The following is a 57066-nucleotide window of genomic DNA, read 5'->3' on the forward strand; positions in this document are numbered from 1 at the left end:
AAACATGTGACCTAAGGTAAACAGAACCTAGTTTTGGTCGTATTAATGCATTAAACCACTTGGAGAGGGAAAACCGTGGCACTAACAGTTCACTACCACCATCAAACCTTTCTAACTTTACAGGTTAACCATGTGAACCATGTGACCCCTCAACTCACATTTCAGGTGACCATGCAGGCCAAAGTCAAGGTTCACTGAGCTACAATATGCTCAGTTCAAACGTTCAAAAGAAAAATGGAATTTTACCTGGCATGTTTGTCTGACAGCAAATATCATGTAGGGGAGACCAGGGACAGTTGTAAAGCTCCGTTTCAATTCGTTGAGAAAATTCCAAAACCATTTTTTTTAGAAGCAGAACTACCAAGGGGTTGTGCTATAACTTTAAAGAAATGGTTTAACATTTTGGTAAATACGCTTCTTTACTTTCTCAGTGAGAATTAAATAAATTAATGAATGAATGAATGATGAGATGGATAGCCCTCTCTATGTCTGTGAGTTGGAAGTATATATTATGTATATGTATAGATTTAATTAATGATTAGTTGATCAACATAAAACCAACCTGCAACCGTACTGATAATGGATTTATTGGATTCTGAACACAATTTTATGATAGTAAAAGAAATATCTATCTATCTATGAAAAAATAAAATAAAATACAGATCTGGGGGAGGGGGGTTATATTTTGAGGAAAAAAGTCGCAAATTTGAGATTATTGAAAATTGAGATTGAGTGGCAAATCTAGAAGAAAAAAGTTGCAGATTTATGAGTATCCTTTTTTTCCTTGCTTCTGCCCATTGCGTTGTAGTTCCTGATGCAGAAAAGCTCTCACCTCATCCAAATTACTACGGTGTTTTCTTCTGAATAGGCCCAATTCACAGCAATGTTTCTTCAAAGTCCGGATACTTCTGATAATATGGTGATTCTGGGTTAAAACCACGAGGATTTCCTTATTGATAAATCCGATGCCTAGACCATTTTTATGATTATTTTCCCTCATAAATCTGCTACTTTTTACTCCTAGATTTGCCACTTTGAAACTCTAAATAATACCCCCCTCCCCCAGGTTGAAATGAATGAATTAATTTTATACTTGGCCCTGATAGGTCGTCGTTACTATCTTCATGATTTGAATTTAGTTTCAAGAAACAAAAGCAAAACAAAAGCAATTTGAGGACGTTACCTTGAGCTTTGCAAAACTGTGGGGATTATTCTCTATTTTCTGATATTGGCAGATTCATTGATAGCATTAGTTAATTAGTGAGCTTTACAGCTGTTGATAGTTGTGTTTTTCTCCTGACAATGCACGGACAGTAGAATAAAATCAATTAAATTGTCTCAGTCATCTAAAGCAAATTTTTTTCCTGTTATTTTTCTTGAAATGTTACTATTCTTTCCTACACTGTGTAGAACAGGAACGGATATAAAAGCTCAATGATAACATTTGCAAGATTTTCAAATGAAATTCTCTTGACCAGTTTAGATGACAGTTTTTAATAATTATCAAAAATAAATACAAAGATAAACCTCTTCACATTTTGGGTTCATGTCCCACTTACAGCATGATGGAAAATATAACTCTACTGCTATTTTTAATCATTTTAAAAATGTCTTTCAAATGCCAATTAATGAAAAATTTAAATTGATTCAGACTAAATATGTTTGGCTTCCTTAGTCCCATTCAGTCTATAAAACACGGAAAACAACTGCTTTAGCTGATAAAAGGAAATTATAATTTTGTAAGATGTGCAGAAGCAAAATAAAGTAAAAATGCAAACTGGCTGCAACAAAGCCATTTCTGCAACTTTATATTGTATTGTTAAAGCAGAAAGATGCGGTTTGTTTCTGACCGGAGGAAAACAACTGCCCCTTTTCCCTCCAGTACATCAGCTTGGAATAAGGAAAGGCAGAACTTTTGAATCGACTGCCAGTAGCTCATAAATACAACACTTCTGTTAAGAGTATGGCCATTGTACCATTATCTATTCAGTCCAACATGGTCTCACAGAAATCCGTGAAATAGCCACAGATTTCGCTTAACTCAAAATCTGTGGAATAGCCACGGAATCGCTCAAATTTCCGTGAAACTGACACAGATTTCGCTACAATGCAAGTTAATGACAGTCATATCCCGTGGCTATTTCAACATACAAAGTGATTATGTACATTCACTGAGTGAATATTTAGAAAATAAAACATACATTTCTCGCTAGAAATGTGATCAAAATCCATTTTTATGCAGAAACAAAGTCAAAATCTTAATTTTTTCACTAAAAATGAGAGAACTGTCCGCCATGTTTTTTGTTCTGACTGCCGGGACCTTAAAAGTCACGTGACTTGGAACAAACCAATAGGAAAAAATATCAATGGGATGGCCACGGGATATGACTGTCTTTAACTTGCATTGTAGCGAAATCCGTGTCAGTTTCACGGAAATTTGAGTGATTCCGTGGCTATTCCACGGATTTCTCCGAGACCAGGTTCATTCAGTCATAAGAGTGTGATTGTGTATTGTTTACTTAGACAATTTTATAACTTTATACAGTATAGTTGAGACAGTAGTCTAGGTTTAAAGAGATTTCAAAAATGTTTTTATTAATTGCGCCACCTTCTTTAAACAACCCACCAAACTTGACTCCAGCAACAGTGTGTGGTCCACTCTGTTCAAGCAAATTTGAAACGGGATATTAAAACTAAAGAATCTTTCATCTTAGAGCCAGAGAAAAGTCACAGCAAACATGAGAAGCAGCTTCGCCGACAGTCCCAAAACAAAGTTCTATTTTATTTTTATAGTTTTGGTTATCATTTCTTTAAGCAATAACATTTGACCCACCTGCTCCACTGTAGAGAGAGTGGAGAACAAGGCACATTGAACTTATTTATCTAATCTATATAGGAACCTACTTCAGATAAGAAGGAGGGCAGAGCCAGAAAATATAGTCCAGCTCGCCTTTATGGAAGCTTAAGTTGAACCTTTTTATTCTACTGTAGTTGTGATGTATCAGTCAAGAGAATTGCAGCTCATTCTCGTCTTCATCAGTTAATGAAGTTCTTTTAGTTTCAAAAGCGTTGGTTTAGGTGTCACCATGTGAATTACTGTAAATATGGCACTTTGATCACATTATACCATGTGGTTGTGTGTGGGGGAGATGTTCAGAGAGTCAAAGGAGTACGTGTCCATAAGGAGGAAGCAACATGGTCTCACAGAAATCCGTGAAATAGCCACGGATTTCGCTTAACTCAAAATCCGTGGAATAGCCACGGAATCGCTCAAATTTCCGTGAAACTGACACGGATTTCGCTACAATGCAAGTTAATGACAGTCACATCCCGTGGCTATTCCAACATACAAAGTGATTATGTACATTCACTGAGTGAATATTTAGAAAATAAAACATATATTTCTCGCTAGAAATGTGATCAAAATATTGATTTTTCACTAAAAATGAGAGAACTGTCCGCCATGTTTTTTGTTCTGACCGCTGGGACCTTGAAAGTCACGTGACTTGGAACAAACCAATAGCCATGGGATATGACTGTCATTAACTTGCATTGTAGCGAAATCCGTGTCAGTTTCACGGAAATTTGAGCGATTCTGTGGCTATTTCACGGATTTCTGTGAGACCAGGTTGGCAGGAAGACATCCAACGTCAAAGACCATATATTCATGTTGAGCATGTGAGAAGACATTACTTTGCCACACAGTCAAATAAAGAAAAGGGTGCTCATAGTTCAGTTCTAAAATCCTTGTAGCAGCCAGTGATGGAATCATTTCCTGACAATGTAATACAATTTGCACTTAACTTGATCAAAAATAGAATAAAACCCAGTGATGTAACAACTTGACCAATAATGTAATAAAAGGTAAAACAATTGAGTTTCTACTTTTGAATGAATTCATGCATTACAAATTAACTTTTACTCTCAAATTCCATTCAAAGCAGTTTTTGAATACCATATTCAATATATCAGACCAGGTAAAGAAGACATAAGAAGAATAACTGTTGACTCAGTTGAAAAATAATATTTCATGGATTGTTTTGCCTTCATCTTGTCTTGTCGCACACTCAGGGTTGTAAAAAAGGCTGCAGTTACTGTGGATTTATGTCATAAAACCACTGACCGAGGTTCAGGAGAAAAACCTTCCTGGTAAGACGCTATAAAAGAAGTTTAAAGAGAATATACATTTACTTAAATGTGAACGTGAATACCGCAATTTACGCAAAAAAAAACCTAAGTTACGTTGAAACAATAATTTGATTCATGTAACTTATGTAAACAACGTAACTTCAGTCAAAAATCATTTACTTTTGTTTTCAAACAGGACTCGAACCCCGTAAATATAGCTCAAAATATGTTAATATAGCTCGTTTTTGCTGCCTGTACTGACGTTTTTTAGGGGTGAACAGGCTGACCAATCAGCATGGGTATGGGTGGGTCATTTTAGTTTCATAAATCTTTGCCTGATAACAATGCACTAGCCATCTGTTGTAAAGTGATCATGAAACATGTAAATCGTAAACTTGCACACTTTACATCTCAGTAAAAATTTTACTACAGTATCAGTCAGGACATTTAATTACATTATTGGTCAAGTTAGTTATTACATTACTTGCTTTTCTTACATGTTCGATCAAGTGCATTTTCAGGAAATGATTCATTGGGTGCTACAGTCTTCTCTCCTGATTGGCTGTAGATGGGTCGGACAGCAGAACACTAAGTCAGACTGGAAGTGCAGTGATTCTACTAAATGAGAGAGTGGACTTTGGGTGTTCACCACTGATTATCACTAAATACAACCACTTGTTATGACATGAACCAAGTTGCATAAACAGGTGACATGACGACACGTTAACCAACAATTACATGTTCTGATGAAGACTGTGAAATGCAATCAAAAGCTCAAATAAAACCAGTGGGAGGAACTTGATTTGAGATGTCAACATATAACCATGTAATGCTATTAAGCCACATAAAGTACCACTATAAAAATGTCCCTGCAAAACTGTAGTAGAGTCGAAGCACAAAGGAGCTTCACAAAGTAATGTGTGAGTTAATGGACATTTCAGGTTATGATGTTTGAATTTCACCTCGCGTATCCCTTAAGTGGTTTAGGTCAAGGATTAAACCCACAACTACATTTTGTACAATAAGGTAAAATGTTCTGACTGATAAGAATCAAGGCCAAAAATTGCTTGTCTCCTCCCACCATGTTTTTACTGTCATAGTTCAGTCAGAAGTGACTCTAGTCGTATCACTGAGTTATTGGGGCCACCCCTACAGTTAACACACACTAAAGAGATCACAAACACACTGACAGTGCTGTCGTGTTTTTCATACAAAAAGGTGTCACGTTGAAATTGCCTATTTTTTTTAGGCGGGTGAAAAAACTCACATAAACTGTCATCTTCTTCTTCTTCTGTCTCATTAAGTCCTCAGTACTGCATATGGCTTTCTCAGTGATCACTGGGTCACATAATCTCTGCAACGTAAACTGAGTACATTCATGAGAAAACATACAACATAACTCTTTGTTTCTGTCTTAAGGGCTGCAACACCATAACATAAAAAAAGTTCAATTTATGGTAAAAAAAAAAAAGCAAAAAAAAAAAGCTTTCATTAAAAAAAAAAAAGCAAAAAAACATCCTCCATGTGTTGTCAAACTAGGCTCATGATTTTATGTTTTGTTTGAAATGATTTTAACTAGAAACAAAAAGGGAATAGAGGGCAGTGACTGTCTTAACTCAGTACCCCAGAATGCACTAGAAAAATATGATTGTCAACTCAAAGTGTACTGGACATGTATGGAGACAAACTGCAGCAATAAGCAAACCAATTCACAAGATTAGAGACATTTTGGCTTTGTGGAAATAACATTTAGCTAACAGTTCGCTGGAACCAGTGTCCCCTCCGCTGTCTTCCTATGCTCCGACTGTTTTAATGTAAACCTAAGTGTTTGAAACTTCAAAAAAAGCTAATTTTAGTCAAAAGCTGTTCTGCACAGAACGCTGAGGGACACGCTGGCAGCATTTTAAAACCAGTTCAGCAGCAGACAACTAAGAAAAAGCCACACTGGATTAACATACAGTTGAAAAAACTTCTGCGACTTTGAATTACAATTTTTTTCAGCTTTTATATTTCTGAGTCATTTAAGAGACACAAAAATAAATAAATAGCATGGCCTGTAAGTGGCAGTAAGTGAAATGTATTTATTCACTGTTCTCTTTGGGATCGTCTTCAGTTCGACTGGCACTTAGATCGGCCACTTGCCTTTGGCCCTTCTGGGTTGAACTTCCAATTGAGTCCAAAGCTGGATTAACATCTTTGCTGACCTGCTCCTCAGTCTCCTCCTGCACTGGCTCTCCATTAGCCTCCATATCCAAAGCATACACAGCCTTCTCCCCGTTCAGGAGGTGACTGTGCTCCTCCACCTGGATCTCCTGGCCTTCTTCCACTTCCTCCAACTTGTGCAGGATGATGGGAAGCTTTGCATCTGCGTCAGTATTCTCCAGCAAAGCGATGTCGCTCTCCTCATACCGAGGTAATGGAGCGCCCTCCTCCAGCTTCTTCTCAAAGCGCAGACGCTTGGCCCGTCCGCTGGCCGACGCCTTCTCTAGGATCTGCTTTTCGGCCAGGCGGAGCTGGATCGCCACGCGGGAATGGAGAGTTAGATCAGGTTTCTCCAGCATGGAGCGGTCCTCCTACAAGAGTTCAAGCAAGGAGTTAATTCAATCATTCAAAAGGAGGTGAAAAAACTTTCTGTCCGAGACTCGTTTGGACGACCCATCGTACAGTACAGTTTGTTTGAGCCATACTGAATCCTTGACACACTGTTGAAGACAGCTTTTAATATAACACAAGCCCCTTTCATAGTGCTTTCCCATAAATATCCCGCCATATTGCTGAAAGATCTGTGCCAGCTTTTCACCGTTTGGGCGTTCATAGTGATCCTGCGAAGGAGGAGTCGATAGAATTGTGCAACAGAGCAGCAGCAGTGCTGCACAGTAGCACAGTGCTAACAGGCTGCACAGTTAGCTCTGTAGCAGTACAGTATGTATGGGCCGGACACTCTGTGCACAGTTAGCGATGCTGGTTTGTTTACGATCAGCAGCAGACACCACATGTACCGTTAGTGACGGCGGCTGCAGTTGTTGTGCAGCTGCTGAGCGGGCGGCTGTGGCTCAGTTGGTAGAGCAGGTTGTCCACCGATCGGAGGGTTGGTGGTTCGATCCCTGATCATGCCAGCCTACATGTCGAAGTATCCTTGAGCAAGATACTGAACCCCAAATTGCTCCCGATGCTGCGTTCATCGGTGTGAGAATGAATTCCCAATGGTGGCAGGTGGCACCGTTTAGGGTACCACCAACCCTCCGATCGATGGGCAACCTGCTCTACCAACTGAGCCACAGGCGCCCGCTCAGCAGCTGCACAACAACTGCAGCCGCCGTCACTAACTGTACATGTGGTGTCTGCCGCTGATCGTAAACAAACCAGCATCGCTAACTGTGCACAGAGTATCCGGTGCTTCTTGGTAGCCTCTGCCACCAGTATGAATGTGTGTGTCAGGTGAATGAGTGCAGTCTGTAGTGTAAAGCGCTTTGACTGGTCGCAAAGCGACTAGAAAAGCGATATATAAGTGCAGGTCCATTTACCATGAACAGTGATTCGATGACTGTGGGCCAAAGTGGAAGGCGTGTTAGACGTTACGTGCAACGTCAAATGTTCCGCTCATAGTGGTTCCAACCACGTAAATGTTGCGGCATGAAACAGCACTATGAAAGGGGCTTTATATTTTAGCCAACTGACCTGTGAGGTGGTCTTGTAGGTCTTAAGCAGTAAAGCAGCCCGGGTCTCAAGGAAAGTCCACAACTTGATTTCGTTCTCCCAGCTGACGGGGAACTCACTGTTGCCAAGGGTGAAGATCTTATTGATGGCACTGTCTCCGAGCAGGTAGTCCTTCAGTTCCTCTGAAATCCAACAAAATGTTAGCATCTCTTCAAAAGAAAACAAACCCACTGCAAGCATTTAAAGACAAGTAGTTAAGGCGAGAAACACAGACTATAAAAAGTAACAGGTTCTAAGGACATAAACACACAGGGAGGCAGCTCATTTCTTCTTCCAATTAAGAAAAACAGACAAAACATGTTTCGACCTATATTTGTGTGCATACGATCAGATGAAAAAACCGACAATGGCACATCTTTACTTAACAAAATAGACCCTATCTGACAATGTCATCCTGCTTCGGCTTGCTGGAAAAAAACAAAAACAAGAAAAAAAAAACAATAAAACACACACACACACACACACACAAAAATCATGTTTCTTTTGGTATTATGAACCAGGAATCATTACAACAGTACACCTTCCAAACAAATTCTAAATTAAATTTTCAAATGATGATAAACATTTTTTATTATATTGTACCTAGTAAGTAGAGGTGTCAATCAGCAGAGGCCCCATGATACGATTTTATCCTGATACGATATTATTGTGATTTTAAATTAAATCGAGAATTTTTTGGTCAAATAAGAGAAAATTCTCAGTCTATTCATCTCACTCCAGTCTTTTTATTTCTCCACGATGAGAGTCAAACCCACAGACTGACCAACAAAGTATTCAGTCAAACTGAACTGAAATCAAACATGTATGGACGACAACAACTGCAGCATTTTATCAAACTTTCCTCAACTTTAAGCTTCACTGCTCTGAATTTTTTTTTAATGAAAAAAGCCTAAATTTGCAGCGATATTGACACGATTGTCAAGATCAACACTTCTATTTCCGGCATGTGTAAAATAAGACGATGTCACTATTTTCTTTCTTCTGTATCCTGCTGCCTCTGATCTGAGGACTTAAACATGGCTTCATTACATGGAAAGGTGAAGGAGGCGAACCGCCGCTCTCCGCTTGTGTGCGCACACTATTCCATCATGTCACATCTGTTAAGAAATGTCAACACACACACACACACACACACACACACACACAGAAATGATACATTCCCCCACCCCACTCCACTCCAGTCATCCAAAGGCATTGGGGCCATTTTAAAAATTAACATGCAGCAAAAACGTGAATAATATATCAAGCGGGGTCGTGGAGATGAGTCCCACGACACAGGAGGATGTGGCCTTGTGTGGATGGGGATTTATGACACCGGTGCCATTCTGCATACATGTCGATGAATATTGTAAATCCCCTGGTGGATTGCTCCCTCCACACATCTGGTGGCCTGCCTTGATCAATTAACCAGCTAAGGAATGGACAGGCCTTGTTCTTCCTCTCCTTCTCCTCCACTTCCACCTCCTCTGCAGCTCTTCCCCTCTGCTGATGTGGGGAGGAAGCAGCCGCTTGACGAAGGTCTCAGCGGAGCGTCGGATACTGTGGCGTGTTTTGTTTTAGAGTGTGCTGCCAGGTTTGTGGCTTCAAGGTACCACAGGGAATGTCCTGCTGCTGGTATTTCACAGTGTGTGTATTTGTGTGTGTGTGTGTGTGTGTGTGTGTGTGTGTGTGTGTGTGTATCTGTCAGTGTCTTACCTTCTGTCATGCAGAAGACTCTGAGAAAGGCTAGCAGCTGGGCAGAAATGGGGGGTTCATTACAGTGCAGAGCAAAGATACAGGACCTGAAAACAAAACAGACAAACCAACTTATTAATAATTAATCAATAAATACATCCAATAAGCAATAAGAAAAAAAATGCATTTTTTTCTGTTACTGCAGAGAGACCATAAGTAATAGTTTAATAATTTGGGTAATGGGCACACATGCTGTTTTTCTTTGAATTTGATGAGAAAATGAATTGATTTCTGTAGCTGTCTTTCTATTTAACTCAAATCAGATTTTTAACATTAAAGAAAATGTGAATTAGAGACGTTTCAATCAACTGGTTCAGATTGGATAAACAAAGCTGCATAAACCGACTTTCTCCAGAAGATGGCAGTGTAATGTATTGCTGTAGGCTATTCAGTCAGTAAACAGTAGAAGAAGAAGAAGAAGTTGCTAATCGGACAACTTTTGCCACCCATGAGAGAAAATATGTCTTCAGAAATTAGATTCAGTTGGGCAACTTATAATTGTTTTTTATTTCAGCTTGTTTTGACCAGCAGAGCAGAAACAGCTGATCAGTCATGAGTTAAATGTTGCAAAAAGCGTTTCCATCTTCCACCTATTTCGCAAAAAAGCAAGCATTAAAATGTTTGTACACATTTTTGAATTTTTTTTTTTTACATTTTGGTGTTTCCATCAAGCTTTTCTCATGAGAATCTTCAAAACACTGATGGAAACACGGCTGTCTGGTACAGAATTTAAGTCTGAATGTGTTACTCTGAAGGCTTAACTTTAAAAAACTTGGCAAAGTGGAAAACAGTTAGCCTGGCTCAGTCCAAAGGTTACAAAGACTTGGTCCACATGCCAAAACCAATTCTTGGTGCAGGCCATGAGTCCAAGAGTCCTGTCGTCACGGCGCAGCTGTAATGTCTGGTACCTAACTTCTAAAACCTGTGCTCATCGACTTAATTTGGAAATCTTGACATGTTATACTACTATAATACTAATAATACTATACATACTACCTGTTGTAAACAGTAAAGTAGTTGGTATGCTTACATTTGACTTTGAACAGAGCCCTTTCTCCTGCTACAGTCTCCATGCTGAAGTAGGTAAACTATGTCCTGACTCCAGCATGTGATTGACATCAATCACATCATCCCACAGTGAGAAATACCACAAATAAGCTTATTCCTCAAAATGGTGAAGGTTGTTTGAAATGAGATGAAGATACAAAAAAACTAAACAAATAAGGATCTCTGCAGGTTTCAACAAGTCAATTTGAGACCTTTTTAAGACCATAATGAATACAATTTAAGACCCATTTCACATCCTTACTGGCAAAAAAATACAAAAGACATGAAGGAAAATCAAATCAAATTGTTCGTTCTGGAGCCACAAATTGCTGAACTCACACTTACCCATCTTAAAGAGGTAATTTGACTTTGCTGTGGGCTTTCGTTAAGTTTTGCTAAAGCCTGTAACACACCGCGACAGCACACACAGGACACTAGTTGGTTGTGCTTGATAAATTCTGACCGGGCTGCACAAGTACTTAGCTTCATTTTGTAGTTATTTTATAGTGTCCTTAAAAATGGAAACATTTAAAAGTGAGAGTGAAGTTTATGCATTTGCTTTAAATAAGAGTAATGTTAATTCATTTTAAAGATATTTCAAGACATTTTATGATATTTTAAAAACATTTTAGACATTTTAAGGCCTTAAATTTAAATTATTAGATTTTAGACTTTTTAAGACCCTGCGGATACCCTGCAAATACTACAGTAAGGCTACGTTTACACGAGGACGGTCTGAACAGAAGACGCAAAAGTGGCGTCACGTCTTCACTTTTTATTCCTCGTTTAGACGAGCATTTTCGGGAGGAAATCTGCTGCATACGGTGACGCAGAAGTGTGTGAAATTGGATTGTATGCAGCCAGGCGGCATCACTTAAAGCCATAAGAGCATCTTTGGGCATGTGGAAGTTTTCACACCACGTATTTTCATCAGCTACTCCTTCCACAAAGTTCTCCACCATCCACTAGATCTCCCAGGTCTCGTTCACAGCCGTCTGGCTCGCCTCCGACGAATTGCTGCATCCAAAATGTGATGGAGGTAATTCCAGATCCTTCTCTGTTCACTAATACTATCTGTACATATCCTGGACATTTGGTGGAAAGACTCCTGTAAGTTTATTAGAGCTGCCAGAGCAGCTTGAAGGTCCGACGCATGGAAATAATCCCACATGTTTGTTTATTTCCTGTACTGGAGCATGTATGTGACGTAAACACATACGTGACGTGAGCAGATCAGATCAGAGTTTTGCATCTTGTCAGTGCAGACGGACACGCTACGGAAGAGCGGATTTAACTTTTCCACTTTGGAAGGTGGTTTCAGATTTTTGCGTCTTTAAGCCCCAAAAACGCCGTCACCGTCTAAACGAAAGGCACTTCCGATAAAATATTTTGTCGTTTTTACCCGCAAGCGTCCTCGTGTAAACGGGGCCTAAGATACCAGGAAATATTCCCTTAAACAAATGCATCTTTTTGCTGGTTTTGTCTCTTACTTTGGGGTACAAGGATCTTTGTAGAAAAGAAGACACACATCTGAAATTTTCAGCTTTCAAACCCAAACTTGATTTTCACAAAAGCAGGTATAAAACGTACAACCGGGGGCGCTGGGGAAACACCCCATCATAACATTACACACTGAGGTAATTTGGAAGAGGACAATATTTTCCCTGTATCTCAGCAAAGTGATCGATGTGGCAATCGGTAGTGCAGGGTCGACATTATTACACCTCACAAATGCATTAGAGGTGCCTCCCCGCTCCTATTAAATTATCCCTCTGACCACTGCTCCAGCTATAGAGCATTCAGCTCCGGAAAAAGTCAGCTCTCTGTAGACAACGCTGTTCTGTATGTTTTTGTTGCCATAGAAATAAAAGCTAATTACAAATTTGCAAATGAATAGTGGATTGTGCTCAGTTATTTCCACTTATCAGGCAGAAATTGAATAAAAATGAATGATTTCCACATTGTGAGAAGAGTGTGATGATAGCAGCCGCTCAACATCTCAGTGATGCCAGACATCGAATCTGTTGCTGTTTCCTTTGAAAATGATCTACGAGCATATCTGTCAGTTTAATAGAGCACCGCGGCAACAACAGGGATTGTTTCATTTAATTTCCACTGTTGAGATTTAGACTATCATCAATAAGAGATTAAAAGGCGTCTGATTAAAAATGCCGAGCAGAGAATGCTGCATACAATTAAGGGGCTAATGATGAAATGATTAAGCTACTTGGTGATGAAAGTGTTGGGGCGGATGGTAAATTGATATTTGGTGGGGTGGGGGAGGAAAAAAAAGAAAAGAAACCTGCTGCAACATTTATGGTATGTGTTTCAATTATGCCAAAGGGGGACCTAATTGGCTGAAATATCTAATGCTGGAGGACAAAAGTGCACCACGGCTATATGAAAGGTGCATGGATTATTCGTGAGCCTGGAGCTCTCCTTGACCCATATTAGAAGCTTTAGGGTAAACAGTTTCCAGCCGAGTTTGCAGGTTCAGACACTGATTATAAGTATCAGGAGGAGGAATGTTTGTCCTCGACAGCCTGATGAGAAAAAGAGGATTTGGACACATACGCTGGGATGCCGGCTCGTGCCAGGACTTCGGCCTTCATGGCGTAAAGGCGCTCACTCTTACTGACGCCCAGCTTGATCTTCACTCGGTCGTGGGCGTTGTCTTGGAAGAAGAAGCCGTTGTGGATGACAAACTCGGCATTGGATCTCGTGCCGTAGAAGATGTAGATCTAACGGGAAGAATAAATCATCAGCATCAACGCCATTATCATCACTTCCTTTCATTTCAATAGAGATGCAAATAATTCTAATTCTAAACTTCAGGTAGCATACAATGACTGTCTGAGGATACTACTGAAAAAGCCCAGGAGTAGCAGTGCTAGTAAGCTCTTTTGTGACTCAGGGCTAAGCACTTTACAGGCTCTCTTGAGGAACCTGATGTTTAAATTTATGTCTCGACTTGATGAGTCACAAAACTGTATTATAATGATGCTCACAAGTCCCAAGTGCAGCTCGGTCAGGTATCAATCATATCTGTGGAAACATTGGTATGGGTGCCTTTTAAAACTCTCATGAATAAGAGTATGTTTGAATGTGTTTATGTAACTGTTTTTTTTTTTGTATGTTGTATGTCTTGCTGTTGGGTCTAGAGCCTGTAATAAAGTTTATATAATTCACAGTATTTTAACCCTCTTAAACATGGACTGCCTTTGCTCAGATTTCACACCTTTTATTTACAGCAGGCATGCCCAAAGTATTCCATTAAGGATGTTTGGCTGGTTTTCATTGCAACCAAGCCTGCGCCACTCACTTCTAGTGACTCAGGATGGGCAGTAAAAAAAATAAATAAAATCAATGTAGTGGGAGCACATATTTAGTTTATTATTCACTGTCCAAACCTGACACCTAGGTTTCCAACAATGCAACTTCAAAACTATAAAATCTGCTTTTTAAAAAATAACACCGGGGTCTAACCTCTCAAACTCAATGGGATTTTGAAAGGTAAGATGCTTGAAATAAGGTCTGTGGTTAACACAAGCTTTAGAGATGTTCGTGTTTGGTTGTTCGACATAAAATATGTTAGCAAATACACCCACTTTCGAATTTTTTGTGAGTTTTTACATGTCCTTAAAAAGGCGGTTGCTAACAAGTGGCTAAATGAGACTACGGTGGTTGTAGGGGACATTAAACGTCATCACGCCGGAAACGGACGGTAACTCTCTTTCTGTTTTTCGGTGCTCTTGCAAACTCTTGTAGATTGTAAATTATGTAAATAAACAATTCAAAGGCTATCTTTTAGCTAGCTTGTCAAAACTGCTCGTTAGCTTGTCAAATAAAAAACGAAAATTATCAATTTCATTGTGCTTTGGGCTAATGAAACGGACTTGATCACAAGATCAATTGTTGCTTTATGTCCCTTCTGCTCGTACGGAGTTGGGTAAAGGGGCATTTGTTTACTCTGCACCTTATGCATGGAATATGCGCCAGAAAGAATGGAAATTAACTGAATTTGTTTCTTTGAGCACTTTTAAATCCAAACTAAGAGTTATTGAGGCCAATTCCATAACATGCACTTGTTTCTCATGACGTGTTTAAGGTCTGTTTGTTATGTAAATATGTAACTGTATTCTGTGTTTGCTGCCTCTTGGCCAGGGCTCCCTTGAAAAAGAGGTTCTTAATCTCAATGGGATATTCCCTGGTTAAATAAAGCTTAAATAAAATAAAATAAAAAACTTGGGTTGTGAAAGCATCGTAGCTGAATTCTTTCCTATTATTTGTCTCAGCTCCCTTCTTTTACCTCTGTCTATCCTTCATTTACTGTCCTGCTAACATCAGTAGCACTGATACAGTTTTAGTGTGTGTGCAGACAGAGAGAAGCAAGACAGAATGCATATGATAATGTCTTCACCTGTTCGTTCTCCTTGTAGTCCTGCAGCGCCACACATTCACAGCGATCATCCTCCAGGTTATAGCCGGTGGTGATCTGCAGATCAGCAACCACTAGTCTTAATTCAACCGTTCCCAGCACTCAATAGGAAAACTTTAATTTGAATTAAAACAACTGTAATGGATGTAAGTGTGCATGAGATGAAGACTTTACCAGTCCATTGGTGTGGTTACACATGTCCCAGAGGGGGATGAGGGCCAGAGTGATCCGGCCTCCGTCCTCAGTCGGGATCTGATTCTGCCGGGTCATCACCGAGGACACCGCCCACCTGTCACACACCATCAATCAATCAATCAGGGAACTTTATTTACTCCACTGACATCCTGGACAACAGTAGCTCTCGCTTCACAAAAGGAGAAGGAAACTCTATGTTGGTATTGCCAAACAGAGTGAAGCCTTGCATCAGATGAGGATGGAGAGATAAGAAAGAAGGATGGAGGGAGGATGAGAAGGAGAGTGGAGGGTGAACAGAGCAGAAAAGGAGGAAAAGAAAAGGAAGGAAGATGCAGACAGAGAAAAGCAGGGAGGAGGAGAGTCTGAAGGAATAATTTATCACCAGCCCACTTTCTCTCTTCTTTTGGCATGCAACAATTTAGTTTAACGGAGAAATACGAGTGTAGTGTTTTGTAGTTTTGGTCAATATCTCCATCACTTATAGTAACACTGACTCTTGGCTAAACCGGTTTTGGGATGAGCACTGCTGGCTAGGAAGAATGTATTCCTATTTATTTCTTTTAGATTTAAGATAGTAATGAAGTTGCCCTTTAATAATTTAATCCTCATATAATCCTAAAAAGGACACATGAGAATTTAAGGTTGGGATTTATACTTTTGAAGAGATTAACAAAATAATTCAACTCATGTTGAATAGTTGAGAATACTTTAACCCTTTGATGCACAACATGGGTCTAAAGTGACCCGACTGAGTTTTTATTTTTCTATATCTTTGCAATAAATTAATTTCATCATTTCATATTCCAGTTTTTCCTAAATCAACTCGTTTTTGATCATCAAAGATCCTAATTTTTTGTTTTCATTTCTTACTTTTTGAATAAAAACCCTTTCTGTATCACTACGCTTCTCATGCACAACATGGGTCAAAAACTTCATTATGGGGTATTGTGTGTATAATTTTAAGGAAAAATGAATTTAATTAATTTTGGAATAAGGCTGAAACAACAAAATGTGGAGAAAAAATGAAGCGCTGTGAATACCTCCCAGATGCACTGTATGTGTGACAAAATGATACATAAACATGTTAAATATATTAAATATATGAGTGTGGAAAGTAACTGTTTGAAACAAATAACTATTATTATAGTATTAGGTCATTTAATTTTAAATCAACTTTGGATGAATGAGACATTTTTGACCCATGTTGTGTATTAGAAGGGTTGTCTATATGCTGTGCATCAAAGGGTTAATGAATGAATGAAACACTTCAGTTTAAGAAGCCAGCTCTAATGTGTTTGGTGAGCTTGATTGTGGTCTTTTGGATAATACCCAACAGCCTCAGGACCTCTGGCGTTGAAGCCTGCTTTACTGAGTTTGCAATTCTGTTTGTGTGTCCTTTACTGTTTACTGAGTAGAAGAATCAATTCTGAAATTATAAATCATAACGTGAGGAATTGAAATCAAACCTTGAGATTAACAAAGATTCTCATTCCTACTCAAAAATACCTCTTATTTTGATGTCAAACTACATGCAGGATAGGTCAGTACTAATCGCTCTTGCACAGGAAAACTCAGTGCACACAGATACAAAAAGTACAATTAGTTCAAGTTGAACAAAGCCGGAATAAACCAGATTGTAAATCCTGATGGATGTTTATAACCTACAATTTGGGAAATCCTTTTTACTGTTAGCCATCAGTTTCTCTTCCAAGTGTGACTGACATGTTATTTATGATGTGACTTTTCCTGTTTTTGTTATTAAGTGCAATGTTATTATCAGTGGAATGTAACGAAGTACATTTACTCAAGTAGTGTACTTAAGTACAATCTTGAGGTACTTGTACTTGAGTATTTCCATTTGATGTAACTTTATACTTCTACTCCACTACATTTTGAGACAAATATTGTACTTTTTACTCCACTACTTTTAGCTGCCAGCTTTAGTTACTTTCAGGTCGAGATTTAACATAAAAACATAATACATTTAAAGTGATTAGACTTTTTTTTTTTCAATTAAACCTCAAAACAGTATATTAAGCAGTTATAATTAGCTGTACCTTGAGAACATTAAATGCTGCTTAAATAAAAGCATCAATAATAATAATAATAATAATAATAATCATATAATATATTTAGAATATATAAAAAAAATCTGAGTGGGTCCATTCTGCATAACGAGTACTTTTACTTTTGATACTTTAAGTACATTTTGATGCTGATACTTTTGTACTTTTTACTTCAGTAAGTTTTGAATGCAGGACTTTTACTTCAGTGTGGTATAAGTACTTCTCTTTTACTGCAGTAAGGGATCTGAATACTTCTTTCACCACTGTTTATTATTACCAATAAGAAGGATGACCACACCTATGAATATAAGAACTAAGGAACATATTTTAAGAGAAACATCACACATAAACATGTAGAAAATTATATGACGTTTAAAAAACAGGCCCATTCTACACACACACACACACACACACACACGCACACACACACACACACTGACCTGTAGTCATCAAATGTGAAGCTGTCCTTCAGGGGCAGTTTGCTGGCGGCGGGATGGGTCTAGGGGTAGAGGGAAGAAAGTGGAAGAGAGGAAAGAGAGAAGGAAAAAAAAAAACACAAATCAGAATGTGAATTTCATTATGCAGGTATGCTGGAGGGGGGAGCCTGACAGAGACGCCTAACAAGAAGGACTGGGAGTAGTAGGCCACCGCTGGGGCGCACGTGTTCGTGTGTGTGTGTTCGTGTGTGGTCCGTTAGTGCAGTGTGACACTCGCCCCCTCACATACATCACTGTCAACTTAATTTGTTGTGGCCAGCAGCCGTCATAAATCTGCCTCATCAATTTGGGCCTGAAACAGGGTGTGCGTTTGTGTGTGTGTGTAAGTGTGTGTCTCTCAATGCCACAGCCAACACCTACATGAGCCATTTGCAAACTGTCCTAAGCTTAAGCAGGAGGTAGGGAGGAGAGGAAGAGAGAGGAGTTCAATGGAATGCATAATGAAGAAAAGGAGGGAACGAGATGGTTGGAGGGGGAAAGAGTGAGGAGTAGGAAGAGAGGTGGCAATGGAGACAGAAACAAACACAAATAAATTAAAAAAAAAAAAAAAAAGAGAATACAACAGAAAGTAGTGCAATAAGGAAAACAGGAGAAAAAAAAAAAAAGGTAACAGCTGAATCGACTATTTATTTATTTATTTTTTGTGGAGGATGGACGACACTTTGCTATGTTATTAATATTATTACTATTATTATTATTATTTATACTGTTGCTGCCATTACTATTATTACTATATACTGTAATATACTACTATTATTATTATTATTATTATACCGGCCTTACCGGCCTTATTTATTATTATTATTATTATTATTATTATTATTATTATTACTATTATTATTATATATTATTATTATCATTATTTTACTTAAAATTACTTTATTTATATTTTTCATTTTATTTTTATATTTTTTATTATCTATTATTACATATTATATTATATATATATTATATTATATACTGTACTATTATTATTATATACTGTCTAGTCACTATAGCATTGTTGCCATCATATCACCAGTTTAATTATTACCATCATCTTGTCAACCATCCTACCAACTGATGTTCTTTTTTTAACTTCTAAGTGTCCTTGTTCTATTCTGTGTTTTTTTCTATTGTTGTTTTTATTTATGCTACCTCAGTATTTTATTCTATTGTATTTTATTGTACTTGAATACCGGACTGCTGTGACAACCGAATTTCCCTTCGGGGATGAATAAAGTAATCAATCAATCAATCAATCAATCAATCAATCTATCTATCTATCTATCTATCTAAGGACAGCAGATAGCAGTGTTTCCCCTTCATTCATTTAGCAGTGGTGCATCAAAAATGCAGAATTATGATAATTATGATAAAAGAATTATTATTATCGCCACTGATGCAACATTTCACGTGATCATCAACAGTGAATCTGGGCAGGACATGCTCTGCTGCAGCATGCCCACAGCAGAGCATGTCCACTATAATCAATCATGCAGTGATTTCCCACACATACACTTTACAATCACATCCAACGTTTTCAACAAGCCACAGCTACGTTTCCCTGGTAACGCATTGATCAATCATTACATTCCCATTAAGTTTTTATGCAATAAAAATGTTGCTGACTACGCCAGTATAAAGGACGAGCATTAAATATTATTTGAGATACGATATGATAGAGAAATAAGACCACAAATGAGGCTACTCTGAGGCATATTTGTTTCATTTTAAAATTGTCCAAATTTATTTCAATCCTGCTTTACTGCCACCATGGCACTACTCCTGTTACCGCTAGCCTGGCTAAAGCCAGACTACATCACAAATGAGATATAGTCTGGAAACCACCAATTCATTTTTCCGTAGAGGAGGCGTGGTTTACGATCGTCCTGAGCCGTTTATTGGGCGCTACGAATGTCTATCATAAGCGTCTGTACGTAGCTCTTAACCAATCAGATCAATCATACTAGATGACATAAAGCAACAGAAATCCGATGAGAAAGCATCGGGGAAGAAGACGACTGATGTTTATATTTTTCCCAAAAAACGACAACGACAACGACCGGGGTCTCGCTAAACCCCATTAGCTTAGCCACTAACGGGGCTAGTTGGTAGATTAGGTTTTTGCCGAAACCTGTTGGAAGCAAAGCTAAAACATCCTTTTTGGTGGTGATAAAGGAGTGTAAAGCCAAACGTTATTCTTCTTTTAAAATAAACTTTCGCTCTTAACTATCTAGAACACTGTCTACAGCTAGATCGAAAGAGCTTTGTGTCTGCTGCAGCCATGTTGGATCAAACTACAAGCTTCTGTCTGTCCAATAGTACACGTCATCGTCTTGTCGTCCCTCCCCTCTCTGTGATTGGATACCAGAAGCAGGGCTAAGAATCAGCCATGGACACCATGCCACATTGCAGTTCGAAACGAAATCGAGCGCACAAGGCAGCATGGGTATACCCAGGCTACATTACCGCACTAATCCTGTCAAATGAAACAGTTGACATAAACACATTTCCACCATTAATTAATGAGAAAAAATGCAATACTTCTTTTTTTTTTAATCAACAGAATGTAAAAAGGTTGTACGACTAAATTTTTATTTGGGATTATCACCAGACCACCAAAAAGTCCTACATGTCTGCCTCAGGGTAAAGCAGACTGGAGGCCAACAGCTGCTGTGTGTGAATGGGTGGGTGTGTACAGTAAGTGTGTGTTCCTACAAAGTATCCAGCAGTGACACTGATTTATCCCTTCAAGTAAGTTCAGAGGATCATGCTTATTACTGTAAACAAAATGACCAGGCTTCTATCTCACACACCACACACTTTCCTTTGTTTGACCCTCTCCTATCAGAGGCCTGAGTCACAAAATCCAGATTACAAGACTAGCATGCAGTTTCCCAAATCACAACTATCAAAGTGATTCCTGACCATTGAAGGAGCTGAAAGACTTTTTGCCTGCCTAATGTCTTGGCCTGAAGATGGTGTGATTGTTTGTGCTGTTCATTGATTTGTTTGTCCGTCAAACAAGACACTGGTAACTACTGGCCTAACTGCCTTTAGGTTCACATATATTAGGGTTATGGTGTTTGGAAGAAACCTGCCAACTCGAGCATCTATAACATTAAGGATCAATTAATCTATTAATTGCTATGTTTTTATACATACTCCAGTCATTATATAAACATGCATGCAAGGGCAAAATAAAAGATATATATATACAGTACTATGCAAAAGCCTGTTTTGATAACGGACGCTTCTATTTTGAAAGGACGAATAGAGACTTCCTGTCAATTGTAAAACTAACTCAAGTGAGATTAAACTGTAAAGAGAACGTCAAAGAGTTCAATGTTTTATGTTTTAGCCCCCGAAGAGGCATGAGGTTAGTTTTCACAGTAATATTCATATTTAAATGTGTTTTGTGTTTAAATATGTTTTGGATCAAATTAAACCTAGTAATTAATGCTAGCAAGGTTTGATACAAGTTTTGCTCAAATTAATACTCTTGTATTTCTGTGTCTTTTATAATTGTTATTGCAACTTTCAGTTTGCGAACTGTAGCTTTATCCAACTTCATTCTTAGTTCATTGGCTGATTCACGTACGGCCGCAGAACTGAACGCTCACCCTGTTTCAGTTCAGTGATAGTGATACACACTTGAACGAGCAAATTCTTAACAACCATTAATTGATCATTGATTGATTCTTCCCATCCCTAACATACATATTCATGAGCATCAAAGAATGAGCCCTATTTATAGAGCTATTGGTGCTTATTCTGAATTTAATGCAGGCAACACAAGAGTGGGAGAGAGATGCTCAAAAACTCCTGTTTGGAAAATCCCACAGGTAACAAGATTAATTGGCAACAGGTGATAGTATCATGACTGGAATTGAAAGGGGCATCCCCCATAGGCATAGTCATTCACAAGCAAGGACGGGGTGAGATGCACCACTTTGTGAATAACGGTTCAGTGTTAATGCTCAATTCATGCAAAGCAAAAACCATATATCAACATCGAGAAACGTCAAGTTCTGCAGGCCTGAGCTCTGCTGAGATGGACTGATGCTAAGTGGAACAGGGTAGTGTGGTCCACTTTTCAAATTGTTTTGGGAAATTATTTCACTTCAGGTCTATTTCTATGTGCATAATTGCAAGATTGATGCCCCCGAAAGGCACTGAATAATAATAATAATAAAATAATAATAATAATAACAACAACTCCCAAACACTTACAAGAGAAAAATACAAATAAAGAATATTGCAACACTAAAGTAACAATGAAGCCAATTCTCTGATACAAATACAGATGAGAACAATTTTTCAATTCAAAATGATTACAAATAGCCCCCCCCCACCGCTACCCATCCAGCTATGTGGGTTCTCAGTGGTGGTTGAGCCTGTCCTGTCCTATCTGTATACATCAGCATATATGCGTGTGGCTGATCATACATCCAACACACCGGACAGACAGAGGACAGGGAGGTGGGGCGGGGGGGGTGGAAAGAGAGAGCGAGAGGGGTTTTTGAGGAAGGTACATTCAGGTCAATTCAATTCAAAGCCAATGTGACAAGCTAATTTTCCAGCCCGGTCATCTGAGGAGGAGGGAGAGGGGGAGGCAGAGCGAGGGGCTACACAGGGAGGGAAGAGTGTGATATGTAGAAAAGATGAGGGGACAGGGCACACACACACACACACACACACACATCTTTATATAGCTATGAGGACCACCACTTCCCCTAGCCCAACACACACATTTCAGGGTTTACCATCTCTGTTAGGACCTTCCCTGAAATTCATACAGATGATTAATTAAGGCCTTTAGAGGCTATCCTAGCATTTTCTTTGTGAGGACCGGGCAAAATTTCCTCACAACTACAAATGTCCTCACAATGTTGGTCTTCTGCCAAGGGTTGGTCCTCATAACTATATAAAGACAAGCACACACACACACACACACACACACACACACACACACACACACACACACACACACACACACACACACACACACACACACACACACACACACACACACACACACACACACACACACACACACACACACACACACACACACACACACACACACACACACACACACCTCCCTGAGACATCCCTGCTTAGCCTCGCTTTCTATATCTCCATCTATCTATATGCATAAATATACGTGCGCGTGCGGGCGTGTGTGCGTGTGTGTGTGTGTGTGTGTGTGTGTGTGTGTGTGTGTGTAAAACCAAGAAAAGGAGGAGTTACCATTGTTTTTATCTTTTATCACCCTTTGTTGTGCAAAGAATGATAGAGACATCAAAGAGAAGGACAGTGATGAATTTTGATCAAAGCTGAGCTGTCATTTCATAGCCTTCAGATTATTAATAACCAATAAACATTAGCATATTCTGAGATTACTATCCCATTATATGTTGTTTGGGCCTGGTAACCAGTATTCCATCATATACTACTGATTTTATTCACATTACACTGGACTGAAAAATAATCTTTATGAGCTGAAACAAATTGAACAACATCTGATATGCAAATAATTTCGTCATACATCATATTACGACTGAAAGATGTTTAAATACCTACCAAATTCAAAAGGAGGAAAAATATCAGTGACTGCAATCCTTAGTTCAACAATCACAATAGATCAGATCATCTATTAGTTCTCTCCAACTCTGATTCTGCCTGCACTTCTTCAGAGTAAAGGTGTGGCTCAGTTCTCACAAACCAAACCATGGTTCTTCTAAATCTATTATTCTGGACTGCTGCCTCCCCCTCCTGGTCATGGTTGAGTAGTTCAGCTACAGAACTCAACTATTCTTAATCTCTGCTACTTATAAATCTATTATTCTGGCTTACTGCCTCCCTCTCCTGGTCATGGTTGAGTATTTCAGGTACAAAACTCAACAGCTCTATTGTTGCTGCTCACAAGATAAATGTGGGAGATTGAAGCCGAAGTGGCCACACAGCTGCACAACCAGAGGGACTTTATATGTGTTTGCCATGGACGACCAATGACATATCAAAAGAGGAAACCACAGGGGTAAATAATAAAACAAATAATGTTTGCACTGCTTCAGTTTCAAGGTCTGATGCTTACTGTCTTACATGGTTTCATGTAAGACAGTAATGTAAACTTCATGGTTTACTAGTAAACTTCATGGTTTACTGGAAAATTTGAACAGAACAGAGCCATTTTTAATATTATTACTGACATCTGTACTTGTCCTGCTATGATATATCAAAATGCCTGCAGTGGAAACAGGCCTGTAAAGCCAGTAAAAAAACGTTAAAATAAAGTTTAATGACAACAACTGAAGTCAATATCAATTGAGGGGGTCAAATAACTTTAAAGTCATCAAAATACATACAAATAGGAAAAGGTTTTGCATTTCATTCAGTGGAGTTAAAATATGGAATGGGATGTGTGAAGAAATAAAACAATCTTCAAACATGAAACACTTCAAAATCAAATATAAAAAGCATGTCTTCACACGATATAGGGATGAAAACGGGTGTGTAAAATGACAGTAGGTGGTTATTGTTGACGTTTTATTTTTTAAATGTGTTACTATTTTTTCTTTTTTGTTTGTTATTGTTGTTTGTTTGTTTATTGTTGTCTCATTATGACTACATGGGTGTATGTGTACTTGTGTGTTTGTAAGTTAATAACAAGTTATTTGTGTTAATAATGGTAATAATGAGTTTATAAACTACATTACTATGTGTTATACATACATATATATAAATATTATTGTTATATAACTGAATATAGTAAATTAACATAGGGAGAAGGGATTTAATAAGCTTTGGCTTCTTCCCACTCCTTTTGAACACAAATAAGTGTTGAGTCTTGTTGTTGTTTCATTTGTGTTGTTGTCTTGTATTTATTGTTGTTTGTTCGTTTTTAAATGTTCATCATCGTTATTTTCAGGTATTGAAACTGCCAAATGTGAGGGTCACACTTTTTTATTCTATTATTATTATTATTCATTTTTATTCAAGTTTTTGGTGTGGTTTCAGTGAGTGGTAGCTGGTTGCCATAATGATAATGGGTTGCCTTTGTAATAAAGTTGGATAATAAAGACATGCTCACACCCCAGAAACCAGCAGAGAAATTGCAGCGAGATCCTGGTGGTTATAATTCAAGCAGGAGTGTGGGACTTTTACATATAAATGAACCTCTGTTGTGTTTAAGTGCTTGCCAAACAAGTTCACACAATGCTGATGAAGCCCATCACTGCCAGGGAAAACTCTGTATTTCACAGAATACGAGTTACGTGTTTGGTGTCTGGCGACTTTCCCGAACTGGCGTACCAGATTTGTTGCATTTAGTTTCTAAAGAGGGTGCTCCAGATACAAAGAAACTAGTAACTTATTCCCACTTTTCGACCAAGCCGGTTCCCGGCTGGTGCCCAATCGCAACTGCACTGGAATTCTACTCCTTAATACATACTCCTTCTTTAGACACTTTATATATTTTTATTGCTTGAAGTATGCCTAGGTTGTTCTTTTTATTTAATAATTTAATTGTGTTGTTATTGTCTCTGTGTGTTATGCTGCTGCTACACTGTAATTTCAACCAGTACTTCAAACCAGTACTTTGGTTTTCGACTGCTAAAGAACCGGCTCTTGGCCAGGGAAACTGGCTCCACATCGGCACCAACATCTTTCGCTCAGTGTTAATAAGAATGTATTACGCGTCCATAGTGATCAAGATGAGCAGAACAGATGTGTTGTAGAGACAATGTACAGTATATGGGTCAAATTTAAAAAAGTAGTCTCACTGCAAGGAAATGGCTACTACAGGGACTAACATCATCACACATGAATAAAAAAGGGCTCACTAAATCCACAAGACTCAACTTTCTTTTCATACCCAATTTGTAATCACTAGACTGCTTAGGAGCCCCAGTATGCAGAATATAATTAAGAGAAAAACTGCATAGTTTCTGTCCAAAATGGATTAACATAAAGTAGGCTTGTCTGTAAATGTGGATAACAAGAGCATCAGCTTTCATTTATAGATATAGAGACCTGTTAAGGGGTAGGACACGATAAGTTTTTTTACTTCTTCCTACTCCCTTTCGAGCTGAGCCTGTTTTCTCAATTTTTTTTGCTTTTTTGTTTTGTTTTTTATTTATTCATCTATTAATATTTAAACTTGTTTTTTTGTTGTTTTTTTACTTGCTTGCATGTTCGAAATAAAGACAATCAATCAATCAATCAATCAATCAATCAATCAATCAATCAATCAATTTAGACATCCTGAGGTCAGTTTTTCTCTCACCAAAATACTTAGTTAGTACTTAGTTAGTCCCCATCTCTGGCACTTTATTACATAACAGACAGGTGTATGATGGTAATTGTCTTGTTTTTTTGGTTTGTCTATGCATGTTTGTTTGTTTTCTGGCCTTTTATAGGAATACTCAACATGTTTTCACTGTGTATTAACTACAAATGACTGAATTCACAGAGTATATGTACCGTCTTGTGTGCTGTGTGCTGTGTGTGTGTTTGCCTACCTGTACCAGTTTGTAGAAGTAAGCGTACTGGCGTGCAGTGTTCTTATATTGGCTCAGGACGTCCTGCACTGCCTGCGTGCCCAGCAGCACCTGCACCTCATCCTGCTGGTAGAAAAGCGGCGTGTCGTATTCTTGAGGAAGACTGCGGATGTATGGCAGCCAGGAGGAAGCAGGGTTGGCCCGCTCACACAGCAGGTGGAGGGCCAGCGTCACGTTGCCCATGGCCTGCAGGATCCTGTCTTGGCTGTACAGAGGACCTGAGACACAGAGGTTACAATCAGCTGCAGCTAGCAGAACACAACTTTGATCAGACTGAAAATTTTGTCTAACGGCTGCCATACAGGTTGAACTTTACATACACTGAACAGGCTTCACAGTGGAATGTTAAATGAAAGGCTGTTAAAACAACAGTTATATTAAAGTGGTCCTGGGTCAAAACACTACATTTCCACTAGGGGTGTGCCATATCGTATCGTTCATGATAATATCGGTATAGTTTTTTTATGGTTAAAAAAAAATACATATCATGATATTGGCAACGTTCCTACTTCTTGATGTAGTGGTGTAAGGTTGAGTGTCTGTCACCAGTCAGCCAGAATTTACAAGAAGACTGTCAAAATAAGATGCCTTAAATAAAACATACAAGAACCTTTATTCTCCTTTACAAAATGTCATTCAAATATGCCCCCGGAACGCCTAAATGGTTATTTTTATTATTTGCTCATACTCAAGAGTCAAGAGTAAATTTTTTGTATTTGGCAACTGTTGAGATTTGCACTTCCAACTTCATTTAAAATTTTTATTTATTTATACAGACAAAAAAAAAATCATATTTTCTATATCTTTTTAAGTATTTCCTAATATCGTCAAGAATATCGTTATCGCAAAAATAGCCTGCAATATCGCGATATTCTTTTAGGGCCATATCGCCCACCCCTAATTTCCACTGTATTATGTTATATAGTCTAGACATCTGAAACAGTATGTTTGTATGCAATATGCCACAAAATAAATCCAGAACATGAGAAACTTTAATCAAATTTGGCTGTTTCTCCTTTTCTCCTATATATGCAATTTTTTAGTATTTTTTTTATAGTTTGATGATAGAGGTGGGGAAACAGCATACAGCATAATATTGCGATATTTTGTGTGGCAATATAACATCAATGCATGGCCGTCAAGTATTGAGAGCGGGCTCACTTTTAGGAATACACTGAAGATATCATATGGATATCATATGGTATCATATGAATCTAGGAGGTCTAAGGAATCTATAGGCACCATGTGCTTCAGGATCGTGTCAGAATGTTGTCGAAATAATGCTGCAAAGTTAGGATAGTTTTAGCTCCATGCTTAAGACAGTCAGTCTGTGGGTTTGACTCTTATTGTGGAGAAATAAAAAGACTGAAGGGAGATGAATAGAACTTTCTCTTATTTGACAAAACAATTCTTGCTTGAATTTAATTTTGTGGACACAAAATGCAGTTAACCCTTTGATGCACAACATGGGTCTAAAGTGACCCGACTGAGTTTTTAATTTTCTATATCTTTGCAATAAATTAATTTCATCATTCAGTATTCCAGGTTTTCCTAAATCAACTTGTTTTAGATCATCATACATCCTCACTTTTCGTTTTCATTTCTTACTTTTTGAATGAAAACCCTTTTTGTATCACTACTCTTCTAATGCACAACATGGGTCAAACATTTCATTATGGGGGTATTGTGTGTATAACTTTAAGGAAAAATGAATTTAATAAATTTTGGAATTAGGCTGAAACATAAAAAAATGTGGAAAAACTAAAGTGCTGTGAATACCTACCAGATACACTGTATGTGTGACAAAATTAATGAGTGTGGAAAGTAACTATTTGAAACAAATTACTGTTATTATAGTAGGTCATTTCATTTTGAATCAAATTTGTATGAATTAGTCCTTTTTGACCCATGTTGTGTATTAGAAGGGTTGCCCATATGTTGTGCATCAAAGGGTTAAACAGTTAAATCGCAATATATTGTATTGCAATACTCACACACACACACACACACACACCATATCGCAAAATGCTTAATATCACAATAATATCATATCGATACCCAAGTATGGGGATAAAATCGTATTGTGGGGCCTCTGCTGATTCACACCTCTATTTGATGATATATAATATCTTATATAAATATAATTCCTTACCCAGTACAGAGGCCTGGGCCGACTCCACAGTCATTAACATTTTCCTGGGAATCCACAGGAACAGTTCCTCCGCCTATATACATTCAAACACACATAGATGCACAGAAACAGTGTGAGCATTACTCAGTACAGTCAATCTGCTGCAGCAGGTGGCACGAGCTTCATTCACATGTCCTCTGGAATGTACTGCACTGGGAGTCAATGTAGTGCATAAAAGTGACCACCACTCAGTTGAGCTCACCTTGATGTCTCTGGTGGCCCGTAAACCGTAGCCCTCCGTTCCGAAGTTGGCCACTGTGAAGCCATCACAGGAAGCCCCGTTTTCCTGAGCCCAAGACATCAAGTCTGGAAAGTAATCGTCTCTGCTGCCCTCAAATATGATTGACAAACCTGAACACACATACACAGGAACAATGAAAAACAACATTCATTTTTAACACTTACTACCCCTGACTTTAACCCTCGAGGCCTCTTTAAAATCACCTTACACTTTACACCTTAAGGTCCCGAAACGGTCCCTCTCATATAAGTGTCATAAAAATGTGATATATACATTTTTTTTTTAACTTTCACTGCATCAAACCTTTTAGCAGATTCCAACCTAACCATAGATATAAAAATGTTTTGTTTTTTTTCCCTTCATTTTTATGTTTTATGCCCTTTTTGTTATAAGAACCCCTGATTTTCTCAAGGGCAAAAACACAAAGTATGCAATATTTTCAAAAATAAGGTGCAAAGTGGAATATTTGGGGTGAGGTTATTACAGCCTTGACTAGGTCAATAATTGATATCTCCTTTATATCAATCCCAACACACCAAGACCATTTATATGGTGTTCAGCTTTTTCATTGCCATGCATTTTGCAAGGTTAGACAACCAGGCCTTCATTGAAACTGTATGTGATTTAACTCTGCTGCCCCTGGTGGTTTGAGGGGGGTCATCAGACCTAAAACCTATTTTCCCTTTATTTTGAAGGGAGAGGCTTAGATTTATTAGGTATTCATGGGAAAAGCATTATATTATGTCAGGATTAAAGTGTATCAAATATATGTGTTTATAATGGGAGTCAATGGGACCAAAACGGGCCTCAAGGATCAAAGTGTGAGTGTTATGTGTATCTCCTATTCTATACACCTTGCAAAAGAGGAATTTTGGATTTTTTAAAATTATAATAAAAAACAAACCCTGGCCAAGTTTCATACAATTAGCATTTAAACTGACCAATATATTGAGAATCAAAAACATAAAATTAGGTGAATGTACACATTTGGTCCCTAAGGTGCCTTGAGGGTTTAATGACATGAAATTATTTCTTTCCATTTCCCAGAATATTTATTTAGTGCTGTGCAATAAAATGTAAAGAATAATGAATCTGAAAAGTAAAGATTTTTCACATGTTCTCACCCTTCTGTTTCTTGCGGATCTTCTCCACCAAGCCTCTGATTTGGATGTACTCCTCCCACTCTTTACCAGCAGATGGTGCTGCACTACTGCATTCTGGGGAAGCACATGTTGACCATAAACAACTTAACTTTCACTCTAAACAGACAAAATGCACCTTACCCATGAAAACCTGAAATATACACTACCGGTCAAAAGTTTTAGAGCACCCCAATTTTTCCATTTTTTTATTGAAATTCAAGCAGTTCAAGTCAAATGAACAGCTTGAAAGGGTACAAAGGTAAGTGGTGAACTGCCAGAGGTAAATAAAAAAAGGTAAGCTTAACCAAAACTGAAAAATAATGTACATTTCAGAATTATACAAGTAGGCCTTTTTCAGGGAACAAGAAATGGGTTAACAACTTAACTCTATGGAGTCTTGGGCTATTTTGTCCATTTTTGAATTCTTTTCATGTCTTTGTAAGTCATTTTGTGTCTTTTTTTGGTCATTTTGTGTCTTTTTTTAGTCATTTTGTGTCTTTTGGTGTCTTTTTTGTCATTTTGTGTCTTTTTTTGGTCATTTTGTGTCTTTTTTTAGTCCTTTAGTCCAACATAAAATGTGATTTTGAATCTTTTTTTTACTTTCAAAACACTATCATGCTCAATAAAGATTTTTAAATGTTGCAAATGTGCATTCATTTCAGAGTACACTGAGACATTAAACTGCATCATTTTCAATTAAATTCTGGAAAAGTTGGTGTGTTCTAAAACTTTTGACCGGTAGTGTACATACAAAACAAAGAAAGACACCATGAAGAGCAAATCATTACTCAATCATATTGTAGGCAGCTGCACTGATTTCTACTGCCTCAAACTTTGAAGTGTGTTGCACTTCTGGTGAAAATCATTCATTCATTGTCCTTAACAGCTTATCCAGATCAGGTCACTGGGGGCTGGAACCCTGGACAGGTCGCCAGACTATCACAGGGCTGACACATAGAGACCATTCACACTCTCATTCACTCCTACGGGCAATTTAAAGTCACCAATTAAACCTAAGCTGCCTGTATTTGGACTGTGGGAGGAAGCTGGAAGACCCAGACATGGTGACTCGGGGAGAACATGCAAACTCTGCACAGAAAAACCGCCTCACGGATTCTAACCCGTGACCCTCTTGCTGTGAGTCAAAGATAAAAATACTCTGTGTGAAAGAGCATTACTTCTTTTTTCTTTGACAACTGATGCACAACAATTGGACAACACTTACTGTGAAACTGCAGTTAGGGTATAAAATGATTTATTTCAGCTTGAATGAATGGATGTGCTCAGCTACCAGGGTCTTTATCTGTCATCCTTCATTCTTCCATGATCTCTGGTGTTTCATGTTGCTTGAATAACAGATGTGCAATGCAGTAATCTCTGTAGAATAAATGTTTGGCTGATGTTGGTCAGGTCATAACCTTAGGGATCTCACAAAGGAGGAAATATATAAATACAGGTATCATTGGTGGCTACACGGTGCTGTATAGTGGTTAGCTTTGCCTCACAGCAAGAGGGTCTCCGGTAGGGGTGGGCGATATGGCCCTAAAAGATTATCACGATATTTCAGGCTATTTATGCGATAACGATATTCTTGACGATATTACCAAATACTTAAAAATATATAGAAAATATGATATTTTTTTAGTCTGTATAAATAAATAAAAATCTAAAATGTAGTGTGAAGTGCAAATCTCAACAGTTGCCAAATACAAAAAAATTTACTCTTGACTCTTGAGTATGAGAAAATTCCGGGGGCATATTTTAATGACATTTTGTAAAGGAGAATAAAGGTTCTTGTATGTTTTATTTAAGGCATCTTATTTTGACAGTCTTCTTGTAAGTTCTGTGGTGGATTCTATTAACACGCTGTGCTCTTATTTTGAAAGCTGCATGTGTTTAGTGACAGAGAGTAAGTAGCTTTTTGTGATTAAAACAACTTAAACCACTACATGAAGAAGTAGGAATGTTGCCAATATCATGATATGCATTTTTTTTACCATAAAAAAATATATACCGATATTATCGGGAACGATAAGATATGGCACACCCCTAGTCTCCGGTTTGACTCCGGTCTGTGGCTCTTCTGTGTGGAGTTTGCATGTTCTCCCTGTGTCAGCGTGGGTTATCACCGGGTACTCCGGCTTCCTCCCACAGTCCAAAAACATGCACTTGGGTTTAATTGCCAGAAAGTGTGAATGAGAGCATGACTGTCTGTCTCTATGTGTCAGCCCTGTGATAGTCTGGAGACCTGTCCACCCCGCCTCTCGCCCCAATGTCAGCTGGGATTGGCTCCAGCCCCCCATGACCCGAGTGTGGATAAGCTCTTAAGGATAATGATGAATGCAACATTGGACACACAGTAAAACACATCATAATAGCACCACACAACTATTAGTTGATGTTCCTAGGACTCCTTCACTGCAGCTTGTAATTAATGTGTGCTGGAAAAAAAACAATATCCTCATATGGAAAGCATTTTGTCATTCAGTTAGCTTTGGGAAACATTAAATGTATTATATATATTAATAAATGATCCCAAAAGAAATGAGCAATTTGACTTAACTCAACATTCTATACGCTCCAATTCTTCTGGATCCCAAAATGAACTTTTACAATTTACTCTGTAACCACTGGAACATGGAATGAGTGAGTAAAGAAGATTTCTCCCTCTGTAAGGACTGTGAAGGTGGACTGGATGTAAAAAAAATAAAAAGGTATACATACTCTGCAGCAGTTCAGCGATTAGGTTCATCATTTCCTTGGGGGAAACCACAGCGCAGGCTCCTGAGCCCGACTTCTGAGTCTTTACTCGACTCTTCTTTCCCATGGTGCTCGATGGACAACTGGGCTGAGAAGGAAAACCAGGATTATTGTTAGCTGTGTAGTGAAAATATAGACAAAACCTGAGAGGAAATAAACAGTGTTCTAGCAATAACTTTTTTTTTTTTTTACAGCCTAGAGCAGGGGTGGCCAACCTGTGGCTCCAGAGCCTCATGTGGCTCTTAAGGCCGCCTGCAGGGGCTCCCCGTGGCTGAGAAAAAAAAATTATATATATTTTTTTTTACATTCAAATTTTAATTTATCAATGGTGTAGACCAAAAACTATTTGTGCCTTCAATTGTAAAATTGTATAGCCTTTTTACAGCATATTCATTTTTTTTTTTTTTACATTTAAGTCAACTAAAATGTGCTTCATAGCCTACGAAAGTCTCCAGCCCGGCGCCTTAATGTTTACGTTTTGCCAACTTTGAGTTTAGTTTTGAGTTCCCTTAGATAGACTCATTTTCAAACTCATATTAATAAATGCTCAATATGATGATTAATAATGTTGGTAGGTTAATTTAGACTTATTAGGCTGTTTAATTTAAATTTTAGGCTCAATATAAGTTTTGAGGCTCCATTCCGCAATTTTATCTTCTTTTTGGCCAACAGTGGCTCTTTAGTTAGTAAAGGTTGCCCACCCCTGGCCTAGAGGTTAGGAACTGGAAGGTCACTGGTTTGAATCCCAGGACTGACTGAGGTCAAGGACTGAAGTGCCCTTGGGTAAGACACCTAACCCCCTGGCTTGACTGTCTTGCCTCTGAAAGTTTTATGAATAGCCTCAGACTTCACAGCCTTTTAACAACTTGTTGCAAAGAGTAATCGGAGTTAGTGACCTCCTTCTCTCCTGCCATGTGCGGGGCAGGCAGGCTACATTAAACATGTAACATATGACTGGAACATGCAGAGCAGCTGCTGCAACACTAGACTTCCACTACAATCAATGAAACTGGCTTGGCTGTCGTGGCTCCTGCTTGGCTGACATGCAGCCATTAGCGTATTACCCCATGTCCATTTGCCGACGCTTCTGTGTAAGTGTATTTTTGCTGCTCTAGCAAGTTTTGGTATTCTTCAATACTGAACAAAAAAATTCAGATTGGATAAAAAAAAGTTGTCGTTTGTAAGAGCCCTAAATTTGCCACAGTCGGATATAACCAAAATGAAAATAAGTCTGCTATGTCACATATTTAGTATATTTTGATATAGTATATGAAGGTCATTTTAACCTTATTGACTAAGTTTTTAAATTTGTGTATTTACATTGTCCTTGACAAATGATACCTGGTACACTTGGTACTTTACAGATGGTAGAGCAGGCAGATCAGAAGGTCACTGGTTCGAGCCTTGACCATGACAGTCTACATGTTGAAGTATCCTTGGGCAAAATACTGAACCCCAAAATACTGTTTTTTTGTCAAACATTGTACACCAAAAAAAAAATGTATGACACAAATTTACCTACCAATTTACAGTTTCATGAAATAAACACTTTTCTATATTTTTAAACAGCTTACCTAACAAAAAAGTAGTAGCTGAATTTGACTGTTTGCTTTGCTTGGCTCCTCTTCACTATCACAGTAAAATGTCTCATTTATTATACCACACATCTGTAAATTGCCAGTCTGATATTTAATTTTAAAGAGGAATTTACAGAGTCAGGCCTCAGGCTTTCACACCAACAAAATAGAAAAAAAGTGTCAATGTCCATTTTACATGGACCAGATCGAGGCTCTAGCTTAACTATGAATTCCTCCTCCCTGTGCACCTGCTAACAGACACACAAACACACACACACACAGACACCTGCTCAGTGACATTCAGAAGCAGGTGTCACTGTGGTCCAAATCCAATCACTTACAAGACGAACAAGAGTGGAGAGTTTCAGGTGGACACGGTCCAGGTTAGAATAATCTGCCACTCCTCAATGAAGAAAGTGAAATACTTTTAACCCTCCCACAGAACCTGCTTTTAAGGCCATAGCTGTAGTATAAAAAGTTGATGAGCTACAACTTTAAAGGTGGGGGTGAAAACATAAAAACTGACAAAGCAACATGAAACTATGGTGAATTAACCCCGGAGCCATCTGAATGGTCCGGCTGGGTTGCGGTGCAGACACAAGCCTAGCCTGTAGCTTTTCCAGGGCTTGAAGCAGAAAAAAATCCTGTGCCTGAATTTTTTTTATGCGTGAGGGGGGGGGTTCCGGATTTCCGGCACCGTGCCGGAGGTATTCAAGCCCTGCTTTTCTAATGTGCACCAAGCACTAACTTAGAAATATTATAAGAAATATTATTATTAATTTACTTAGAATGACATTGGCTCAACTCGTCTCACACAGTAATGCTATATTTGTGGGGACAACCTCAATAAGATGCTGAACACAGCCTGACTCTGTCTCTTACTGGAGACATCTGTACAATAACAGATAAATCTCTTCTCATCTAACTGTGCTTAACCACAAATAGAGCTATGTCCTGTCATTTTACAGACTGAGCCAGAGTTGACCACCACCATTTTTGCGTATTCTAGATGGGTAGAACGATTGTGTTAGCAAAAGTAGGACATGAATGCAAATGTACAGTTCTGTCACATTTGGTGTCAGTTAGAGCTCGACAGATATCAGTGCATATGCTGTCCGAAATGTGCCATTATGAAAATTTTTTTTTACACAATATATAATGCAGAAAAAGATGGATGATTTAGAAATGGTGGTTGCTGTTCAGCAATAAACTGACAGTCAACAGCAATTGTGTTTATTTAGCTATTTATTTTATTCCTATTCATTATTTTATCATTTATGGAATTGGCGAACAATGTAATACATATATTATATAATGCATAACAACCTTGTTATTTGAGGGTACATTTGCAGAGGGATGAAAATACAAAGCACAGGGTGGCTGCAGCAAGAAGAAGTGGTGTTACTCAATAATGCAAAATGAGTCAGACTGAGGACAACCTGCTGCTGACCTTTTATAAAATTGCTGAGCTCTTTCTGTCGCTTCACAACAACTGGCCTGACAAAACCCTAAGTATTACACCCAGCAAACAGCAGCTTCCTTAGAGGACATTGATCAGAACAGCCTAATGTTAACAAGGACTTCAGTTTGACTGGTTTAACCCATTGAAGCCTGGAAAGCGGATACGTCGTTTTGTAGTATTTGTATAAGCTCTCAAATACTTTTTGAATTTCATTTCTATCTGCTACAGAGGCTGAAAAATCTATTATTTAGTAGGAAGAGTTGACACTTCTGTTGAATTTCCAGAAAAACTTCATGTTTTAGGGGCTTATTTTAAAATCGCCCAGAGGTTTTACAGGCAGTTTTAGGCGTCAATGGGTTAATCACAACAGCCTAATGTTAACAAGGCCTTCAGTTTGACTGGTTTAAAATAATCTGCATACCTGGTCTACATGACAGACTGATGTGTAGATCACTGGTACTACTGGTAGCCCAGCTGCTCAGCTGGAACAAGTCCTGGGGGCGACTGCTGCTCTGACTATTTTTGTCCATGTCCTGCCATCACTAAAATGCATTTATAATTTTGGACACTTGTATTGATTTTGTAAAAAGAATGTGTGCTAAAGTCGGACACTCTGCTCTCAGCCTGTGTTGACTGAACAGCTGTATATATCAGCTTCAGTCTGATATGTACAAAGTAGAAACCAGTGTTTGTTCTCAGATGTTACTCAGCACGCCGGTAGAGGGGGTGTAAATCACAAGTTTTATCACAATACAATATTATAATGAGTCTTTGAACAAAGATAGAATATTTGGTGATAGCACAAATCGGTCACACATAAGTCCCAAACTATCAGACATTTAAATGAAAATCAATCTATTCTTTTCAATAACAGAAGAAGAATAAAGTGGGAATTTCAAAATAGTCAGTGCCAGGGCCACCACCAGCAATATGGGGAGAAACAAAACAACCTGCTGGCAGTGGCCCACTTGTTGTTGGAACAGCCCATCAGATCAGGGGTTACATAGTCACAAATTGTAAACAGACTAGCTATATTGTATGCAGGCAGCTGTACCAACGGCTGTAACCCTCCCTTTGAATGGATCTGTCCACAGTGTCAGAGGTCAAGTTTAAAATGATCAAACTAAATCAGGACAGAGCAAAGAGTGAAAAGATGGAGCGGAAATGTCAGAGGATAAAAAGAAATTAAAAATTTAAGATCCAGATGTTGGATGACTACAATCCTTAATCTGCTTTAAATCGATTGTTAAAACGGGTGTATTGTAAAAATGTTGCTTAAAACTGGATAAAAGTCAATTTATAACAGTTTACGGTAGACAACCAAAACGATGACACATGTGCACAGGGGATATGATGCCACTGACAGGCGACAGACACGAAGCGTGTCCTTGATTAAAATCACAAATTATTCTGGGTTTGATGTTTTTGCAAACATCTGGGATAAGTATGCACCTGAAGTATATAACAGTATATATTTTTTTTGCCTAAATCATCTCATCATGATGCCGGCTACCTATGGTAAAATCGCTTACATCTTCAGTTGATCAGATCATGTGATTTTACCCCCTTAACATCATCACTTCTTTGACAATTTGCCACATTCATAGGCATCAGATAAGAACCCAGCAGAGAAGAGCTAGAGGGAGATTGTTTAGTTATCAGTTTAGTTTATCAGTGTTTTATTGTTGACACTAATATTGGTAACACTTTACTCTAAGGTGTCATGAGCGTGTCATAAACATGACATGGTATGTGTCATTAACATTAATGACACTTTGAAGTAACATTAATGCTCATGATACTTGTCATGTCATGTTTCTGACAGGCTTGTGTCACTCTTATGTAGAGTAAAAAATAAGTGTTACCATATATTGCTTGAGTCACAAAGGCATGTTCAAAAAATTGCCTAAGTCATTTATTTCTCTTAAGATTCTCTTATTTCTCTCATAATTTACACACAGTGTTTTTACTATGCCAATAGCCATCCTTTGTTACATAATCTTTTAGTGAAATGATCAATAAATGTCGTATGTTACACTTTTGGTGAAGTTTTTTGTGTTTCCTGCCAAACTTGAAAAAAAAAATGAGTTAGGCGATTATTTTAACAGGGTGACGAAATTGGATGATTTAAAGTCATGTCCATCACCTGGTAAACAAAGAGTACAATGACCTGATATGTGATTGTTCACATGGCTTGTGTTATGCTCTGAGATATATGCTACATTTCACCTTCAATACAGTGGTGGAATGTAACTAAGTGCATTTACTCAAGTAATGTACTTAAGTACAATTTTGAGGTACCTATACTTGAGTATTTCCATTTAATGGAACTTTATACTTCTACTCCACTACATTTAGAGACAAATATTGTACTTCTTACTCCACTACATTTAGCTGCCAGCTTTAGTTACTTTTCAGGTCGAGATTTAACATGAAATACAGGATAAAGTATATTACTGTGTAGTATATTACATATTTAACATGAGCATTATCTTTACAACTTTACAACAACTTGAAAAAAAAATGAGTTAGGCGATTATTTTAACAAGGTGACGATATTGGAACTTGCAGAAGAGAACTGTGCACGAATAAAGCTTTTTATACGGTGGGATACTTTACACGCCCCACGGCTCGTGGCACAATAAGCAGCGTGGTTTGGCATGAATGCCCCTCCAGTGCCAATTCCCCTCTGGCAAGTCTCGCGTGCAGCTGAAGTTACATGTCAGCAAACTGACCAGTGAAATAAATCGGGTTAAACAGTGAACACGTCCTATATCTAGCGAGGCAAGGTTCGTGACGGGGCTTAATTTCGAGCATAGCATAAAGGAGGCATTGCCGAGGTATTATCTTCTAGTCAAGAGTTGGGGTTAACGTTATTACTAATTTACCCCTAGGGTCATTCGCACACCTCCCTCACTAGGCCAACAGCTAACATTAGCCTACTAGCATTAAGGACTCACGCCCATCCGAGCAGCAGAGACGTTGATGGGGCGCAGAGCGGAACAGAGAGAGTAACGTACGGAGCTCATTCATCAAACAACACTGACTAAACGCTACCAGGCTAGCTCTTAGCTGCTAAGCTGTCAAGTGGTAAAGGATCAGCCTGACTTTTAGAAGGGGATAATCTGCTAAGATTGGCTGTCTAGCTAGCATTGTCTGCTAAAATACAACTGCCTCCATACCAAATGCACGCATTCATACAGAATAACAATCGACATCAATTTAGAACTTTACTAAACCAAGCCTTAATCATTTTCTAGTCAGTCATACCTTTTTATAAGTGACAGCAGCAGTTCCTCTGTTCCTGCACTGAACCCAACCTTGAATGAATCGCGCATGTGATTGGAGTAGTAGTGAGATACGCCCACAAAAACAACACTCGATTCCGGCTTTCTGATTGGCTATAGGGTAGCACGCTGGCAGAACTTGACAGTGATTGGTTGAAACTGCTGACCTATGTAAATTTGACTAGTAACCTCCTACCGCGCTTTCCAATTGGACGTTTACTTTTAGAAAGATTTAAGACAACCATATATGGTAATGTTTGAGCTACAATGATTGGTTGACGGATACGTCAATCATTGATATTGCTCCTCTCTAGTCCGGTGGTCTTTGTTTGTATCATGGTGTGTAGCACAACTGGAGTATACGGCGATCAACTACAACCGATTTATGATATCTAACTTTTTATTCAACAGTGGTATTCCTCTCATAGACATGTCACATGTGTTAACTACTGTCACTATTAAAAGTTGTTAAGTTGGACAAATTGTGTCGCGGTTATGTCAATTAAATTGCTGTAAGTTACAGTAACGTTACATGTAATCGTAGCTGGTAGCATTTGCCGATCACCGCAGTTGCTAGCGGGTTGAATGCTTCCACAACACGAAAATATAACCCCGGGACAAAAACAACCTGTCCACCCTGGACCTCATCAAACCCCTGACCTGCTGGGACAGGAAGGACCCGGCCACCCTGGAACACATCAAGCCATGCTGGTACTGGGACAAAAAGGACTTGGCTCACAGTCCATCCCAGTCGGACGGACTGGACCCTGCCATTGAGGCCCGGTACCGCAGAGAGGGGGCTCGGTTCATATTTGATGTGGGCACACGGCTCGGGCTGTATCCTTTCTTGTGGGAAACACGGGGAACCTAGCATTAGCACCTACATGACAGATGTCGTCACACTGTTAAAATAATCGCCTAAGTCTTCTTTGTCAAAATTGTTGTTGTTGTTTTTTTCCCCTAAATCATCTCCCCATGATGCCGGCCACCTATGGTAAAATCACCTACATCCTCAGTTGATCACATCATGATTTTACCCCTTTAACATCATCACTTCTTTGACAATTTGCCACATTCATAGGCATCAGATAAGAACCCAGCAAAGAAGAGCTAGAGGGAGATTGTTTAGTTATCAGTTTAGTTTATCAGTGTTTTATTTTTGACACTAATATTGGTAACACTTTAGTCTCAGGTGTATACATAAGAGTGACATGAGCGTGTCATAAACATGACATGGGATGTGTCATGAACATTTTTTTTATTACTTTATTGCAGGTTATGAAATTACAAATATTAACAGCTTCATCACATATTCAATTCATCCTGCCACATTAATGCATTTTTTACAAGAGGCAATGCCAAAAGAATAAGTAAATAAGATATTCATTTTTAATTGTTTGCTTATTCAATGAATTGTAGTGTCATGAACATTAATGACACTTTGAAGTAACATTAATGCTCATGATACTTGTCATGTTTCTGACAGGCTTGTGTGACTCTTATGTAGACACCTTCAAAATAAAGTGTTACCATATCTTGCTTAAGTCACAAAGGCATGTTAAAAAAATTGCCTGAGTCATTTTTTTCTCTTAAGTTACCTATTTTACACACAGTGTTATTACTATGCCAATAGCCATCCTTTGTTACATCCTTTTTGAGTGAAATGATCGATAAATGTCATATGTTACACTTTTGGTGAAGTTTTTTTGTGCTTCCTGCAAAACTTGAAAAAATGAGTTAGGGGATTATTTTAACAGGGTGACGAAATTGGATGATGTAAAGTCATGTCCATCACCTGGTAAACAAAGAGTACAATGACCTGATATGTGATTGTTCACATGGCTTGTGTTATGCTCTGAGATATATGCTACATTTTGCCTCCAATACAGTGGTGGAATGTAACTAAGTGCATTTACTCAAGTAATGTACTTAAGTACAATTTTGAGGTACCTGTACTTTACTTGAGTATTTCCATTTAATGGAACTTTATACTTCTACTCCACTACATTTAGAGACAAATATTGTACTTCTTACTCCACTACATTTAGCTGCCAGCTTTAGTTACTTTTCAGTTCGAGATTTAACATGAAATACAGGATAAAGTAAAAGTTATTATACATTTTAAACTCAACAGTATATTACATATTTAACATGAGCATTATCTTTACAAAATCAAAACACAATCAATACAAATAATCTAATGATTATGAAACAATCTGAGTGGGGTCATTCTGCATAACGAGTACTTGTACTTTTGATACTTTAAGTACATTTGATGCTGATACTTTTGTACTTTTACATGAGTAAGTTTTGAATGCAGGACTTTGACTTGTGGTGGAGTAATTTCACAGTGTGGTATTAGTACTTTACTTGAGTATTTCCATTTTATATAATTTTATACGTTTACTCTATTACATTTAGCTGACATTTTTAGTTACTTTTCAGGTCCAGATTGAACATAAAAAAACATGAACAATTTAAAGTGATTATACTTTTTTTAATTAAACCTTACAAGGGTATATTAAGTAGTTTAAAATTAGCCCTACTTTGAGAAAATTAAAAGCTGCTTACATAAATGCATCAATAATAATAATAATCCAATAATATATTCAGAATATGTATAACAATCGGAGTGGGTCCATTGTTCATAATGAGTACTTTTACTTTTGAAGTAAATTTTGATGCATACAAAAAAAACAACTTAAAGGGTAAACTAATTTATACTTTTGTTTAATGTGCTAAGTTCATCACTTATTTAAGTTACACTGTAGCTTCCCATCATTATCAGCAATTGTCTCATTTAAATTCGGACAATAGGAAAAATAATATAATATAATGTAGAGTCTAATGGGTAATAAAGTTGACTAATGTAGTGTAGGGGAGTTTTAGACTCTCTCAGACTCAGACTAAGACTTCTTAACCTCACTGGCTGCAGGCATTATGACACTCTGGCTACTGGAATTGTTTATTTCCACCGCTTCTACATGTTCCATTCCTTCAAACAGTTTCCTAGATATGTAAGTATGGAGTTATTTATCCATGTCAGGCTTGAAAACTTCTGTTGCCTTCAGCTTTTTGGTGGGTGTACAATGAAACTGTGATGAAACTACACTACCGGTCAAAAGTTTTAGAACACCCCAATTTTTCCAGTTTTTTATTGAAATTCAAGCAGTTCAAGTCAAATGAACAGCTTGAAAGGGTACAAAGGTAAGTGATGAACTGCCAGAGGTAAATAAAAAAAGGTAAGCTTAACCAAAACTGAAAAATAATGTACATTTTAGAATTATACAAGTACGGTAGGCCTTTTTTCAGGGAACAAGAAATGGGTTAACAACTTAACTCTATGGAGTCTTGGGCTATTTTGTCAATTTTTGAATTATTTTCATGTCTTTGCAAGTCATTTTGTGTCTTTTTTTGGTCATTTTGTGTCTTTTTTAGTCATTTTGTGTCTTTTGGTGTCTTTTTTTGTCATTTTGTGTCTTTTTTTAGTCCTTTAGTCCAACATAAAATGTGATTTTAAATCTTTTTTTTACTTTCAAAACACTATCATGCTCAATAAAGAATTTTAAATGTTGCAAATGTGCATTCATTTCAGAGTACACTGAGACATTAAACTGCATCATTTTCAATTAAATTCTGGAAAAGTTGGTGTGTTCTAAAACTTTTGACCAGTAGTGTATCTCTATGGTAATGTATGGCAACACTGCCACATTGCGATGCACTATCGAGCAGTTTTCTACCATTAAAAACACAATAAACTAGTTTTATCCTAGAAATATTTAGAGAGCAAATGAGAGAACTGCAGTAATTAATTGCTGCTCTGTATTTTGGCAGCACTGGCCCAGTAACCCTCACCAGGAGAAGTGCACTGATAAAAGAATGTTCTGTTCAGTTTAAATGAATACATCTTGTTTTTAACCTGGTGCATGTACCTGTAGGTGACAGGAGGATGCTGCCTTTTCCTGGCAGGCAAAGTGGAGGAAACTCCAAAGAAGTGCAAAGATATCATCAAGACAGCTCGCGGCCTGCTTAACGACGTCCAATTTGCACAGTTTGGAGACGATCCCAAGGTCTGTAGCAAGAAATCTTTCATCACCATATTGAATTATTAAAATACTTTCAAACACAACACAAGCATGTTTAGAGTGCATAACACCAAGCTAGTACTAAACAGAAAGTCTTTTCTTGCCTGTGGTTTCCTGTGGATTCACTTGAGCTTGTTTATTTAGCCTGGGCAGATCAAAGTGTTTCATTCATGATCATGTAATTTATGATTTAATTTATGTCCCCTTTTCCAAAAGTCCAAATAGTTGGGTGGTAAATAAAACAGCATGCAATAATTTGCTAATTATTTTTTGACATATATTCAATAGAACACTGTAAGAAGACAGCATGTTTTGTTTCTCGGAGCTAATACACTTTAGTTTTTTTGTAAATATACTGTTCACTGTATGCATTCTGTTCTTATTTTGTAAATATACTGTTCACTGTATGCATTCTGTTCTTATTTTGTAAATATACTGTTCACTGTATGCATTCTGTTCTTATTTAAGTTCACACAGAATCCAAACATTTATGGACTTGGGGTTGTACATTATATACAGAAAACTGAAAAGGGAAAGAACCCTAGACATGTTGCCAGACTAACAGAAACAGAAAATGACCAGAAAAGACAGAAAATGACCAAAAAAGGAAACAAAATGACCAAAGAAGACACAAATTGACCACAAAAAAGACACAAAATGACAACAACAAAAAACACAAAATGACCAAAAAAAGACATTAAGTGACCAAAAACACATTAACACATGAACACTGTAACACAGTGGAGACAGAGCTGACTTCCAAAATGATTTGGCGACCCCCAGAAATCATCTCGCGACCCCAATTGGGGTCCCGACCCCAAGGTTGAGAATAGCTGCACTTCACCACCATGTCGCCCATAACCTGATTTGCAATCTTAAATTGTGCAAAAAGACGGCTTGATGGCAAATCAATCTATTTGCTCCAGCCCCTCTTTGTTTTCTTCTTGAACATTTACAGAAAAGCATAAGTTGTCATAATGAAAGCATAAAAAGTTGAATCAACAAAAACCTTCAGAATATGTGATTAGCATTTACAGACAGGGAGCCTTTATAGTTTTCCCAAGAAAACCTCACATTTCTAATCTAAATCTAATCGAAGTGACTTTAGGTCAAATGCGTTGTGGAAACTCCCCAACCCTCAAATGGAAGAAGATATGTAAGTTTTATGATCATCTTACCTTTGCAGTGTTTAGGGGAAATGGGGCCCTCTGGATTATGTCAAAAATCCTTTTGACAACCTGATCTTTCAGATTTATTTATTTAAACAATTTAACATGCATGTTGTCCGCGACCCCCGCTCACTGAACAGAATTTCACGCGCACAGTTCAGATCATACAAACTCAGTTGATACAACAAATTTTGGACAAATAATGAAGCACAAAATGACCCAAAAAAGAAACAAAATGACCAAAAATGACCAAAAAAAGGAAACAAAATGACCAAAAAAGACACAAATTGACCACAAAATGATAAAAAAAAATACATAAAATGACAAAAAAAGACACAAAATGACCATAAAAAGAAACAAAATGACCAAAAAAAGACATAAAATGTCTAAAAACAAAAAAAGACACAAAATGACCCAAAAAAGGAAACAAAATGACCAAAAAAGACACAAATTGACCACAAAATGATCAAAAAAATACATAAAATGACAAAAAAAAGACACAAAATGACCATAAAAAGACACAAAATAACAAAAACAAAGACACAAAATAACCATAAAAAAGACACAAAATGACAAAAAAAGACATGAAATGACTAAAAAAAAACCACACAAAATGACCAAAAAAGACATTAAATGACCAAAAAGACTAAAACACATGAACACTTTAACACAGTGGAGACAGAGCTCACTTCCAAAATGATTTGGCGACCCCCAGAAATCATCTCGCGACCCCAATTGGGTCATACAGTCTATCACCATTTGCTCAAAGAAGAATGATTTTCCTAACAGGAGGAGGTGATGGTGTTGGAGCGCATTCTGCTGCAGACCATCAAGTTCGACCTGCAGGTGGAGCATCCCTACCAGTTCCTGCTGCGCTATGCCAAACAACTCAAAGGTGCCTCTGCTTCTCTCTGTCCAGTTCTGGGCCTTGTTTCAAATTCTCAGGGAGAAATGCCTTGAGCAAATTAGGCAAAACATGAATTTACGTGATCATCTCATTTCAGATGTGAATTCAAATTGGATCAGTAATTCATCAATTTTACTTCTAAAACACTGCACTTGAAACATCCCAGACCTTGTGAAATAAACAAAGTAGAATAGCCAAGAAAAATGTATTGCACTTGGAGAAAATCAGGGACATCATATCTGCTAAAGAGGATATCTTTTTTAAAATCTGGCAACCTTTTCTTGATTTTAATGTCTAAAAACGGAATTAGTGCTATTCTGTTGCTGTGCCATTTGTGATATACCCATGTTTTGTTTGTCTCATGTCAAAAAAACATGTGGGGTTCTGTGTAGCTCCACCAACTATTTCTAATTTGTATATATTTTTCTGTTATGAAAACAATAAAAATAAATACACAAAAAAAAAAAATAGCCAAGAAAACCTAAAGCACTATAATTATTATCGATTAAATACAGAACATTAAACACCAAAAAAAAAGGTGCCATGTCTCCTCTGGCAGTGAGGGGGACTGGCCACAAGGTGGGGCCCCTCAGTAGCAGGAAAAAAAGTCTTGTGGCTCCCTGTCTGTGATTCGTGACTACCAGCCTTTCATTGTGTTAAGGCAGAAGATAATCAATCAATCAATCAATCAAATTTTTTATTCAAGACTCAGGGTCCATAGGAGACAGATATTAAAAACAGGAACATACAAATAAATAAATAACACAGCAGACAAAAATATGACAGAAACCAAAAAATACAAAAAGATGATCTTCAGACCGACCAAAATAATAATAATGAACAAGTAAAAGGAAAAAGAAGCCACTGGACAGGGTTTTTAATACCATTGGTGTATTCCCACAGAAAGCACATTCAGAAGAAAATAAAAAATAAAATAGCCTGTACGAAAAAACAATCATTCCAGTATAATGATTAGGAAATTTTTATTTTATTTTTTTATTTAACCTTCATTTAACCAGGGAATATCCCATTGAGATTAAGAACCTCTTTTTCAAGGGAGCCCTGAAATGTAGTATTCAGTTGCAGAGGGACGGAAGAATCTGATGGAGCTAATAGACAAACTACTGCTGTTTTTCAGGTGACAAGAACAAGGTGCAGAAGCTGGTTCAGATGGCCTGGACCTTTGTGAATGACAGGTAAGCTCAGAAACCAGTGTTTGTGACTGAAATTGAAAGGTTCGCAATACACAATATATATTTACTTTCCACCTTTGTTGTGAATAAAAGGTGGTAATTTAAACTTTGAACGAGCTTCAACATGCCTTTTTCTTCAGCAGTAGAGTCTTGCGTGGTGAGCGTGCATACAGGCCATGGCAGTTGAGTACATTACTTAGTTTCTTTGAAACAATCTTACCTGCTAATTCCAGGTATTTCTGAAGCTCTCCCCAAGTCGTCCTTGGCTGTTGGATGACTTTTCTGATAATTAATTAATAATCGTGGACGGTTTATGATGATGGCAATCGCACCGAGCACTGGTCCCATACAGCAATAGCTGTAGGGACCAGTGCTTGGGGCAGATTTTTAAACGTCTACTTCTCCGGCATAATTTCACCTAGAGACTCCATTTAAACTTTAAACAGTAGACACAAGTCTTGTATATTGGTGTATTGATCCACGTTTCGATAGGTCATATAGTTTTTTATCAATCCCTGTTCAATGACCATGATCATTTTTGGAGAAATTCTGAGATTATAATGGGTGTGTGTTGCACGGAATGTTCATGTCACAGTGTGTGACATCATCGCCAGAGTGTAAAGGGAGAGAAAAAATTGTCAAAAAATACATTTGAAAACTGCGCTCCAGGCCGCAAATTCCACTCTACGGAAATAATTTATACATAGAAACGTAGGAAAATTAGTCTTCTCACTCTTCAAACACACGCGCTCACACACACACACACACACACACACACACAGACACACACAGGTAACTTTATGTGATTTTAATTACACACACACACACACACACACATACACACACACACACAGGTAACTTTATGCGATTTCCGCTACACACACACACACACACACACAAATGTGCACGTAAGCGCGCACACTCCTCTAGATACACGTTTCACACACACACTCACACACACACACACACATTTTGAGGTTAAAGGGCATAGTTTGAAATCTCTGAAGCATCTCATCACAGTGTACACACACCGGCAGTAGCCACCGTGGCCCTTTCAGAATTTCCCCAGAGGAAATTTTCTAGTTTCACATTATTACACATAACTTCATTTCTGAATGTATGTGTTTATTATTTTTATTTGTATGGAGAACTTGGATTGTTACCAACATCTGATGAAAATTTCATGTCAAAATCAATGGTACCTTAAGAAATATATTTACTGAGGAAAATGGTGACATGTTCAATACTTATTGTACCCGCTCTGTTTTAACAGGATCTACAGTAGTTAGGGTTACAGTACAATAAACCAAAGTGAAAAAAGTAAAATAAAGGGTCAAAGAATAATCTAAACTCTGTTATTATATGTCGTCACACTGTTAAAATAATCGCCTAAGTCATTTTTTGTCAAGATTGTTTTTTTTGCCTAAATCATCTCCCCATGACGCCGGCCACCTATGGTAAAATCAGCTAATCCTCAGTTGATCAGATCATGTGATTTTACCCCTTTAAGATAATGGCCTATGTCAAGTGTTTGACTTAAGCGGATTTATTATACCTAAGTCAAAATAAAATGTGACTTAGGCAATTTTTGAACATGCCTTTGTGACTTAAGCAAGCTATGGTAACACTTTATTTTGAAGGTGCCTAAATAAGAGTGACATGAGCGTGTCATAAACATGACATGGGATGTGTCATGAACATTAATGACACATTGAAGTAATGACACTTTGAACAACTTTTATTCAGTTTTCAGTTCAGTTTCAGTTTTTTGTGTTTCCTGCAAAACTTCAAAAAATTAGTTAGGCGATTATTTTAACAGGGTGACGATGTAGAAATTATTATGGTTATTATTAATAATAATATCCATTTTGCTGCTCCCCAGCCTCTGCACCATGGTGGCCCTGCAGTGGGAGCCACAGATCATAGCTGTGGCTGTCATGTATCTCGCTGGGCGTCTCTGTAAGTTTGACATCCAGGACTGGACGTCCAAGCAGCTGTCCCGGCGCTGGTGGGAGCAGTTTGTCCATGACGTTCCTGTGGAGGTGCTGGAAGGTAATGGGAACGATTCAACGCTTCCACACTATTCATAGTTGGATGTTGCTCTAATACAGCTGTTCTCAACCTTTTTGAGTCGGGACCCCCAATTTAACATGCATGTTGTCCGCGACCCCCGCTCACTGAACAGAATTTCACGCGCACAGTTCAGATCATACAAACTCAGTTGATACAACAAATTTTGGACAAATAATGAAGCACAAAATGACCATAAAAAGAAACAAAATGACCAAAAAAAGACACAAAATGTCTAAAAACAAAAAAAGACACAAAATGACCAAAAAAAGGAAACAAAATGACCAAAAAAGACACAAATTGACCACAAAATGATCAAAAAAATACATAAAATGACAAAAAAAGACACAAAATGACCATAAAAAGACACAAAATAACCAAAAAAAGACACAAAATGACCATAAAAAAGACACAAAATGACTAAAAAAAGACACAAAATGACAAAAAAAAAACGACACAAAATGACCAAAAAAAGACATTAAATGACCAAAAAAAAACAAAGACAAAATGACCAAAAAAAATACATAAAATGACCAAAAAGACTAAAACACATGAACACTGTAACACAGTGGAGACAGATCTGACTTCCAAAATGATTTGGCGACCCCCAGAAATCATCTTGCGACCCCAACTGGGGTCGGGACCCCAAGGTTGAGAATAGCTGCTCTAATAGACAACATTAGTAACATCATCAGTGTCGCTAAAATTATGCTAAATCTATGTCGATTTTACAAATATTAGTTGTACTTTTTGTCTTTAACATATGAATATAAGTCAGTCATCAGAATAGGGTGATCACCTCACCACTCTGTGAAATCTGTCGTTGCTATGTGGTTGTTGAGGGATGTCAAACGTTAACCTGAGTGTTAACACCAAGGAAAAGACCGCATAGATTTTCTCTTTTGAGCATCCTACTAAATGTACAGGCACTGCAGTTTCCAACGTGATATCAAGAACTGTTATGTTGTTTGTTTCATGCAGTGGTGGTGAATTGTAACTAAGTACATTTACTCAACTACAATTTTGAGGTACTTGTACTTTACTTGAATATTTTCCATTTTATGTAACTTTATACCTCTACTTCATTACATTTTGAGGCAAATATTGTACTTTTTACGTTTAGCCGACAGCTTTAATTACTTTTTAAGTAAAGATTTAACATAAAAATATGATCAATTTAAAGTCATTAGATATTTAATTTAATCAAACCTCATAACACTATATTAATTAGCCCTATCTTGAGAAAATCTAAATGCTGCTTACATAAATGCATCAATGCAAATAATCTAATATCATATTTTGAATATATAAAACAATCAAAGTGGGTCCATTCTGCATAAGGAGTACTTTTACTTTTGATACTTTAAGTACATTTTGATGCTGATACTTTTGTACTTTTACTTCAGTAAGTTTTGAATGCAGGACTTTTACTTTTTTACTTAAGTAAAGAATCTGAATACTTTTTCCACCACTGGTTTCATGGAATCAGATACTGGAAATAAAACCAAAGCTCAAGACTAGTGATGGGAATAATTAATCCATGATGGTCGTTGAGAATTTGGTCGATCACATTGAAGTTTATTGGTCTGATGTTGGCATGGAATAAAGAGACAAAACACATTCTTGTATTTTTAGCGCATGCCGGCAATATGTAATACAATAGACTATGCCTTGTTTGTGTGTAAGTGTGAAAATACAAATTTAATTGAGAAACACACTCATTAGTTATATAGGCAACTGTTCTTTATATATATACATATATATACACTACCAGTTAAAAGTTTAAGAACACACCAACTTTTCCAGAATTTAATTGAAAATGATGCAGTTTAATGTCTCAGTGTACTCTGAAATGAATGCACATTTGCAACATTTAAAATTCTTTATTGAGCATGATAGTGTTTTGAAAGTAAAAAAAAGATTCAAAATCACATTTTATGTTGGACTAAAGGACTAAAAAAAGACACAAAATGACAAAAAAAAGACACAAAATGACAAAAAAAGACACAAAATGACCAAAAAAAAGACACAAAATGACTTACAAAGACATGAAAAGAATTCAAAAATGGACAAAATAGCCCAAGACTCCATAGAGTTAAGTTGTTAACCCATTTCTTGTTCCCTGAAAAAGGCCTACTAAGCTGACCTTTTTTTATTTACCTCTGGCAGTTCACCACTTACCTTCGTACCCTTTCAAGCTGTTCATTTGACTTGAATTGCTTGAATTTCAATAAAAAACTGGAAAAATTGGGGTGTTCTAAAACTTTTGACCAGTAGTGTATATATATATATAAAATATATTTTTTCCCCATATGTGTATGTTTTTTTAAATACAGGAGTATGTATAAAAACATAACTGTTAATCAATGAATTGAACGTTAACGTTATAGATACTAGAGTTGACAGGTTTCTTCCTAATGCCCATCCCTCCTCACGGAGTGAGTACATTCTTTGTCCTTTGCTTCCTCTTTCTCTCCTCTTCTCCTCCACCATAAAGATATCTGCCACCAGATCCTGGATTTGTATTCTCAGGCCAAGCAGCAGATACCTGATGGTGGGATAGGGACTGGTGAAACCCCCCCACCACCTTCCATCCTACCTCCCACTGCCCCACCGCCAAACAAGAAGGCCTCCCCTCAGACCAGCCCCAGACCACCCAGGCTAGCCCAGGTACGTGGCTGTGTGATTGATCCATAGACTGTATAAAACATGGACGCAGTTCAACGTGGTGGCTTCTGCCGTTGCTATTGTGGCACATTGGCTCCTCCTGACTCAAGGCTAATCCAAAAAACGGGTAAAAGGCGGAGCATGGGTGGAGCTGAGGTGGGCTAAATAAAGGCAAGGCAAGGCAAGTTTATTTGTATAGCACAATTCAACACAAGGTATTTCAAAGTGCTTTACATAAACATTAAAAACAGCAAGACACAATTGAAAACAGTAAAAACAGTCAATTAAAACAGGGAAATAGAAATAAAAATAAAAATAGGATAAAATAAGATACAGCAGGATAAAAAAAGAGATAAAATAATAAAAAGCACAAGTAAAACATTGTGTAGTTAAAAAGTAAGGGCAGTAGAGTAGAGCAGATAGGTGTTAAAGTTAAGAGTACGCTTCAGTAAACAATAGTGTTTTTACTCCTGATTTAAAGGAGCTGAGCGTTTGGGCAGACCTCAGATCTACAGGTAGTTTGTTCCACAGGTGAGGAGCAGAATAACTGAAAGCTGCCTCACCCCGCTTAGTTCTTGTTTTTGGGACACGCAACAAGCCAGTTCCAGATGACCTAAGGGGTCTGGATGCTTCATAGAGAGGGAGCAGATCAAGCATGTTATTTGGTCCGAGACCATTCAGTGCTTTGTAGACCAGCAGTAAGATTTTAAAATCTGGTAAAGCCTGGTTGACCGAGCTCGAAGCTACCAATCAAGCACTGGACGCAGTTACGCATGCAGTTCACTCAAAGTAACAGTGACATGAGTTTCACATATTAACCCGCCACACAGTGTTGAGGAGGAGGACACGTTCGCGTCAGTTATTCGATTTTCTCAGTTGCAAACTGGGACAATGACAGAGGTCCGATTAGATGCCAAACTCGATTTTTAAGCATAGCTCGATGATGATAGCTGAATGATTCCTGTTAGCACTGTTAGCAAAACTGCTTTTAGCTTGAAGCAACCCTGGAAGCACTTTAACTCTGGTTTTCTTCTTTTTTTTTTTAGACCTCTTCCAAAGAGGACAGCATGGCCACTAGTAAGTAAAAATCCTAGCAAACACCAAACATACTAAATGACTTGGAAATTATTTTTTTCACCTATAAACTGTTTTTTTTTCATTGTTTTGTTTTATTAATGCCATTTTTGTCTTGTCTTTTTGTCTTCCAGGGCTCACAAATCTAGAACCTCCACCTCCTCCCCCTCCTCCACCTGCCCCTCCCCAAGCCTCCACAACTACAGGTTGGTGTCTTCTGCCCTTAATGCCATTTCAAATAGCATCAAATGCGAAAATGCCTTAAAATTGTATTTTGAAAAAAAATGGCACCAAATGTATGAAATTAATAAATCGATGGAATGGGCGAGAGTTATGTCTTTTTCCACCCCCATGCTTTATATTTACTTATATTTACCTTTTTCATGATTAAAAACATGGTCATTTGTTTTCTTGTCACAGTGAAAAAGCCTCAATACTTCACATATGCAGTACATTTTTGCATGATCAAGACAATATTTATATATATATATATATATGTCAAGAAGACGATACTTGAGGCAAGATACTTGAGACACAACAGCTGCTTCAACACACAGTTGCACAGTTGCTTCAACACATTACAGGTGCAGTGATGATGCACCTGTAATGTCACTTCATAGTGCCGGTTCATGCAGCAACATTTACACCTTCAGAGGTAGTCAAAGAGGGGGAAAATTAGTGGGAGTGTTGGAAGCGGGACCACTTTGAATCGGCCGTCCCGGCAAGGCCGAATATTCGGTCCAACAGTCATCGGATCACTGTTCAGCTCAGCAGCTAGTATAACAACTGCGGCCGACGTCGCTAACTATGGACAGTGTCCGCCGCTTAGTGTAAACAAACCGGCATGCTTACTGTAAACAATGTGTCTGCCGCTGATCGTAAACAAACTGGCATCGCTAACTGTGCACAGAGTGTAGTGTGTCCGTTGTTTGTTGTAAACAAACAGAGATCGCTAACTGAACACATACTGCTGCAGCCCATACAAATTCATTCAAATTCAAATTCATTTTTGCATCCATTTTGGTAATTTTTGCATCTATTTTTTGGTTGTTTGGTGATTTTTACATGTATTTTTGGTCAATTTGTGTCTATTTTGATAATTTTGTGTCATCTTTGGTCATTTTTGCATCTATTTTTGGTTGTTTTTTAACTTATAATGAAGCGTAGAAGAAGTTATCTTCTTGTTCTTGTATCATTTTTCCAGCCTGTGTTATGATGACGGGGTATTGTTAGCTCCACGCTCACTTAAATTTGCTGCAATTTTTGTTCAACGCAGCTCAAAATATTATAACATTTTCCCAACTGATCTGCTTTCTGCCTCTGATCCTGAGCCTGTCATCGTCCTCCACCTTTAATATGGCTATAAAAACTATTGCATTTTGTTTTTTTGAAGGTGTGGGGGATTGGGGGTGCGTCAACCCAGTTGGGACATAGAAGGGGGTGCACGGCTAAAAAAGTTTGGGAACCGCTGCCTTAGCAGGATCACTCTGAACGCCGTAAGGCAAAAAGCCAGCACAGTTCTTTCCAGCAATATAGCGGGACATTTGCGGGACCGCACTATGAAAGGGCCTTAAAGGTTGTTTGTAGTAGTGTGCCAGGTTGCCGAGGAGAATGTGCAACATGGATCAACATTCACTGCATCTTTCTTTTCTCCCACAGACCATAAACCCCCCTCCCCCTATCCACCGGCTCCAGATCTCCCATCTAAACCACCCCCTCCGCCCGTAACTCATTTCACACCTCCACCACCTCCTCCACCCCTGGACCTCCCCACCTCCAGCTCGCTGCTGTCCAGTGAAGGCTACCAGAAGCTCCAGTCCATGATGAAGACAGAGGGCTCCTGTTACCCCACTGTTCCTCAGGCCTGTGCTACACTGCTGGGTTACCAGAACTACCCACCAAGCACCACATCCTACCACACCCCCCCACTCTCAGGCTACAGTTACCTGCTTGCACCTCCACCTTCGGTCATGGGGATGGCTCCTAGTTTAAACAGTGGGTACCCACCTCCACCAACTGCTGGACACAATCAGCTCCCCCCTCCACTGCCACCTGGGATTCCCCCCATCAGCAGTCTGAGTCGGGGTACATGGATGAGATGAATACTATAAAGACAGCAGAAGGTTAAGAAAAGGCCAGAGAAATGTTTTTAAATAGTTCTGATGGACATAAAATCACTACATTAGGCAACTGTAATCATTTGAACATTTTCATCCTTCAAGAAAAAAGTTGTTTTCAGCTCTTCTTTACACAGTGATATGAAGCAGCTTACAATAGGAAAGAAAGTTTGAGCCACTTTCTGTTCTGAATTCTGATAATACATCCTTTTACACAAATCTGAAAAGTTCACATAGGCTTTACTTGACAAGGCAGTATTAACCAAGACATGGAGGATTGTCTCCCCACACAAAAATGTCTTCCCACACAACATATTATGTCACTTTTTATTTTAAACTGTGTTCACACTGTTGCATCTCATGCTCGGATAATCTCTGTTGTTGTGTTTTATTGTTGTTGAGATGTCTCTATTAATATCTCTATTGTTACCTCTTATTGATGTCCTATTTAAATGTTGATAGGAAGACAATTGTGGTTGTTCATAGCACAAATAATTCCATTCTTTTTTAAATCTTTTTTATGAGCCTATCAAGGACAACAAAGCACTGTAAAGGGCAGCTTTTTTTCCCCATCAGTTGTACATTGTTCAGCACATTATGTTATGTTTCTGTGAAAAATGCTTTTGCACTTAACACACATTTTTCCTTTGTTTATATCCTTTCAGGAATTTAAAGTAGGTTGGTGCCAAATAAAATTGGTTTGTATGTAATGCTTCCAATGTGAATACATAAGCCTATACACTTGCTCAAGGGCTCTGAGCATTTGCTTTGCCCATAGGTGTGTATGAGAGTGTGAAAGGTTGTCTGTTTCTATCAAGGTTATTATAGTTAACGAAAACTAACGAAATAATGAAAACTAGAATTGAAAAAACATTTTCGTTAACTGAAATAAAAATAAAAACTAGAGTTTTTAAAAAAACGATAACTAACTGAAACTGTATTGCGTGGTTACAAAACTAACTAAAATTATAGTGAAAATGTCCTTAGTTTTCGTTTTATGTCAACTTTTTTCATTCATAATTCAGTGTATTTATTTGAACATACAACACATGGTGAATATGTTTACTGAGACTTGGATGTCTACACTCGAACCAAAATTCAAAACACACAGAACTGTAAGAGTTAATAACCTTATTGGGGCTGAGATGGATAAACCAAAGGAAATAAAGGCAAAATTTATTATGACCACTTTGAATCTGGCACCCAACATATAGCCCATTACAAAAAAACTAAAACTAACACTAAAACTAATAAAAACTAAACTAAAACTAAGCATTTTCAAAAAATAAAAACTAAACTAAAACTAACTGAATTTGAAAACAAAAATTCACAACGAAATTAAAACTAAAACTAATGAAAAATCCAAAACTATTATAACCTTGGTTTCTATGTGTCTGACCTGTCCAAGGTGTTTCCCCGTCTCTCGCTCAGTGTCAGCTGGGATAGAAAAGAAACCTCTGTTCATGTCTTTATACCAGATCAAACTCAGGGGACTGGATGAATTCAAACACCTGGTAGGCGAGGAAGTGAGAGTTACTAGCCGTGCAGCTCAGTTTCAGGGTGTTGGCAATCTTCTTATAGCCTCGTCCATCATTATGTAGAGCAACAATTATTTTTTTAACCCATAAGAACCCAGAGCCAGTTATCCTTAAAGGATATGTTCTACAAGTGGACCACATAGAACACATTTCTGATGTTTAAAAAAAAAAATACTACCCCTAAATGTCATAGTCAAATGATCTGTGATGTGCCATATATGTTACAATGGGCGTTTATGGTATTTATGTTGATGATATTTCTTATTTTAAAACAGAAAAAAACTAGACACACAAAACAGAGACACAAATTTGCCTTTTTCTTTTGCATCTCCATAACATATATCAACATTTTGACTTAAATTTGTTCTAGAAATATGGTCAGAACAAGATAAATGCAATAAAGGACAAACTATTAACGGAATAGAATTGTTAAATTGATTTAAACTTAGCCTAGAAACAAGAAATAAGCTTTTTGAAAAATTTCACATTTCTGTTTCCAGTCACAGCCACATTTTGGAGAAGTCACTTCTTGTTAAAGTCACATGACCACCACACCAGGGTGTTGAGTATGTGTCGCTTAGGGATTTAATGAGTTAATATCAAGCATAAAGCTGAATATGGGAGATTTAAACAGATTTAAAGTGTTTGTTAAACAGGTGTCACCATGGGTTCTTATGGGTTAAGATCCTCAGAGAGTTTGTTGCCATGAGGTGCCATGTTGAACTTCCAGTGACCAGTATGAGAGATTACACCAAATTTAAGAAGCCTGCTCTCCATTCACACCTGAAACCATGTAACACTAACGAGTCACATGATACCGGGGAGGGAAAAACAGGAAGGATCCAAGGAATCCAAGGAAGGATTGTGACATTGTAATCAGTTCAACTTGTGAATGTTCTGAGATTAAAATGGGGAATATTAATGCAGTATGAAATGAAAGTCCTCCCCCTGAGATTGACGAGTAAAACATATCTTTGGGTGATGATTGTCTCCTTTCTTTTAATCAATCGACTTAGCCCAGCCCTGACCTTTTGTTTAGCCTCGTTTTCTTTCTGATTAAAAAAAAAAGTCCAGTAACTCACTGTGGTCAGAGAGAATTCTACAGTCCTTTTAAAACGTCTGTCTCCATAGCGACATCCTGGCATCACTGATGACATAATGTGTGGTATAAATGGGTTAGACGGGGTTTGTTAAATATTTTGCTCCTAAATTTGATCG

At 37.9% G+C, this 57066-nt stretch overlaps 2 protein-coding genes across 3 annotated transcripts; one reads left to right on the top strand and one right to left on the bottom strand.

The window, feature by feature from the left end:
- Positions 1-2568: 2568 nt before the first annotated feature.
- On the bottom strand, positions 2569-39045 carry setd3 (SET domain containing 3, actin histidine methyltransferase). Of its 2 annotated transcripts, none has more exons than XM_059352892.1 (13): positions 39012-39045; positions 32667-32790; positions 29925-30017; positions 28762-28910; positions 28521-28593; positions 26330-26586; positions 17766-17824; positions 15239-15353; positions 15047-15121; positions 13201-13367; positions 9541-9626; positions 7807-7967; positions 2569-6701 (listed from the first exon to the last, which is right to left on the bottom strand). In XM_059352892.1, exons 2-13 carry the CDS (start codon positions 32767-32769, stop codon positions 6210-6212), a joined length of 1830 nt encoding a protein of 609 aa, XP_059208875.1. In that variant the 5' UTR covers positions 32770-32790; positions 39012-39045; the 3' UTR covers positions 2569-6209. The 2 variants fall into 2 exon arrangements, with proteins under 2 accessions (XP_059208875.1, XP_059208874.1); XM_059352891.1 differs by lacking the exon at positions 39012-39045 and adding an exon at positions 38685-38793.
- Positions 39046-39638: 593 nt separating this feature from the next.
- LOC131987771 (cyclin-K-like) lies at positions 39639-55020 on the top strand (the record flags this gene model as incomplete). Its single annotated transcript, XM_059352633.1, has 10 exons — positions 39639-39865; positions 41964-42045; positions 42967-43098; positions 45072-45177; positions 46328-46385; positions 48265-48434; positions 50950-51122; positions 52166-52196; positions 52328-52399; positions 53784-55020. Coding segments are annotated over 10 exons (1563 nt in total), but the record flags the coding sequence as incomplete, so codon positions are not given.
- Between the last annotated feature and the right edge of the window lie 2046 nt (positions 55021-57066).

The sequence above is a fragment of the Centropristis striata genome, chromosome 16, assembly GCF_030273125.1.
Source record: "Centropristis striata isolate RG_2023a ecotype Rhode Island chromosome 16, C.striata_1.0, whole genome shotgun sequence".
Classification (NCBI taxonomy): Eukaryota; Metazoa; Chordata; class Actinopteri; order Perciformes; family Serranidae; genus Centropristis; species Centropristis striata.

Coding starts and splice junctions, on each gene's coding strand:
- setd3 (XM_059352891.1), bottom strand. CDS start 38,774: ATGAATGAGCTCCGTACGTTACTCTCTCTGTTCCGCTCTGCGCCCCAT. Junction 17,825..26,329: donor ACTTCTACAAACTGGTACAG/GTAGGCAAACAC, acceptor CTCTACCCCTAG/ACCCATCCCGCCGCCAGCAA. Junction 6,702..7,806: donor CCTACAAGACCACCTCACAG/GTCAGTTGGCTA, acceptor GAACTCTTGTAG/GAGGACCGCTCCATGCTGGA.